Below are 72,089 nucleotides of genomic sequence, written 5' to 3'. Positions count from 1 at the left end.
ATCAGCAATTTCTTTCCCTTTCTCCGACGCTGCGGTCGCGGCCTCTTCGGCGGCGGTGGTAGCTTCTTCTGCAGCCATGTCTAGCAGTATTTTGTCAATGTGTTCGATTGTGCTCTCCAGGTTCAAAACTTCAGCTGAGGCAGCTTCGGCAGCTGCGACCTCCGAAGGTGTAATTTCAATATCTGTCCCTTCCGCAGTCGCTGGTGTTTTCTGAGCTGAAGCTCTTGGCGGTGTCTTGTCAATTACTTCTGTCACAGTGATAATTCTTTGTCTCTTTGCTTTGATTATTTTCTTCGATTTTTCGGGCTCCTTGTCCTTCTGAAAAAACTTTGTCAGTTGGGGCCCCAGTGGACTTAGCTTCGCAGGTAAGGATTCAGTCATTACCTTCAGAATTTCCTCAACGTCAGCGGCAGAGGGTGATGCAGGGGTTTCTTCTTCGTCGGATATTTTACGCTTCGGAGAAGACGCTTTCTTCCTCTTCAGAATTCTCTTCTTTGGTAGTTCTTTTTCATCTTCATTTAAGGCTTCAGTTATCCTTTTCCTTTTTTGGCCTCCGGCACCTTTGTTCAGATTTTCGTAATCAGGGTATTCGAAACCCAGGGCGTCCAGCACTCGGTTTAGTCTTCGCTTCGGACGGCTGCCGAAGGCTGCGGTCATCAACTGATCTTCTTTTTTAGAATAATTGCCAAGTATTTCATTGCACATCACTTCAATTGTATCCAGCCACTCTTGGCAAGGTGTTTTAAAGTATTTCTTAAACTTGAAGTAGTAAGGTAAACGCACGAGTTCACCTTCTTTCTTCTCCCCCTTCAGCTTCGGCATTTCCCACTCTTTTACACTAGGAAAAACCTTGAAAGCCAAAAACTCCTGAACCAGGTCCCTTGTACTGATATGCTCTGCAATTATTCTGAATTCATACATTGCTTTTTGAGTTGGACCCTCTGGTGTCATGTTGCAGTGGGGGCGGGTTTCTCCGAAGATTAGTTCAAGTGGACTTTGCACAAGCTTTTCCTTATCGTCATCAACCTTGACATAGAACCACTCCGATTTCCAGCCTGCTGCCCATTTGCTTCGGTAGCTGATCACAGGAAACTTCGTAGTTTTCCGATAAGCAAAATTATAGCAACCAAAATTGTCATGTAATCCATCCTTTCTAGCCTTCGTCTGATAGTGCAGCTCGTGAACTCGGCAAAAGCTGTCCGCAAACGGCTCTACCGCTTGGCTTCGGAGTGCCCAGATATAAACACTAAGCCTAACGATAGCGTTAGGGGTCAGCTGGTGAAAATAGATACCGAACCTCTTCAGTACCTCTGCAATAATCCCATGTAGGGGGAATCTTAATCCAGCCTTTAGGAAGCTCTTGAAAATAACAATTTCATCCTTCTCCGGCTTTGGGGTAGTCTCTTCTCCCCCGAAGCGTAATAGCTTCTTCTGATTTTCAGTAAAAAAGCCTGACTTTACCATCTTGGACAGATCAGCCTTCGAAACAGTAGATTTCCCGAAGTCCAAGTGGCTGGGCTTGCTTGGCATGGCAATGCGATAATCATCTTCGGGATCAGTTTCCTCAATATCTTCTTCTTCTGCTTCAGCGATTGCTTGTTCTGCTTGTTCTGCATCATCACTAGGGATCTTTTCCGAAGTCACCAGCCCGGATCGTTGCATGGCTTCGGAGATGGGAACAGTCTCCGAAGCTTCAGTTTCGTCCCCCTCACGCTCAACCCTGGCGGTAGAACGCACTCTGGCCATTTAATTATGAGTATGTGGAAATTTAATACTTTCTTCTTCCGAAGTTTTTTCCGACGAAGCAGGCTTCAAACTGGAGCTTCGTTTGATTCCGACAGACAAGCTTCGGCGATGGTTAAAAATTTTGGCAGCAGAACAGTGCAAATAGCAATGAATGCTGTGGTAACTTCACACCTACTCATCTGTTTATATAGTACTGCAGGTAAGAAGGCGAAGCGCCAGGATTTTTACACCAGGCGGACACCCGCTTGCACTCGCTGTGCGGTGGACCGCAGAGACCAAACAGTAACTCTGCAAGGTGGGACCGCTACGCGCTGGGAAATTGAATCGTTTCTCGACAACAAGCTCAGGGAAGGTGTTTTTTGGACCTTCGGCTCCCCGAAGCCTAAGAGACTTTTTTCACGGATCAAGCTCGTTACGAAAAACGATCTAGCACCGCGAAAGGGGCTACTGTTGGGCCTATGCTTCGTCGCCGAAGGTCTTACAGGAAGAAGCGGTCTTCGGCTGAAGCTGTTTGTATAAGATGGCCGAAGGTTTCTCTTCGTGAAGCTTCGGTATTACAAACCGACTTAAAGATAGAATGACCTTTTAGTCCATAAAGGTCTGAGTCAATGTTGTAAGCTTTTATAAGGGGCATACTTGTAATTTCTCACAGGCTGCGTCCTGTGCCTATAAATAGTGAACAGTATTCCTTTACTGTTCACGCATTCTGGTAATTACCATCGCATCTTCTGGAATCCAACCTTTGCCAAGGCAGAGGTATTATTGTATTCAATGATTCAATATGTTAAGTAAATATAATATAATTCGTCTATGACTTATTTACCCCCTTTAATACCTTTTATTTTATGTTGTCTCACAATATGTATTGAAATTTTATTACGAAGGCTTAAGCTTCGTAATCTTACTCTCATCAACCTTCGTCCAAGGCCCATTATCCTCAAGGGAATAATGTTTCATGGACGAAGGACGTTAACATTTAACACTTTATGTTGCCTTGTTCTTAATTCATAGCACTTGAGAACAAGTCCCCAACAATCTGTACTCTTATAAAAAGCACTAGTTTTTCTTATTTTCATCAACGTCTATTTTAAAAAAATCATTATACTTTTTTCAATTCACCCAACGGTTCAACTTTGTTTCCAAATCGTCATGCTCCCTTATATTTAAATAATAAAAAATTAAAATTATACATAAATGAGAATTCGAATAATGATTGTTGGCTTTTACATCGCACCTATTATTGGTCACCCGCTTTTGGTTTCTGAAGAATATCAAAAACAAGACAACATAAATGAATATATTTTAAGCTTCTCTTTTTGTTCGACTTCCTTTCGAAACTCGATCAAAGGAAGAAGATGAGGATGAAAATATTTACAATACCAATTGGTCACAAAGTAAAACAGATGAAATTGTTTGTTGATTTTCTTACTTTACAGAGCTGCTTCATTTTTGCAACATAATGAATAATTACAAATATACTATCGACTTCACAAATGAGGATTCGAAGGTATCTTCGTAGACAGAGCAAATCAATGTGTCCGAGCCCAAAAAGGGTCACCCCTAATACATGACATTGTTCCTCTATATATAGTCGTGAGGTACACCTTCATATGAAATTACAAACATTCCCACAAATCTTATACACATGATTTACAAGTTTCGCATGGGTAACATCGTCTTTCCCCTCTCTCCTTCCATGCTAAATAAGCTTCCTAGTTCTTCTCCTTCTGCTTCGTATATCGATGCCTTAGGAGTTGAAATTGTCTCCTTCGGCTCACATTCACAGTGGTTACACGCAGCTGAAGCTCCACATGTTCGCCCCCTGCTTCGTGAACTACTTTCAATGAAGGATAGCTTCGCTACTCCTTTACTTAATACATGAAACACATCTTTTAGTTTGATAAAATGGGGTTTTGAGGATCTTCGGCATAGAGGTACCCAACAATAGCCCATTGCGGAATTAGTTCGTTTCTTCATAACAAGCTTAGACCGTAAAAATATAATTAGGAGGCCTTGTGCCGAAGATTCGAAAAACACCTTCCTGAAGCTCGTTATGAGTGACACCCTAAGTCTCGTTTTCGTTGGTGGGTCAATTATACAGTGAGTGAGTTGTTGGTTTTGAAAACTTTTTGTTTATAAGGGGCAAGACTCTTGGCGATAGGCACAACATACACCGCCTTTAACGTTCCGTTGTTAGTTTTTCCACATCTGAAGCTTGCTTTGATCCCCCTTTTAGTGATAGTGCTTCAAGCTTTTCGGGTGACTTTATAGCTTTGTAGGGATAGCCGAAAAGAAGATAGCTTTAGATCTCGCGCTAGTGAATGCCTTCGACACTGCTGAGAAGGTAGTGCTAAGTGAGGGCACTCTCTTGACTAAGATTGACGAGAGCAACATGGCTGGTGTAACAGATGGGTCCGGTGATGAGAGTGAGGGCTTGGACATTGAAGAGGACGGCGAAGAGATTAGGCCGATGAAACCAAACCATATTGCCTTTGGGAAGTCAACAATCGGAACCTGTCATATAGAAGTGTTGAAGAATTGGCATTGTATAAGCGATATTGACTTAGTTCTTCTTGGAGGTGAAGAGACCACACTAGAGCCGAAAGACAATGAAATGGTTATATTTTGAAGCTTCTTCAATGTTGGGCTTCGATTCCCACCGCATAAGATGGTGGTCGGGGTGCTAAAAAGATTTGATGTTTTCTTGCACCAGCTTACTCCTAATGCTATCATGAGGATGGGGCTTTTCATTTGGGTTGTACGAAGCCAAGGTGTGGAATCGAGCAAAAAATGCCTTTGCTAGATCCACAAACTACACTACCAGACAAAGGCGGTTGGTAAAGAACATCTCCATAATAACTTTGGTTGTTACAATTTTGCCTACAAAAAAGAGGCTCAGTTTTGAGCTCTCACCAATTGTAGCAAATGGCCAAAACAGTGGACGATGGAATGGTTCTATATGAAGGTTGACTTGGAAGAAAAGGATGTAAAAAGGTTTAGTTGAGAAGCCTATCAAGGTTGCCTTCGGGCTCAAGAGGCCAGTTTGCTATATGGATTTCGAAGCTCAGGCTCCTCTTGTTGCCTTAAACATTATCTATATTCATGTTGGTGAAAGAGAAATGTGCCCTTGGGAAATTTCTAGCTGTTTTGGTGATTAAATGCCCAACACATTACTAAGAACTAACACTACTCTTATGAGCATGAGCACATGTGTTTAGAAAGAAAATTGAAGCAAAGGTATGTTTCTAGCACCTAATCATTTTGTTTTAGGTGCTAACAATGTTCATCTAAGTGCTAGGGAACTTATCAAGTCAAGCCAAAATGTACTGAAGAAGGTTGGCTAAGTATGGCCAAACTCGGGCCAGTCTTGGTCTCACCGGACAGTCACCCGAGACGTGCTCGGGCGAATCGTGAATGTGCTCGAGCAAGATGGAGATGCGCTCGGGTAAATCATGTCTGCACTTCAACGAGAACTGCACTCAGGCGAGTCATGATTGCGCTCGGGCGAACCGTGATTGTCTCCTATCCGAGGTTGGCCTCGAGCGAGTCGTGACTACCTTGGGCGTGTCATGACTGCTTCGGGCGGAACCCGACTACCTTAGGCGAGTCGTGGCATCGGGCGAACTATTGCCTCGGGTGTGTTGTGCCCTTGGACGAGTTGTGGCCTCGAGCGAGTCGTGTCCAGTGTGCCATGCGACTGAAGGCGCTCAACGATCGGCTCGGCTGATGAAGGAAACAGATCACTGATTGACAATCCGATGCACATAGACAGGGAAGACGGATTGCTTCCCTGATGAAGATCCAAAGGCTCCTAGGCTCCTTGGGGCTATAAAAGGACCCCTTGGACACCATGGAGCAGGACCCGAGTAACACACTAAAACAAACACAAGAGCATACAACATACTCCGAGACTTTGATCATGCCTTGGTTTGTTCAAGAGAGATATGAGCGTACTTTTAGTTGAGACTCTGCTGGTTTTCATTCGTGCGCTCTTTTCTTCACTTGTGTTCATGGTCTTGCTGCATTTGTGCTCTTATGTGTGTTTCGAATCCATCCCTTACTATTGTTATTAATTGTGATCATACTGTGTATGGTGTGAGAGACTCTAACTTGTGGAGATTCCTCACAAACGAGAAAATATTATAAGGAAGATAGCAGTGGTACTCAAGTTTGATCTCTAGATCACTTGGGAGGGGTTGAGTGCAACCCTCATCCATTGGGACGCCATAATATGGAGGTAGGCCTCGGTCGAACCATGGGACAAAGCATTGTCTCATTGTTTACTTTCTTTCATTGTGATTTTGTTCTTTCGAGCTCTCCACTTCACTTTCGTTATTACTCTAGTTTCAATACACATCTTGTGAGAGCAATTAAGTGAAGAGATCCTCCTTCTATTCTTAACTGAACTTAGTTTTAGATTTCTCTAACCCCATTTATAAACTAAGTTTTTTTTCATTTAAGTACAATTGCATGATCACCTATTCACCCCCCTCTATATGCTCTCAATTGGTATCAAAGTTGTTCCTTCATCAAGGGACTAACTGCCCAAAGAGATGGATCCAAAAGGCAAGGGGAAGGTGATCGACGAGAAGGAGAAGGAGATCCTCCACAACAACAAGGAAGGAGAGACCGTCGACTCCGGGTCCGATAAGACCAAGAAGGATGGGAAGAAGAAGTGCATCAAGAAGAAAGTGTATTACGACAGTGATGTTTCTTCATCTTCACCAAAGGAGGACGACGATGACTCTTCTTTCAAGAAAAAGACGGTTAACCAAAATTACTATTTTGGTTATTCCAGCATTCCATACAACTTCAATGCTCATTTATTATCTATTCCTCTTGGCAAACCCTCTCACCTTGATGGGAAACATTATTCTTTTTGGAGTCATAAAATGTGTAGTCATCTATTTTATCTTCATCTGAGCATTTAGGAAGTAGTAGGAATTGGAATGCATTTTGATAGTAGTGATAATGCTATTTATATTCATGAGAAAATTCATAAAAATGCCCAGGCCACTACTGTGCTTTTAGCATCTCTATGTAGGGATGAATATAACAAAGTTAGTGGCTTGGATAATGCCAAGGAGATATGGGACAGCCTCAAAATCTCCCATGAGGGAAACAATGCCACAATGATCACCAAGATGGAGTTGGTGGAAGGTGAGTTGGGGGAGGTTTGCCATGAAGAGGAGTGAGGAGCCAATTGACACGTATAACAAGCTCAAGGCCCTGGTGAACAAGATTTGAAGCCTCAGGAATACAAGATGGGCAGATCATGATGTTGTGCGCCTCATGCTAAGGTCATTTACTGTTATTGATCTAATCTTGTAAATCTTATTCGTGAAAACCCCACATATACCAAAATGTCGACCGAAGAAATTCTTGGTAAGTTTGTGAGCAGGCGCATGATGGTAAAGGAAGCAAGGTACGTCAACGACATCACCAACAGACCTCTTCCTCACTATGAGCCACAACCCGTCGCACTTAAAGCAACGACCAACAAGGAGGCGCTTCTCGATAAGGTGGCGCAAGTTTGAGGCATCTGGGCTTAATGAGGATGAGATGGCACTCTGGATCAAGAGCTTCAAGACCACCTTGAAGGGACGCAACGACTACCCTAGCAAGAACAAATCAAGAGAAAAGCGTTCATGCTTCAAGTGTGATAAGTCCGGTCATTTTATTGCTCAATGTCCCAATAATAAGAATGACTAGGACCAAGACAAGAAAGGGAAGAAGGAGAAGAATAAGTTTTATAGAAAGAAGAAGGGTGAGGCACACATTGGCAATGAATGGGACTCATAATGCTCTTCATCAGACTCTGACGACGAAGGACTTGCTGCCTGTGCCTTCAACAAGTCTTCTCACTTCCCCAACGAGCGACACACATACCTTATGGTTAAGGTAAAGAAGGTATGTGTTGTTCACTTTTTCTCAATTGTTGTAAATCAAGAGCAAGGCAACACATTTGTTATATGTTAAGGACCTTCGTCCTTCGAAGCATCATTTCCCTCTCTAGTTTAATGAATCTTAGTTGAAGGTCATGAATAATGAGTCCTCATCATTTGCAAATATGAAAATACACTTGCGAGATGTGATGTCATACCACATATTTATTTCATAATAAATGTACAAGCATTGTCAAAGTTTGTATTACATTGATACCTCGGCTTGTTTGAAGGTGAAGACGCGAGGGCAATTACAATCCAGCATGAACAGCACGGGGGTACTGTTCATCTATTTATATGCAATCGTACATCTTCGTGCGTTATTACATTCATGCCCTCAACAATTACATATAGTGTTTACGAATGTCACAGGGGTAGCATCATCATTTATATTCAATAACTTGAACAACACCTTCTTCCTACGTTGTCTTCCTACTTCACCGTGATGAAGCTTGCTTCGTCGTACTTCTCTTGAGTTATGTCGAAGATTTTCTGGTGATGAAGCTCCTATAATATTTAGTAGTATGCTGAAAGCAAATGGTTAGTCATGTTTTTTAGGACCTTCGGAAGACGAAGGCCCCCAATAGTATCCCCTCACAGTATTAGTTTGTTTCTTTGTAACAAATTCAGACTGTGAAATGAACGAAAGCCTTTTGCCGAAGGTCCAAAAAAACACCTTCCCTTCGCTAGAATAGCGAGACGTTCTGTATTGTGGGACCCATCGTTCAGTGGTGCTTTGTGTATATATATGAGGGTTTGCGTTGAAAATATTTTTCGTGCTATCAAGCTTTGTGCTGGGTTTGTCATTTTAGCTTTCTGATTTTGTAACCGCGGTTGCTTGGGAGCTTCGGCTTTTTGTTGAAATCAACGCTGAGATGGCCGAAGAAAAGAAAAACGTGGACCCCGCACTAGCTGGTTTCTACGAGTCGTGATCCCTTTCCAGCCTAGGTTGTACAGACCCGATCTTCACTACCGAGGTGAATGGCCAGGGATTCACTACGTAGCCTTTACAAATATTTCCCTGGCGTGCAATTGCTCATTAGGTTTCGCCAGTCGTGCAAACACAGTACTCCTCCCTAAGGTGGGTGACTAATAAAACCAAATCGAATGAACCTCGGCACCCACCCTTAGCAGAGCAAGCACTATGTCCCAGTCCCCATTGATGGCCCTACGGCAAAGCCAACTACACCCCCAAGTTCATCTAATTAATCAGCTAAGGGCATCCCATTCCGCCCTCATGGTTGTACTGTTATCTTAGGTGGTCTCACAATGAACAGGTCCTTACGAAGAGGTACTCATGAAACAACCTGAGTCTCCTAAAGTATCACAAGTTCATCATCGTAATCAAGATAACGTCATCGTATCATAAATGTTCTCATCATGTTCGTTGATTAAAGTAAGGCAATAGCATGAAGCTAACCATAATAACCCAAAAGGTAATCAATGACAAGGTAAATACAAAGCTAGTCAATCCTTAGGTTTCAATTAAGTAATGCGAGACAGTGAATTAATAAGTAAGCAGGACATAATGGGTCAGAGGACACTTGCCGTCACCAGGTTGCTGCTCAGGGAAGTCTCCTACAACACACTCGGAAACCTCGGGCTACTCGTTGTCTATGCAAAGCAACCATTCATTCAAAACATTTGGGAAATGACAAATAAACAGTACACCAAACATGTGCAATCAAGTGAACACAAGCTCAATAGAAAAGTAACAAACACCAGAGTGAAATCTAGATTCTAGGGTAAACAAATATACTTAGGGGTTTGTGGTTCTCTAGGTACTGCCTATCTCAGTGGATTATATTACTTAATTTCATTTACCTTAATGAATTAATTACCTAACTAAAGTTATTCCAAAGATGGAATCATACATTACATGAGATTACTTTCATAAAGTTCATCACTTAATTATCATTAGTGTTTTCCTTTTCATTTCCATTTTAATAAACACTCCACTTTAAATCAACCTATAGCCTAGACATAAAATTAATACACACAGACAGTGAAATAAAATAATTTAAACATGTAGAGAATAATTTTATGAACATTTTGCAATTTAAACCACCCAATTTGAAGTTCATATGCAAAAGATATGAAATAATAAGTTTTGGAATTCAGAATACAAAATTAGGCCTATTTATGTGATAAAATTAAAGTCCAGGGGCCTCTCTGCAAGAAACCAGAGGCTCGGCTGCAAAAACCAGGGACATCGGGTTATTTTCTAAAAAGACGAGGGTCTCTTTAATAAAAAGACCACATGAAGGGGTACGAGGCGTTCTTAGCCATCCGATCACAGATCGACGATCGAGATCAATCCTGAACGCGAGCGCGGGCTGACAAGCGGGCCAGGGGTGTCAGCGGCACTAGGGCGGGGCTGGCTGATCGGCTGGGCCATATAGCAGGGGAGCGGTCGAAGGCGCGCACCCGAGTGGCCGGATCCGAATCGGACGGTTAGGATTAGATCTAGTAATTTAAAACAGGGTCGTCCGATCCAGGATAGATGTCTGAGATTAGACGGCCAACCCTGGTCGGCTCTCCCTGGCTACCAGCGGCGGCGCTGCCCGACACCGCGGCGAAACCTCGCCGAAGGCGCGAGCGTGGCCACGCCGGGGGTCCTGGGGCGCTGGGAAGGGCACGGGAAGGTTCGAGATGACACGGCGGACGCGGTCATGGGCACGACACCAGCACAGGGACACCAGAGAGTGGTGGTCTGCGGCGGGGTGGCATAGTGGCGACGCAGACTTGCTCCAGCGAGCAATTGCGCACACAACGGGAAGGAGATGGGAAATCAGGGGCATGGGGATGTTTCTTACCTTGAGAGGGGGCTCTAGGACGCTTGAGCAGTGGCGGGGACGCAAGGAGGCCTTGGTTTGACGGTGATAGGGCTTCGGCTGCACGATGGACGTCTGATGAGTGCGAGCAGTGAAAGATAGAGGGGGAAGGGGCGAACCGAGGGGTGACCCGAGTTACTGGCATCGAGACGGAGCCTGAAAGTCGCCTAGAGGGGGGTGAATAGGGCGAAACTGAAATTCACAAAATTAATCACAACTACAAGCCGGGTTAGCGTTAGAAATAGAAACGGAGTCCGAGAGAGGGCGTAAAACAAATCGCAAGCGAATAAAGAGTGTGACACGCGGATTTGTTTTACCGAGGTTCGGTTCTTGCAAACCTGCTCCCCGTTGAGGTGGTCACAAAGACCGGGTCTCTTTCAACCCTTTCCCTCTCTCAAACGGTCCCTCGGACCGAGTGAGCTTTTCTTCTCAATCACTTGGAACACAAAGTTCCCACAAGGATCACCACACGATTGGTGTCTCTTGCCTCAATTACAAGTGAGTTTGATCTCAAGAAAGAATGAGAAAGAAAGCAATCCAAGCGCAAGAACTCAAAAGAACACAACAAATCACTCTCACTTAACACTAAAGCTTTTGTGGAATTGGGAGATGATTTGATCACTTGGGTGTGTCTTGTATTGAATGCCTAGCTCTTGTAAGTGGCTGGAAGTTGGAAAACTTGGATGACTTGAATGTGGGGTGGTTGGGGGTATTTATAGCCCCAACCACCAAACTAGCCGTTTGGTGGAGGCTGCTGTCGCATGGCGCACCGGACAGTCCGGTGCGCCACTGGACACTGTCCGGTGCGCCAGCCACGTCACCAGGTCGTTGGGTTCCGACCGTTGGAGCTCTGACGTGTGGGCCCGCCTGGCTGTCCGGTGGCGCACCAGACAAGTCCTGTAGACTGTCCGGTGTGCCACCCGCGCGTGCCCTGCTCCTCTGCGCGCGCTGGCGCGCATTTAATGCGTTGCAGTCGACCGTTGGCGCGAAGTAGTTGTTGCTCCGCTGGCTCACCGAACAGTCCGGTGTGCACCGGACATGTCCGGTGAATTATAGCGGAGCGGATTCCCGAAGCTGGCGAGTTCAGAGTCGCTCTCCTCTGGAGCACCGGACAGTCCAGTGAATTATAGTGAGGCGTCTCTGAGAATTCCCGAAGGTGCGAAGTTTGGCTTGAAGTCCGGTGCGCCAGACCAGGGCAGCCTTTGGTTATCCCTTTGCTCTCTTTGTTGAACCCAATTCTTGGTCTTTTTATTGACTAAGTGTGAACCTTTGGCACCTGTATAACTTATACACTAGAGCAAACTAGTTAGTCCAATTATTTTTGTTGGGCAATTCAACCACCAAAATCAATTAGGAAATAGGTGTAAGCCTAATTCCCTTTCAATCTCCCCCTTTTTGGTGATTGATGCCAACACAAACCAAAGCAAGTATAGAAATGCATAATTGAACTAGTTTGCATAATGTAAGTGCAAAGGTTGCTTAAAATTGAGCCAATATAAATACTTATAAGATATGCATGGATTTTTTCTTTAATTTTTGACATTTTGGACCACGCTTGCACCACTTGTTTTGTTTTTGCAAATTCTTTTTTAAATCCTTTTCAAAGTTCTTTTGCAAATAGTCAAAGGTAAATGAATAAGATTTTGCGAAGCATTTTCAAGATTTGAAATTTTCTCCCCCTGTTTCAAATGCTTTTCCTTTGACTAAACAAAACTCCCCCTAAATGAAATCCTCCTCTTAGTGTTCAAGAGGGTTTTAAGATATTAGTTTTGAAAATACTACTTCCTCCCCTTTTGAACACATTAAGGTACCAATTTGAAATTCACCAATTGAAAATCCTTAGTTTTAAAATTAGGTGGTGGTGCGGTCCTTTTGCTTTAGGCTCATGCTCTCTCCCCCTTTGGCATAAATCGCCAAAAACGGAGTCATTAGAGCCCTTTCAAACTACTTTCTCCCCTTTGGCAAATAAAATATGAGTGAAGATTATACCAAAGCCGGAGAGATGCTCGGAGAGACAACGAAGGATGAGTTACGGAGTGGAAGCCTTTGTCTTCGCCGAAGACTCCAATTCCCTTTCAATACACCTATGACTTGGTTTGAAATTCACTTGAAAACACATTAGTCATAGCATATATAAAAGAGACATGATCAAAGGTATATGAATGAGCTATGTGTGCAAATCAACAAAAGAAGTTCCTAGAATCAAGAATATTTAGCTCATGCCTAAGTTTGTTAAAAGTTTGTTCATCAAGTGGCTTGGTGAAGATATCGGCTAATTGATCTTTAGTATTAATGTAAGCAATCTCGATATCTCCCTTTTGTTGGTGATCCCTTAGAAAATGATACTGAATGGCTATGTGTTTAGTGCGGCTATGCTCGACGGGATTATCCGCCATGTGGATTGCACTCTCGTTATCACATAGAAGAGGAACTTTGGTTAATTTGTAACCGTAGTCCCTAAGGGTTTGCCTCATCCAAAGTAGTTGCGCGCAACAATGGCCTGCGGCAATGTACTCGGCTTCGGCGGTAGAAAGAGCTACGGAATTTTGCTTCTTTGAAGCCCAAGACACCAAGGATCTTCCCAAGAACTGGCAAGTCCCCGATGTGCTCTTTCTATTAATCTTACACCCCGCCCAATCGGCATCCGAATAACCAATCAAATCAAACGTGGATCCCCTAGGATACCAAAGCCCAAACTTAGGAGTATAAACTAAATATCTCAAGATTCGTTTAACGGCCGTAAGGTGAGCTTCCTTAGGGTCGGCTTGGAATCTTGCACACATGCATACGGAAAGCATAATATCCGGTTGAGATGCACATAAATAGAGTAAAGAACCTATCATCGACCGGTATACCTTTTGATCCACGGACTTACCTTCCGTGTCGAGGTCGAGATGCCCATTGGTTCACATGGGTGTCTTGATGGGTTTGGCATTCTTCATCCCAAACTTGCTTAGAATGTCTTGAGTATACTTCGTTTGGCTTAGGAAGGTGCCCTCTTGGAGTTGCTTCACTTGAAATCCCAAGAAGTATTTCAACTCCCCCATCATTGACATCTCGAATTTTTGTGTCATGATCCTACTAAACTCTTCACATGTAGATTCGTTAGTAGACCCAAATATAATATCATCAACATAAATTTGGCATACAAACAAATCATTTTCAAGTGTTTTGGTAAAGAGTGTAGGATCGGCCTTTCCGACTTTGAATCCATTAGTGATAAGGAAATCTCTAAGGTATTCATACCATGCTCTTGGGGCTTGCTTGAGCCCATAAAGCGCCTTAGAGAGTTTATAAACATGGTTAGGGTACTCACTATCTTCAAAGCTAGGAGGTTGCTCAACATAGACCTCTTCCTTGATTGGTCCATTGAGGAAGGCACTCTTCACGTCCATTTGATAAAGCTTGAAGCCATGGTAAGTAGCATAGGCCAATAATATACGAATTGACTCAAGCCTAGCTACGGGTGCATAGGTTTCACCAAAATCCAAACCTTCGACTTGGGAGTATCCCTTGGCTACAAGTCGGGCTTTGTTCCTTGTCACCACACCATGCTCATCTTGCTTGTTGCGGAAAACCCACTTGGTTCCTACAACATTTTGATTAGGACGTGGAACCAAATGTCATACCTCGTTCCTAGTGAAATTGTTGAGCTCCTCTTGCATCGCCACCACCCAATCCGAATCTTGAAGGGCTTCCTCTATCCTGTGAGGCTCAATAGAGGAAACAAAAGAGTAATGCTCACAAAAATGTGCAACACGAGATCTAGTGGTTACCCCCTTATGAATATCGCCGAGGATGGTGTCGACGGGGTGATCTCGTTGGATTGCTTGGTGGACTCTTGGGTGTGGCGGCCTTGGCTCTTCATCCTCCTTGTCTTGATCATTTGCATCTCCCCCTTGATCATTGCCGTCATCTTGAGGTGGCTCATTTGCTTGATCTTCTCCTTCATCAACTTGAGCCTCATCCTCATTTTGAGTTGGTGGGAATGCTTGCGTGGAGGAGGATGGTTGATCTTGTGCATTTGGAGGCTCTTTGGATTCCTTAGGACACACATCCCCAATGGACATGTTCCTTAGCGCGATGCACGGAGCCTCTTCATCACCTATCTCATCAAGATCAACTTGCTCTACTTGAGAGCCGTTAGTTTCATCAAACACAACGTCACAAGAAACTTCAACTTGTCCAGAGGACTTGTTAAAGACTCTATATGCCCTTGTGTTTGAATCATATCCTAGTAAAAAGCCTTCTATAGTCTTAGGAGCAAATTTAGATTTTCTACCTCTTTTAACAAGAATAAAGCATTTGCTACCAAAGACTCTAAAATATGAAATATTGGGCTTTTTACCGGTTAGGAGTTCGTATGATGTCTTCTTGAGGATTCGGTGTAGATACAATCGGTTTATGGCGTAGCAGGCGGTGTTGACCGCCTCGGCCCAAAACCGATCTGAAGTCTTGTACTCATCAAGCATGGTTCTTGCCATGTCCAATAGAGTTCTATTCTTCCTCTCCACTACACCATTTTGTTGTGGGGTGTAGGGAGAAGAGAACTCATGCTTGATGCCCTCCTCCTCAAGGAAGCCTTCGATTTGTGAGTTCTTGAACTCCGTCCCGTTGTCGCTTCTAATTTTCTTGATCCTTAAGCCGAACTCGTTTTGAGCCCGTCTCAAGAATCCCTTTAAGGTCTCTTGGGTATGAGATTTTTCCTGCAAAAAGAACACCCAAGTGAAGCGAGAATAATCATCCACAATTACTAGCTAGACAGTACTTACTCCCGCCGATGCTTATGTAAGCAATCGGGCCGAATAGATCCATATGTAGGAGCTCCAGTGGCCTGTCGGTCGTCATGATGTTCTTGTGTGGATGATGGGTTCCAACTTGCTTCCCTGCTTGGCATGCGCTACAAATCCTGTCTTTCTCAAAATGAACATTTGTTAATCCTAAAATGTGCTCTCCCTTTAGAATCTTATGAAGATTCTTCATCCCAACATGTGCTAGTCGGCGATGCCAGAGCCAGCCCATGTTAGTCTTAGCAATTAAGCAAGTGTCGAGTTCAGCTTTATCAAAATTTACTAAGTATAGCTAACCCTCTAACACTCCCTTAAATGCTATTGAATCATCACTTCTTCTAAAGACAGTAACACCTACATCAGTAAATAGACAGTTGTAGCCCATTTTGCATAATTGAGAAACGGAAAGCAAATTGTAATCTAATGAATCTACAAGAAAAACATTGGGAATAGAATGGTCAGGTGATATAGCAATTTTACCCAATCCTTTGACCAAACCTTGATTTCCATCCCCGAATGTGATAGCTCGTTGGGGATCTTGGTTTTTCTCGTAGGAGGAGAACATCTTCTTCTCCCCTGTCATGTGGTTTGTGCACCCGCTGTCGATTACCCAACTTGAGCCCCCGGATGCATAAACCTAGAAAACAAGTTTAGTTCTTCACTTTAGGTACCCAAATGGTTTTGGGTCCTTTGGCATTAGATACAAGAACTTTGGGTACCCAAACACAAGTTTTTGATCCCTTGTGTTTGCCCCCAACATACTTGGCAACTACCTTGCCGGATTTGTTAGTTAAAACATAAGAAGCATCAAAAGTTTTAAATGAAATGCTATGGTCATTTGATGCACTAGGAGTTTTCTTCTTAGGCAACTTAGCACGGGTTGGTTGCCTAGAGCTAGATGTCTCACCCTTATACATAAAAGCATGGTTAGGGCCAGAGTGAGACTTCCTAGAATGAATTTTCCTAATTTTGCTCTCAGGATAACCGACAGGGTACAAAATGTAACCCTCGTTATCCTGAGGCATGGGAGCCTTGCCCTTAACAAAGTTGGACAATTTCTTAGGAGGGGCATTAAGTTTGATATTGTCCCCCTTTTGAAAGCCAATGCCATCCTTAATGCCAGGGCGTCTCCCACTATAAAGCATACTACGAGCAAATTTAAATTTTTCATTTTCAAGTTCATGCTCGGCAATTTTAGCATCTAATTTCGCTATATGATCATTTTGTTGTTTAATTAATACCATATGATCATGAATAGCATCAATATCAACATCTCTACATCTAGTGCAAATAGAAGTATGTTCAACGGTAGATGTAGAGGGTTTGCAAGATTTTAATTCTACAACCTTAGCATGCAATATATCATTTTTACTTCTAAGATCGGAAATGGTAGCATTGCAAGCATCAAAATCTTTAGCCTTAGCAATTAATTTTTCATTTTCATTCCTAAGGCTAGCAAGAGATATGTTCAATTCTTCAATCTTAGCAAGCAAATCATCATTATCATTTCTAAGATTGGGAATTGGAACATCACAAGCATTAGAATCAACCTTAGCTAACAAATTAACATTCTCATTTCTAAGGTTGTCTATAGTCTCATGGCAAGTGCTTAGCTCACTAGATAATTTTTCACATTTTTCAACTTCTAGAGCATAAGCATTTTTAACCTTAACATGCTTTTTGTTTTCCTTGATTAGGAAGTCCTCTTGGGTGTCCAAGAGGTCATCCTTCTCATGGATGGCACTAATTAATTCATTTAACTTTTCTTTTTGTTGCATGTTTAGGTTGGCAAAAAGGGTACGCAAATTATCTTCCTCATCACTAGCATTATCATCACTAGAGGACTCATATTTAGTGGAGGATTTGGATTTAACCTTCTTCTTTTTGCCGTCCTTTGCCATGAGGCACTTGTGGCCGACGTTGGGGAAGAGGAGTCCCTTGGTGACGACGATGTTGGCGGCGTCCTCATCGTCGGAGGAGTCGCTAGAGCTTTCGTCGGAGTCCCACTCGCGACAAACATGGGCATCGCCGCCCTTCTTCTTGTAGTACCTCTTCTTCTCCTTTCTTCTCCCCTTCTTGTCGTCGCCCCTGTCACTGTCACTAGAAATTGGACATTTTGCTATAAAGTGACCGGGCTTACCACACTTGTAGCAAACCTTCTTGGAGCGGGGCTTGTAATCTTTCCCCCTCCTTTGCTTGAGGATTTGGTGGAAGCTCTTGATGACGAGCGCCATTTCCTCGTTGTCGAGCTTTGAGGCGTCGATAGGTTGTCTACTCGGTGTAGACTCCTCCATCTTTTCCTCCGTCGCCTTAAATGCGACCGATTGTGCTTCGGATGTGGAGGGATCATCAAGCTCATTGATTTTCTTTGAGCCCTTGATCATATACTCAAAGCTCACAAAATTCCCGATTACTTCCTCGGGAGTCATTAGTGTATATCTAGGATTACCACGAATTAATTGAACTTGAGTAGGGTTAAGGAAAATGAGTGATCTAAGAATAACCTTAACCATCTCGTGGTCATCCCACTTTTTGCTCCCGAGGTTGTGCACTTGGTTCACGAAGGTTTTGAGCCGGTTGTACATGTCTTGTGGCTCTTCCACTTTGCGAAGCCGGAAGCGACCGAGCTCCCCCTCGATCGTTTCCCGCTTGGTGATCTTGGTTAGCTCATCTCCCTCGTGCGCGGTCTTGAGCACGTCCCAAACTTCCTTGGCGCTCTTTAATCCTTGCACCTTGTTATACTCCTCTCGACTTAGAGAGGCGAAGAGTATAGTTGTGGCTTGGGAGTTGAAGTGCTCGATTTGGGCCACTTCGTCCTCATCATAATCCTCATCCCCTACGGATGGTACCTGTACACCAAACTCAACGACATCCCATATACTTTTGTGGACTGAGGTTAGATGAAATCGCATTAAATCACTCCACCTAGCATAATCTTCACCATCAAATGTTGGTGGTTTGCCTAATGGGACGGAAAGTAAAGGTGTATGTCTAGGAGTGCGAGGATAGCGTAAGGGGATCTTACTAAACTTCTTGCGCTCATGGCGCTAAGAAGTAATGGATGGTGCGTCGGAGCCGGAGGTGGAAGGTGATGACGTATCGGTCTCGTAGTAGACCACCTTCCTCATCTTCTTTTTCTTGTCGCCACTCCGATGCGACTTGTGGGAAGAAGCTTTCTTCTCCTTCCCTTTCCCCTTGTTGCGGGACTCTTCCGATGAAGCTTTCCCGTGGCTTGTAGTGGGCTTGTCGCCGGTCTCCATCTCCTTCTTGGCGTGATCTCCCGACATCACTTCGAGCGGTTAGGCTCTAATGAAGCACCTGCCTTTGATACCAATTGAAAGTCGCCTAGAGGGGGGTGAATAGGGTGAATCTGAAATTTACAAACTTAATCACAACTACAAGCCGGGTTAGCATTAGAAATATAATCGAGTCCGAGAGAGAGGGTGCAAAACAAATAGCAAGCGAATAAAGAGTGAGACACGCGGATTTGTTTTACCGAGGTTCGGTTCTTGCAAACCTACTCCCCGTTGAGGTGGTCACAAAGACCGGGTCTCTTTCAACCCTTTCCCTCTCTCAAACGGTCTCTCGGACCGAGTGAGCTTTTCTTCTCAATCACTTGGAACACAAAGTTCCCACAAGGATCACCACACGATTGGTGTCTCTTGCCTCAATTACAAGTGAGTTTGATCTCAAGAAAGAATGAGAAAGAAAGCAATCCAAGCGCAAGAGCTCAAAAGAACACAACAAATCACTCTCACTTAACACTAAAACTTTTGTGGAATTGGGAGAGGATTTGATCACTTGGGTGTGTCTTGTATTGAATGCCTAGCTCTTGTAAGTGGTTGGAATTTGGAAAACTTGGATGACTTGAATGTGGAGTGGTTGGGGTATTTATATATAGCCCCAACCACCAAACTAGCCGTTTGGTGGAGGCTGCTGTCGCATGGCGCACCGGACAGTCCGGTGCGCCAGCCACGTCACCAGGCCGTTGGGTTCCGACCGTTGGAGCTCTGACGTGTGGGCCCGCCTGGCTGTCCGGTGGCGCACCGGACATGTCATGTAGACTGTCCGGTGTGCCACCCGCGCGTGCCCTACTCCTCTGCGCGCGCTGGCGCGCATTTAATGTGTTGCAGTCGACCGTTGGCGCGAAGTAGCTGTTGCTCCGCTGGCTCACCGGACAGTCCGGTGTGCACCGGACATGTCCGGTGAATTATAGCGGAGCGGATTCCCGAAGCTGGCGAGTTCAGAGTCGCTCTCCTCTGGAGCACCGGACACTGTCCGGTGTGTCACCGGACAGTCCGGTGAATTATAGTGAGGCGTCTCTGAGAATTCCCGAAGGTGCGAAGTTTGGCTTGAAGTCCCCTGGTGCACCGGACACTGTCCGGTGCGCCAGACCAGGGCAGCCTTCGGTTATCCCTTTGCTCTCTTTGTTGAACCCAATTCTTGGTCTTTTTATTGACTAAGTGTGAACCTTTGGCACCTGTATAACTTATACACTAGAGCAAACTAGTTAGTCCAATTATTTGTGTTGGGCAATTCAACCACCAAAATCAATTAGGAAATAGGTGTAAGCCTAATTCCCTTTCAGAGCCCACTAGGGCAACGGACATGCGGGGACCCGACGGTGGTTGCGGAATAGGCCCAAGCCCACGACGGACGGCGGTGGAGCTCGTCGGGTGCACGAGCGGGGCGGGGCGAGTGCTGAGGTGCGCGAGTGAGCGAGTGAGGGAGGAGGGAGAGCGAGTGGGGTACTAGGTAGCTAGAAAAGGCCGAGGTGGGGCAGACGCGACCTCGGCGTGTGTCGTGGGCGCAGAGTCCAAGACGACGTGCGGGTCGTGCGCACGGGCGGTTCGGGAGGGACGGGTCTGATAGGCGGGGCCCACGGACCAGCGAGAGCGCGAGCGAGCGAACGGGCAGCCAGCACTGACGCACGGGGCCCACAGGACCGAGAGAGAGAGAGAGCAGGGCACGTGCGCGAAGGAAATCGGCACCAACTGGTCGGCCCCACCGGGCAGAGGGAGAGGGGGAGCGGGGACGCGTGGGCGCGAGCGCGGCGCCGATAGGCGGGGCCAGGCTGTCAGCGAGGGCGGGCGCGCGCGCGGCTGCACTGGGTCGAGTTGGGCTGCTTGGGCTGAAATGGGTTTTTTTATTTCTCATGAATTTCTAAATGCTTTTCTTTTTATTTTCTCTATGGAATTCAAATCAAATCAAACCACAATTCAAATTCAAATAATTCAAACATGTGCATCAAACAAAAAGAATAATCTAGGCTCACCATGATGCAAACATTCATATCTTCCTAGGTTTTAAGTATCCCAAAGAAAATTAATAAATCTCTCCTATGGTTAACCCAATATCCTATTAAATAGAAAAGAAAGGAAAAACTATAGAAGTGAGAAAAGAGGTAACACCTGAATTTGCTAGGTATTTAGAGAAGAAATTTTATACCCCAAATTCAGGGGGTTACAAAAGGTTACGGCTAAGCGCCAAAAATCTCCTCTGCTAAGACATAGAAGGATTTCGAGGAACGAGTGGACATTGTTGAGGTGAAGTCATCTGCTGAACCTTCGGAACTACCAAAGGTTAGGGAACGTTTCTGTTTCGAGAATACATATTCTTATACTAAAACCATGACCTTCGTCCTAAATGGTCTACTTAATTTTTCTGGAGAGCCGTGAAGTAGAGGAGGTCGTCGAGATACACATACTCGACAAGACCCTCTAGCAAACATGTACATGAAACCGAAGCAAATGCCAACTCTAGGATCTTTGGCTGACATTCCAAAAAGTGAACGGATAGTTCCTCTAATCAATGCTTTATTATTTGACAACATAGAGGATAACGAAGGCAAAGCTAACTTGGGGGCTTCGGAAAAAGAAGTCATGGTAGCATCGGCAACGCTAGAGGCGGTCGACCTGCACGAAGAAGTTGTAACGGTGATAGTTGAGGAGGAGAGTGCAAGCACTTCGATGACTATAGGTAAAGGCTTCAAAGATACAACAATTCTTGCCTCGAGAACAGAAGCCCATCCGGCCGACCACGGATAAAGGTAAAGAAGCTATGACAGCTGGAGGGCCGAAGGTGACAATAGGGGAAAAGGTTCTGAAAGAGAAATGTGCTAGATAGCCATTTCTACCAGTTTTGGTGATTAAGTGTCCAACACATCATATTGAACTAATTGTTTTATTTGAGTATGAGCACATGTTAAATTGAAGGAAAATTGAAGGAACTAAGTCCAAGTGAGCTTAATTGGAGGCTAGAAAGTGCAAGTTGTGGTAAAATGGTAAGAAAATGAGGTTTGAATGTTTCGAATAAGTTGCATATGCCTAATACTATGTTTCTAGCACTTTACTTTGAGCTCTAACTCTCTTCTACGAGAAAAGTGCAATTTGGACCTAGGTTGAGCTAAACAGGATGCCAGAAATGCAACGGAATGACATGGTAAATCTGTGAGGGTTGCAGCATTAGACATGGTGCATAAGTCCATTATAATGTTTCTAGCACTTGCTTTCGGATCCTAACTCTTTATGTAGCAAAATGTGCATTTTAGACTTGGTTTCGGCCATATTAAAAAATTATGGCAAAGAGGTAAGTTTCCCACACTTAGTCAATTGGATTATGTGCTAATTATGTTTGTCTAAGTCATATGGAAGCTCCCAAGAATAACTGAAAAAGATTGGAGGACTTGGGCTCAAAAGAGCCTAAGTTGTGTTGGTCTAGACCTCATTGGACCTGTATGGTGGTGCACGGGACAAAGTCCATAGGGGATATGGACTTCGACGTTGGGTGGTCTGGCGCACCGGACCATGCGAGTGTGCACCGGACCACCCGTACGGATGAAAAGTGAGCTCTCAAGAATTTAATTATAAAATTCACCAGGCCTTCACAATTCACGGTCCAATGGCGCGCCGGACCGCCTCCAACGGATACTCTTTAATGGGCGCCAGCATGCCAACGACTAGCTAACGTGGCCCACGGTCCGGAGGTGCACCGAACTGGTCTGGTACCACGCAGCAAAAGAAAGTGGTCAATCAGATCCCGAACTTGGGGCACATGGACCCGGTCCAGTGGTGCACCCAACCGGTCCAGTTCGCCCGCAGACAGCCAGATCCTCTATTTTTACAAGAAAGGAGGCAACAACTCCTAAGCCACTATGGCCTATATAAGCAGCCCCTAGGCGCCTCCATTAAGTACACAAGCATCCCAAGAGACTCTCAACACTCCGACACTCTGCTAAAACTCAACCGTGCGATTCTAGTGAGATCCGAGCGCCATCTTAGTGTTGTCATTCATACTTTGTGTACTATGCGCTTGTGTTTCTCTCTTTTTTGTTGAGTTGTTGGTTTTGATCTTTTGTGCTTGTACTCCCTCCATCCCTTACTCTGATATGTGACTCTTATCTTTTATAAGGCTGCAAGAGATTCCAACTTGTGGAGATTCTTATGAACGGGATAATCTTGATATAAGGAAGAACTATGGCACTCAGGTTTAGGGGGTGTTTGAATGCACTAGAACTAATAATTAGTTGGCTAAAAACTGTTAGTGGAATTAGATAGCTAACAAATAGCTACCTAACTATTAACTAATTTACCAAAAATTGCTAATAGCTGAACTATTAGGTAGTGTGTTTGGATATCTCAACTAATTTTAGCCACTAACTATTAGCTCTAGTGCATTCAAACATTCCCTTAATCTTTGGATCACTTGAGAAGGGTTTGTAGAATTATGGGAAAACCCCTAAACCTAGAATAGGGTGGGGATTGTATTAATAGGTTGGGTGTTGGGCCTGGCCCATTACAGAGGGGCGAGAGGGTAAATACACAGGGAAGACTCACAAACCCTAATACAATTCTAACAGAGTTGAGTGCAACCCTTGTCCATTGGGACACCACAATGTGAAGAAGGCAATCATTTTATGCTTGACCTAACCATGGGAAATTTTGTGTGCTTATTTGCTTGTGATTTTTCTCTCTCTTCCTAAGTCTCTCAAATTCATTTGTAATATTGATCTTAATCTATTCTATATCTTGAAAGAGCAATCAAGCGAAGAGGACTTGCTTTCTTCTTCTTTATATTGAAACTTGGTTTAGCTCGCAATAATTTCATTTTTAGACAAAGTTTATGTTTTAGTGTTGATTTGCATGATCACGTGTTCACCCCCTTCCCTCTAGGTGCTCTCATGTTCCCACAAAAGAGGGTCCTTCAAAGCCAAGCAACATCAATGATCAATATGTGATCATCACTTAGCGAGCAAGACAATGAATGCCGAGCTAATTGCTGAGACGTAGAACTTTGCTGAGAAGCTAGGGTACCCTTCGAGAGCAACAATCTTCGGAGGAGGTCCTGATGATTATCGCTATTGCTGCCTCGACAACTTGGAGACCAATGTTTGTTGTTATATGGCGGACAACATCAGGTTCCCAAAGCTAGAAGACGGGTTGTCGTTGATGCCCCTCGAAGAGTTCTCAGATTTCTTTGCGTATACGCACTTGAAGGTAGATAATTTTTCCTCCAAGACAATAGGAGCATCTTCGCATGAAATCCATCTGATAAGTCGGTAGTCATGAGGGAACTGGTCGAGCATGCTCTCAATGTGAATCCTAACACCAATCTTGTCAAATAAAAGTTACATGTTTTGCTCAGTATAGAAGAGATGTAATTAAAAAAGAGACACACCTTACGTTTATCTGGGAGAACACCTTTCTCAAATTTACAAGAGGTCTAGAATAATAGTATATTCTCTAAGGTACAAGAATGTCCAGACTATATGGCTAAGAAGAAGCAACAAGTCATCCACCGATTATATTATCTAAGGAATCATGAGGAGCAGTCTTTTATGAAATATACTCCTCTTGAGATTAGTGTTCACCAAAATTTTAAACACCAAATTGTGACCCTCCAATTATTTTGCCATTTGAATATGTTAAACATATGTTAAACAAACTAGGGTCTGTTTGAGACGGGTTTTTTGAAGAGCTTTACTGAGAACCTGGATTCTTAGATAAACTATCTGTCATGAGAATCTAAATATCGTAGGAGCTTGTGTGCAGAGGAATATGAGGGGGTATGCACGGTTTAGGGTTTAGGAAGCAACAGATTCCTCCTGTCATGACGACTCAGTTGATTCTGCATTCACGTTGATTTGGGCGATTTTCATTATGTGAAAAGCAGGTTGGGAAACAAAGCGTTTGGTGGCCAGAAGCCAATTCAGACAGCCATAATTTGGCTAGAAGCCAAAACAAATAGGCCCCTAAATGACATTTAAGCATACACAACAATCCATTCTAGCGTTTAAAAAATCTCAACCCGTATGAGGTAAGACAGTCCTAGGCATTATATTAAGAAGAAAATCTTCTCAGGTAGGTCGAGAAAACCCTGAACCCCTGCCCTACCCTTACATAACGGCACCCTAGCCATGTGAGCACGACTGCAACCAATGGCTGAGCCTTAGACCTGTGCTCTGGCATGGGATAGAGGAGGGGATTTTTAACCCCAACCTAAAATTTGGTTCCACATGGAGTTGATTTAAACATACACAACAATCCATTCTAGCGTTTAAAAAAACTCAACCCGTAGGAAGTAAGACAGCCCTAGGAAATTATATTAAAAAGAAAATCTTCTCAAGCAGGTCGAGAAAATCATGAACCCCTGCCCTACCCAACACCCTAGCCATGTGAGAACGACTGCAACCGATGGCTGAGCCTTAGACCTGTGTTCTGGCATGGGATAGACGAGGGGATTTTTTTAACCCTAACCTAAAATTTGGTTCTATATGGAGTTGAACTCAGGATCTGAGAAGTGCTAGTAAACCACCTAACCAACTCAGCTAAAGAACCTTTCACACTCTAACATTTAAAACGAGTTAAACAACCGTTTAGCCAAACCGCAAACGATGCTTGTGATGCTATACTTTTGCAACTAAAAACTCTCCAATTGAATCAACTGTAAGCTTGCATGTTTTTTATTTATTTACTATTTCAGTAAATGCAAATGAGGATTAGAATTTTGCTTTATATGATAAATGAAAGCCGGTGTCATGCGGAGCAGGGGCTAAGCCAACCATCAAGTTTGTCAGCGTCAACATCATTTTAGATGGGTCTCATCAATATTATAAACAATATTTTACACTATATTTTCAAAAATACATCGGTGTCAGCTGACACCGACACCAAGCGGTAGCTTCGCCCTTGATGTGGAGGAGGCACGCAGGCCGAGCATGGGGGAGGAGAGGGAGCTAAGCAGAAGAGGATGAGGACATCACTTCTATACATACAATGTATGGTCGATAACACCATCGCGTGCACGACACCTAAATATCCATGTACATTCTACCCTAGTCAATTGTGTTTTAAAGCTTACGCTTGGTGTCATGGATGTTTTGATGATTAGGAACCTTGAAGAGGACCAACAAGGACTTGGGAAAGGCCAAGAGGTTGAGGAGGAGCATTAAGGATGTCCACAATAAGAAGGAAATCAAGTCCATCTCGGCTGCGATTCCATCTCGGGTTCCATGACCAGTCTTTACTAAAATGGACGCATAGGACGCATCCGGACTCCGATTGCGGTGGACTTGATATGGTTGGAAAGATAAAAAGATTATCTAACCAATCGAACTAGTTCCACCTTAAAATTCATCCGGAGGCAACGAGAATCGTCGAAACAATTTTGTTTTGGTGCTACGACATCGTCTGTTGGCCCGTTGGCTCGTGTATCGCGTCGGAGCCCATTAGGGGCGAGACCAAGGGGTCACGCACGCCCTAATACTCTATTTATTCAGCAGCCGCCACATTAGGGTGGGTTTTTCTTAGATTATTCTGTCATCGAACAATATCGTCGTCATTGGCTTGTGAAACCCCATCTCGTAATCAACACGGTTTGGTTGTGTTCTTCCTGTTCTTGCTTGTGTTCTTGATTGCACTTGCAGGGATAAGCCTTCGTGGCGAGGTCACTCGTGTGTCCCGGGTTATAACCAACCGAGCAATGGTGTAGTGATTGCGTGGATCTGTTAGCTCGGAGCCTTGGATCATCATCGTCGAAATCTCCGCCCAATTAAGTTATCATACCTCATGGAAGATCGGGCCTCGTCCTCTATAAAGAGGTGGACACTGGCAAGCAACGTCACAGCGGAGTCAAGCAAGGGAGGCGGTGAAGCCAAGAGCGGCCAGGGGAGGCAAGACCGCTGGGGAGCAGGGGAGGCGGGGCCATGGAGCAGGGAGGAAGCAAGGAGCTAGGAGGCGCTAAGAGCAGAGCAACAAGCGAGAGCAGGGAAGCGACATACCGGCGGCGAAGCACAAGTAGGCAACAATGGCGACACAATGGCTTACAGGAGCAGGGCAAAGAGGCGACAAGCATGAGGTGGAGGACGCCTGCCCAAGGGTGGTAATGGGCTCTAATTTTACGCTATAAAATTTAAGAATCGAATCAGATTAGAATCAGACCTTATTTTTATTTATTTTTGAACTAAAATTATTTAAGAGCTCTAACTTATTGTGAAGAAACATTTATATCCTGATCCACTATAAACCCTACGCCTGCTTGAGAACAGTTTCAGGATAAGTTTTTTTTTCAAACGTGGGCTGGGCTAGAGTTCCATAAAGCGTTAAAATGTGGCCTTTTTACGGCCCATAGTGACATCTAAAACGGGTGTTTTAGCGCCTAAAACGAGCACTTCACACTTTATGCACTCAGCATCGTTTTGGCACTTCAAACACGCTTAAGTGTCTTTTTAATAACATTAGTTTGGTGTCCCTCCTTTTTCTTTCTTTTTGTTTTCCTTAATATGACCATCAGCTATGCACTCATTACTATGCTTAGGAGGAATCCTTCTGTCAACAGCTAAGTTATTTCACAAAACAAATTGTAGTATTCCGTATGTTATTCTTGCTTCTTGTAAATTGTTTGATTTAGTATCTTTGAAAAGTCCCACTGCAAGGGTCTATTCCATCATGTATCTTTGTAAATTGCAAAAGTAACGCTTGTGTTGTGATGTGCTGAAATTCTTTACCTAGTAGCTGGCCAGTTGGTAGGCATGGTTATCATAAAAAAGTGAGGAAAAAATGTAGTTACAAGGAAAGAAATGGATGCACACTGAACACCTAAACTATCAAGTGCTTCCATCTTCAGAATCATTTGAAATAAGCTTCCGATCAAGACAAAAGATATAACTGATGTGGCATGACAATAACTACCATTCGGTCATATAACATAGGAAATTTTACAGGTGCACTCTTACATGTTGCTAATGTTGTATCACTGAAATTTTCAAAGCAATCTTGCCACTTCATTGCATATATGTATATACATACTCTCTCTGTTCCAACATATAGTTCACTTTTCCTCTAAGTCAAACTTCTCTAACTATGACCAAGTTTATAGAAAATGAATCAACATCTACAATATCAAATTAGTTTAACTCATGGTCTTTGAGGCGTTGTTAGTGTCCTCTGGCACTAGCGGTACACCTCGACACCTATGCGATTAAAACCTTGTGACCTTCTGTGGTGCCTCGGGGAAGCCTCGAGTCCTCAACTCCTAAGAAATGCATCAAAAACCATGATTTATCTAAAATCTCGTTTTTCTTTAAACTTGGTAAAAATAAGAGAAGTTCAACTTAGGATAAAACTAAAGTGAAGTATAACTTGGAACATAGGGAGTACTAAGGTAAGATACTTACCATGCTACCAGCACGCTGCAGGCAGCAACGGCACAGTTGAGAAACGCAAATGAGACTACTTTTGGGACAGGATGTGCCTCCAAGTCCAGGAATTACATCCCAACATCTTCAATCTGCAAGAGACAGAGGATCATGCATTGTTATCAGAAAACAAAAATCCATAAAGTGTCACTTGAGAATTGTAAAATTATGAAATAATGTGTATAGCATCTGATTTTTAACTAGAGAATGCAAATTGCCTGTTTCCATAATATGTGGTGTCTCATAAATCAACATATAATACCTAAAATATGCAAATTAGCAGGCCTCACCATAAGCACAGGAAAATTTTCAGACAGGCTTACAAAGTTCATGACCTAATGAAAAGCGCATAATGATAGTTGCTAGTCCCTGCTATCCATTGTTTTCAGATCGCCTGATCGTCTGATCGACCCCACTGGGCGATCAGGCGATTAGTCGCGATTAGGCGACAATCAGGGCGTTTAGTCGCTCCTGATCGAGCCTAATCGTCCCCCTGGTCGTCCTGTGTATTTGCAGGACATATATATGTATATATACTATATAGACATATAGTCATATATAACACAATATATATTATATAGATATATAGTCTAAACTGAAGTCTGAACTAACCTGAACTGAAGTATGAACTAAACTAAACTGAACTCAAGACAGGAGCTTCAGAAGTCTTAACTAAACTGAAGTCTGAACCGAACAAAAAAATGAGAAAAATTCAGACATCAGAATTCAGTCTTAACTGGAGACTTTAGAGTTCAATATAAAATGAGAAAAGTTGAGTCTTAACTGGAGACTTCAGAGTTCAGAGTTCAGTCTAAAATGGGAAAGGTTCAGTCTTAACTGGAGACTTCAGAGTTCAGACATATACCTTCAGATAAGGGGCTCATCTCCAGTCCTTGTGTTTTCTTCCAGCTGGTGTAGAGAGAAGGGTGTTGGAGCCTTGGAGGGAGAGAGAAGGGTGAAGAAGGGAGAGGGAAGGGAGCTGGGAAGAGAGAACTGAGAAGGGTGTTTTCTCCCAGCCGGCAGGGAAGATGAAGAGACAAGAAGATCTGGGGGCGGCTACCTCTATTAATAATGGGCCAGTCCAGTCAAACAGACTGTTGGACTACCTGAGCCTTAATCGTGACTGATCGGATCCTAATCGATTAGTCGTTCCATATCGTCGCCTAATCGGACGATATGGACAATCAGTCACCCTAATCGAATCGAACACTATTATCGAGCACAGAGTACCAATCAGCTCGACTAATCGCGATTAGTCGGACGATCTGAAAACAATGCTTCTATCACTTTATGCAAAGATGACAATGAATGAGATTGAGATACATGAGTACCAGCTCAAGGATTTTACAACTGAAAAGATTTTTTGTAAGTTAAAAAAATTAAATATTACCTTCTGATTTCTGGTATTCCCTTCAGAGTCACTGATAGGACAGAATTTCATAACATGATTGATGACAGTGAGAGGCTTATTGCCTGGCAGCTGACACACATCACAATTTAATTATGTGATACAACTGAACATACCATTTTATATAATTAGATATAGTTTCTGAACTAAATATGTGAGCCACTTTCGGAAATGTCAATCAGGTTTGCAATATGCCTCATTTGTAATGTGATCTCATGTAAGCAGTCATAAATTGCATTAGTGTCCAAATGAGACTTATCTTTCACGATAAATTCATGAACAACACCGTTTAGCTCAATGCAACTACATCCAGGAACCTTCTCCACTCCCAAATGCCTCATCATAACCCTCACTTTGTCAGCCTTCTTCCTCATATTTGCCTCCGCATACATGTTAGCCAATAACACATAGATTCCACTATCACTTGGGTCAAGTTCTACCAATTTCATTGCTGCCTTCTCACCAAGAGTTATATTACCATGCATCCTACAAGCAAAGAAAAGAGCACCCCAAACTACTGCATCAGGATCCATAGGCATGGCGTTCACAAGCTGTTCTGCTTCATCCAAATGCCCTGCTCTGCCTAGCAAGTCTATCATACATGAATAATGTTTCATTTTCCTCTCAAGGTGATATTTTGCATGCATTAAGGAGAAAAATTGACGACCTGCTTCAACCAAACCGGCATGGCAACAAGCTGACAGAACCCCTATAAATGTTATCTCATCTGGCTGCAATCCAAGATCTATCATTCTCTGGAAGTATTCTATGGCCTCATCAGCATGTCCATGATTTGCAAGACCACATATCATTGAGGTCCATGTGAGTGCATTTTGAACTGGGATTTCATTGAAAACACAGATTGCCTTCTTGATGTTGCCACACTTTGCATACATGTCCACCAGAGATGTACCAAGTGCAACACTAAGATGAAGTTTATGTCGGTCAATGTAATGGTGGACCCACATCCCCATTTCTAATGCTCCTAGCTGCGAGCAAGCAGATAAGAGATTAACCATGGTGATCTCATTAGGATCCACCTTTGATTTCTGCATCTCATGAAACAGTGCAATAGCCTCCTTGCCCTGCTTATTCTGTACATAACCAGCCATCAGAGCATTCCATGGGAATACATCCCTTTCAGGCATCTCATCGAACAACATCCGTGCATCTTCCATCATCCCCAGCCTCGCATGCCCCACGATCATGGTTGTCCAAGAAACAGCAGTTCTGTTACTGATCCTTTCAAACACCGAGTTTGCTAACTCTAAACTGCCACACTTGACATACATATCCATCACCGCGTTCATCAGCCTCACCGTGCACCTCACCCCTTTATTGTCCACAAACTCATGCAGCCTCTTCCCTAGCTCCAAATCCCCCATCTGTGCACATCCCGACACTGCTCCGATCACCGTGACCTCGTCAGGCCTCACTGCATTGCCGTCTTCCGCCAACCTCCAAAACAACTCTAGCGCCTCCCGCGGGAGGCCACTCCTCACGTACCCACCAATCAGTGTGTTCCACGAGACCACGTCCCTGACTGGACTTTCGTCGAACAACCTTCGGGCGAAAGCCATGGGCCCACGAACAGACCAGAAATGCATCGCGGCGTTCACCACGAAGACGTCAGCGCTGAACCCCAGTTTCTGCACATGCCCAAGAACCGCGGCACCGTACGATCTGTACTGCAGGCGCGCACAGGCCTTGATGAGGAACGGGAACGTGAGGTGATCGGGGCGCGCGGAACCGGAGTGGAGGAGGGCGCGGTAGAGCGGGAGGCAGTGGCGGTCCACGAGGTGTTGATGCGGGCAGAGGGAGAGCGCGCGGAAGGCGGCATTGTAGGGGAATGCAGAGTCCGGCGGGGATGGGAGGGAAGCGAGGATGGCAAGCGCGTGGAGAAGCGGGCGCGGAGAGGCGGGGTCGGAGTGGGCAAAGGCGGCGACGAGGCGGTCGATGAAGGGCGACGTGGAGTGGGAGGAGAGGAGGCCGGAGACGAGGTGGTGCGCGTGAAGCTTCAGAAGGACGCGGAACGACGGCGGGTGGACGGCGCCGGCGTGGAGGAGGACCAGCAGGCGGGAAGGCGGATGCATCGTTTTGGGAAGCCGGGGAGTTTGAATTCTGACTCAATTTCGTGTCACATGAATATCAACTAGTGCAATGCGCGCGCCTTGCGCGCGACTACTGTGACAGTACGTGCATATTAGAGATGGAGGCGATTATATATTGAATACCATTGACCATGCACCAGATTTGAAAGGTAGATTTTAGAAAAGATAAGGTGTTTAGAGCGTTTCCAAGAGCTCATATATATACCCTGAGAGCTTTTGTCCTTTAAAGAAAATCTGTAATCCAACAGCTCCTTTTAGATTTTCTAAAAAAATCTGTTAAACATGGTAATCTGTCATTTATTCCGTAGATTAAATACCCCTAGTAAACAGCCTCTAGTAAACAGAAATTCCAACAGCACCAGCATCTGCAGCTTCTCTGTGGGCCTGATTGGTTGCCGTATCTAGGCAGCATGGCCGAGCGAGCCAGACCCGCGGCAGCCTGGCTGTGCATCGCGTGAGCCTGGCTCCACAGATGCGCAGATTTTGGTCGCATCTCCAGAGCCTGGCCCGAGCTCCTTTTTTGCATCGCGAGACACAGGCGCTGATGCATATGCGGCAAACCAAACAAGCGGCAAAGTACCACGCGCCTGGTTACGTGGATGCAACCTACAACCAAACACACTACGCCGCATACCGTGAGCCTGGTTGGCCTATATGCGGGCAACCAATCAGGCCCTGTAGTATGTACTACTCAAGTCCTCAACCAAGTCCAACTTCGGCTGCTTCATCAGGAGTCAGGACCCTGCGAGTAGCACAAGAAAAGCCGGCGTCAGGATCCAGCGCGCCCACGTGGCAGAGGTGGCTGGCCGGTTACCGTCTGTACAGTGGATGCCAGAGCTTCGCCGATTTTCACCTACTGTTCCTGTAGTTCTTGTTGGAACCAAACTAGGTAATTAAGGTTGATGCTGGCATGGCCTAAATATTGCAAGCACAATAGTTATGTATTTATCCAGGCATATCTGCCACTGCAGATCTCCGTGAAGACAGATCTTACCTTGCTGACCATTCTGCTGCTTCCATCATCTCTACTGAACAGGTAATATGGCCACAGAATGGACTGAAATCATCATTCATTCAATACTAGAACAGTTTTGGCTAATTTTTCCCTTAAGAACTGAAAGGGGCACCTGCACTGCACAGCAGTCACTTCAACTGATAACATTATTCTCTTGTAATGCTAGGGAGAAGAGCTCAGGAAGCAGATTGAAATAAAACGACAAACATTTCCTTATCGGTAAAACCGATTCAAAAGGGTAAATGCAGATATTGTACTTTTAAAATGAAGCAAAGACAGGAGCGCACGCAATACTTGAACTGAGTGTACACAATAAAATTGTACCTAGCACGAATCATGTAGTATACCAATACCGAGAATGGATAATAGACTAAAGCAAGTAACAATTACCTCGCCAGCAAATTGTATAAGGATCAAACATCCTGTTGCACGAGCTTGAACGAAAAGAGCTGAATTAAACCAAACCTAAAGCAGGAAATGCAATACATAAACTCAGTGCACAAAAGAAAATTGTAATCACTATTACATCATGTAGTGGGCCAATGAAGGACCAACTAAATTAAGTGCCAATTACCTCCTTTGAGAAATTTGTAAGGATTAGTAGTAATTTCCAAACTTCGCTGAATCGGGCTTCAAACCGAAAGATTTCTTCAAAATTAAGCAACACAAGCAGAAGAAGGTTGTTAGTCACTGCCAGTACAACTCTAAACAGCCTCCAAGCTCCCAATCAGCAAACCATTCATAAGACAAATCATTTCTACTTCTAGTATATAATAGTACTAATAAATAGCATTTAACCATCTCCTAATAAATTTGCTAATTACCGTACCAAAAGAGCGAAGACCAAGAAAAAACGCATCAAGAAAGTCGTCAAAATCTCCACCACCACAAGAAATCATATAAAGTGCTGCTCTGGTGCCCCCACCTTCTGATCTTCTCGTGTCGATTGCTTGCCCAGCTCGCTTCCTCTTCGTCTTCCTTCTCCCCCTTCTCCTCGCCTCCGGTTAACCGCCATAGCCTGGATTCGCCTTCTCCCGCGGCGGCGCGGCCGACCGCTGCTGCTGCGTCGGCGCGTGAGATGGATGATTGCGGCGGCGGCGGCAAGAGGTCGTTCCAGCTGGCGCGGTCGCTGACGTACCACCACCACCCGGGGCACCGGCCGGCGGCCGCGTCCAGGTGGCGACAGCAGCACCAGCAGCATCAGCTCGCGGACGAGCCGCGTGCGCCTCGGCCGCAGGCGGTGGTGCTGTACACGACGTCGCTGCGCGGGGTGCGGCGCACATTCGCGGACTGCGTCGCGGTGCGCGCCATCCTGCGCGGCTGCCGCCACCCAGCAACAGCGTAGTCACATAAAGGTCGTCCCATAGCCTGCAGTTCGCCGCAACGCTTCCACGCACGTCGGTGTCACTGAGGGGAGACAGATTAGGGGGGGTGGCGTCTAGCCGGAGCTCCTGGAGGGCAGCGTTGAAGAGGGGGTCGGGGGCCTCCTTGACCCATGACGGCGCCCACGGAGACGACAGGAACCTCCTAGAAGGTTTCGCGGGCGCGGTAGAAAGGTTGGATGTTTCGTGGCCCTTAAGGCGCGATCCAACGGCTGAAATAAAAACAATGACGTGACACTCTATACGCGCGGTTTTCCGTTCGGCTTTAATAATAAAGAAATGGTAAGTTGAAACCAGCCTAGTCAGCAAGTGTAACCAGTAGTAAAAACAAATACCTGAATAACCACCATGGTTCCAACCGCAGTTGCCACATGTGCAGCTCTTGGTGAAGGAGGCTCGCCAAGTGGGGTAAGCCTAACAAAGTACACTTGTAGTTAGATATATTTGAAGAATTCTGCATATTGCAGATATAATTACCATGCTACCAACAAACTTAACTAAATCACGGCACCAAATACTAAATGTTGAAAAAGGTCAAAATTGTTTATGGAATACTCTACCTGCTCCACTTGTTCAATGACACATCGTAGCAATGGACATCTGCTGTGGCACCAGCAAGACCTAAAATAGAAGAGATCATTGAGAAACTCACCTTTATGTTTGACTGGGAAATAAAAACGGCATTCCATTCCAACAGCAGACTCATTTACTTTTTCATTATGAAGTACAATTTAAATGTCCAAAAAGGTAAATTCCTTTTCTACATTGCAGAATGTTTCTAATTGGTAACCCAAAGAAAAGCCTTTAAATTCCCGCCTAATGCCAGTCATGAAATAGTTCCATACACCTTCTAACTTGCCTAAAAAGAATCCTCCTGCTATTGTGATAGGAGCCAAGAACACGCATAAAAATGATTAACTCACCAGTATAACACACAATTCAGCTCAAAGAAATTAAATTTTCTGTAAAGAGAACCAATCATCATAAGTTTTTTATACCGAACAACTCAAGCTAGCACCTAGCAGTGCGATGAAACCAAACTATCAGGTTGAGCACTACTGTATTTAATCTCTAAGTAAAACAGCAAATCACCCATCGCCACCTGAAGTCCCTGTTTTCGCAAATAAAATCCAATTCAATCCCTTGTAAAGACTTTAATTCATTCGCAGCAAGTTGAATTATAGTCTAAAATGACATGACAGTTTATACTTCTGTATTGAGTAAAAAAATAAGACCACGACCAGTTTTCTAACTGCCACTATAAAATTAGAATTCAGAATTATTGCACCAAGTCACCAACATTAAGACCATAAATTCATTTGAATGCCAAACTGCACCAAGTTATCACTGCATCCAAAATTCAGCGCAGCCCAGCCCATGAGCCCAGACCCTACTGAATGGCAAGCATACCCAGAGCAACACTAGGGGCGAGATAAGGCCTACCAACATTCCAAAATCAGAAAACACAAACCATTTATATTTTTATATACATAAGACCGGGCTCGCGCTGCATCTATCCATACGCCGCTCTTATTGGGCGCGTATTTACACAAGCGGAAGTGTCCAAGCAGACATTAAGGGTACTACAACAGCTAGGCGCCATAATTGGTTCCAAGCAGACATTAAGTGTACTATAATAGCTAGGTGCCGCAATAATCGGCTAATAGCAGTAGACTTTTTATCAAAGACAAAAAAAGAAGAGGTGAGCCCCCGCTGATGTCCTGGGGGCTGTGGAATCTCTCATGACATGCTTATTGCTGTAGCAACTTCAGGGTGATAGTGAAGCATCTCCTCAGATCAATGGCAAGAGGGTGTGCGTGTGGGTACATACTTACGAGGGGAACACCAGGGGTATTAGGGAAGGGACTTGATGTATCTCCGAGCCTTTGGATTGTCGATGAACTCTAGGTCAGCCTCACTCATGGTGCCGAGGACGTTTCCTCAACAGCGCGCGAAATGCTGGGCCGCGGCTGGAACGGCGCTGGGCGGGGCTCCGGCCCCGTGCTCAGGCGAAGGGAGGGCGCGGGAATGGGGTTTGCTGGGGGGAGATTCTGGGTCGGGGCGCGGACCGCTAGGAGACCGCTAGGGTGGACGGAAGGAGCGAGCGGAAGGAAGCAAAAGCACGGAGGGAAGCGATGATCCGCGCGGGTGACGGCGAAGTAACCCTAGCGAGCGAGCGAGCGAGCGAGCGGGCGGGCGAGATTGAGGGGGAGCGGGGAGAGGAGGGGATGGTAGAGACTCACCTGACGTGACCTGGAGTCGTGCGTCGACGACGGCGGTGGGGAGATCCGGGGACTGGGGGACGGCGGTGGGTCTGGTCGGACGACGCGCAGCGGAGGCGACAGGCTTTTCGGGGAAGAGAGAGCGCGAGACTGGGGAGGTGGAGAGACCTAGAAGAATCTGCAAACGACGGACACATGAGAGAATGTCACCACTTGATAACGATCTAACGGTCAAGGAATTTTTGGCGACGTGGACCATCCTGGGGGCCGGATTCCTTGCTGGTTTAATAATAAGGAAATTATAGGTATTAAATTTAGACGCTTTGATAAATTTGTCTTGTATTTAGTATTTTGTCTTTATTCATATAATTTTTTTATAATTAAATATATTTAATACTTGTAATTATCATTCAAATATTCGATGGGATCCGAATAAACTTTAATTGGGTGGCTCTAAAGCAACTCGAAAGAGAGTTTCCCGTAATTATGTTGTTAATTTTAAAAACTGGCCTGATTTAGAGAAAATATGGCCGTAATAAAATAGTAACCTCCATCAGTGTGCGTTTTAATTAATCCGATTTGTTTTTTCCGGCGCCGAGCGGGAACGTTTTGGTCCGTGTTTGCTGGCGCGCACGGCTATTTCCCACCCTCTATCGTATGCATTTGACCACAAGTTCACAAGTTAGACGTGTCTGCATCTGTAACTAGGACGTGCGTCTATCCGAATTGATAGTTGCCGGTCATATAGGGGTGTTTAGTTTTAATTTAGTTCGTCGTTTTGTTCATTAGAGCGACTCCAATAATTCCTTAAACCATTGTTCCAATTAATTTTTTTTTGGAAAAAAAGGAAAACCATGTGTCCAACAGACTCTCAACTCTTGCCCCTAAAGCCTCGCACGCGAATACAACCTCATCATGTGCACAAATCTCCGCCGACCAGCAGGCTCCCAATCTAGATGGTGGTTTCCGTTCCCGCGCCCTTTTGCCGCCTACGCGTTTCATCCAATCTCTCTCGGTCTGCAGTTCGCGCGCACTGGACAAGCAGGTTCAGGCGACAGCGGTCTTCAACCAAGCAGAGGTCGATGCAAACTGCTCTTGCGATGGATCCTGTCGGTGGGGAATCCATGACGCAAGATGATTATGCGATGCCTTTTTTATTTCAATTCACAAATGGTTGCACATCGTGTTCTTGCGCCGCCGCCTACTGAGAAAGGGTACTCCACGATGATTTACATTTTGGGATGTATTAATTTCATAGATCGTACTGATTTTGCTAGTTTGTGCCGCCCCTTTGGTGTATGTGCTGCTGAGAAAGGAAGTATAGACCAAGTTTTCAATTAGTCTGAATTTCTATGAAACAATTTCTGTAGCTATTGGAAGTAATCATCATGATCTTCTACTGCGGTCATTATGCGTTTAAATAAATCACGACTCATTCTATACTTGTGGAACCAAGAATAATAAAATATCAATATGGCATCTGTGATTGAAAGAAAGGTACCAAATGGAATTAAACAAACCTTCGCCTAAAATCAGATAAGCTGAATGTAGAATTATCTGCTAAGTAATCTTGAAACATTCTTGCGTGACCTCTTTGTCTGTCTCGATATTTAACTATATGTCTAGGCACAGAACCAACACGTTTTCGATGAGTATGTGATGGATGATGGAAAATATTGTACTCGCCAAAACTAATATCATCATCATCATCGGATCAAGACTCACCCAAAATTCTTTGCAAGAGCGATGGTCGATGACTCATGATGGAAGGTACTGTGCAAAGGCTGCAAACAAATACAATAGAGTGACCATATTTTCTCATTAGCAACATGGCACACCATTTTGTCTAATGGTCAGATGGCAAAAAAAATAATTTGCTAATACATACAAGCAAGGGACTCCGACACCTGCTTTCGGGTACCTGTGCAGGAGCTCCAATTTCGTGTGCATCTTCTGTGCGATGGTGAAGGTCCAGCGATGGCGGCACCTGCCTGGTCAGCTCCAACGATGGTGGCACCTGCCTCGTCAACTCCACCAATCAGCCGACGTCGAATCAAACGGAAAAGAGTGTGTACGGCGAGCCTTGATTTGATCAATATTGGCCGACTGCTGGCCTGGTGCATATGACGTACCCGCTACCCCTTTGGAAGACTGACAGCAGAAGAAAGTTTCTGCACAGTGAGTTGGAATGGCCGCGCAGAAGCCTCAACAGATATTTGCGGGAGGTATGGCTAAAGAGATGTTGTGGGTCCACCATAACTAACTTACATTTTTGGGATTTGTTGGAGTTGAATTTTTTTTTGGAATTACATGATTTAGGGAGGTCCCAAATTCCTTGTATAGGAGTAATTTTCTTAGGAGTTGTTGGAGTTGCTCTTAGACTTACTGTGGCTTTAATTCAATTGTGGCTTCTACAGTATTTTGCCCCTATAGGTTGTAGTTGTAGCAGTTCGAACAATTACAGCAGCCGAACAAACTGTAAGGTTTGAATATTAATTGGGTGTGACGTCGAATGTTTGAATATTAATTATAATTATTAAATATAGTCTAATTATAAAACTAATTACATATATGAAGACTAAACGATAAGATGAATTTATTGATTCTAATTAATACATGATTAGCATATGTTTATTGTAGTGTCACATGAGTGAATCATGGACTAATTAGGTTTAGTAAACTTGTCTTACCATTTAATCTTTATCTATGTTATTAGTTTTATAATTAAACTATATTTAATACTTCTATCTAGTATTCAAACATGCGACAGGACTAAAATTTAGTTGTGGATCTATAGATATCACTGGAGAATTCTTCATTAGGTTTGGGCACCATATCTCCATCATCTGTGAAGCTATAGATATTCTCATCTTCATACTCAGACCCATCATAGGTATAAGATTCATCTCGTACACATCTCCATCCGGGTATCGGCCAATAGATCACAATCCTCCAAAAAAAGCATGATCACATGATACTTTATATTACATTAACAGCCAAATGACATCCAACAATAATATATCACAAATAAATGTTACGAACAAAAACATTGTTAGCCATGCAAAACCGCAAAAACAAAGTAACATGTTCTAGAAATAGTAACTTAATTCATCCCAACACGTGATTTTACTGGATGAATATTAACAATGGTAATTGGGTTTAGATTCTACTTCTCCATACCTATACCCATCATTATCGATGAGGGAAAAATTCCCCCTAAATCTGTACACATGATTATTAAAATCTATACATACCCTAATCCTAATAGAGGCCCAGGTTAATGGATATCGTGTCTCCATTTACACCTCGGTGGATCCAAACAGGCGGCAGTAGATGGTTACAGTTATTTAATATTTTCAAACCCTTTACTGATTGTTGCAGAAACTAGTTGTTTAGTCAATCTTCCCACTCGATCCTGCAGACATCAATCTCCCATCATGCATTCTTTATTCAATTTTGTTTTCCTATACTCCCCGCTTATTAATTGCTAATACACATTCACTATTATTGACTATTTATTTGATGTACTAAATAAATATGTATGGAATTAAGGGATCTATGATTCATCAAGAAGAGGATGAGTCAGATGAGGAATTTGACCACTTCATGACTGTCATAATGGGTGAATATTTGCAGAGGAAGGCATAAAAGACATTGAGGTTCTGTTTTTGGGCACAAGGTTTATGATAGAAGTAGAGAAGAACATGATATAAAATTATAGTGTGATACTCTACTAAAAATCCAATATATCCATACAAGTATTTTCGGTGGCGCTTTCAAATGAGTCGGCCTTTATTCTTGTGGATAGTAGCATCGGTTAGATGACATGGTTCCTACTTTGAGCAAAACAAATGCTACCGGTAAACTAGGATTCTTCTTCCCTACAAAAGATAACTACGGTTTTTAGACAGCTAGCTTATGGTGTACCTGCAGATTATATGTTGATGAATATGTGCGGATTGGTGAAAGCAATGTTATTAAGAGCCTAAGGAGATTTTGTGAGGACTATTTATGAGGTGTTTGGCAAGGAATACTTGAGACCTTCTAATGAACATGGTACAACTAGGCTGCTTCATATTGCTGAACAACGTGGTTTTTCTGGTATGGTTGGCAATCTTGATAGTGTATTGGAAGTGGAAAAATTGTCCTGCATCTTACCATGGTATATATTGTGGTCATGTGAAAGAACTAACTATTATAGTTGAGCTGGTTGCGTCTACGAATTTAGGGATATTGCATGCATTCTTTGGTGAGGGATTTGCAATTTCACCATCGTCGGTAGTGGACTTCGCTAATATGCCATCAGGACCACAATCCATAGACACAGATGGACCTACAAACCATAGATATAGATGACATAATAGCAAAGAGACACCACTTGTGGGTTGCCAAATTGCAAATATTCCTTCTTTGTTATACCGGGTCAAACAATGATATTAATGTTTTTAACAAATCTCCATTGTTTGACAAACTTGCTAAAGGTGAAGCTTCGACTGTTAAATACACATTTAATGAAAGGGAAATGGGCCAAGAAGCCATTTCTATATTGTTTTGGTGATTAATGTCCAACACAACACACTAGACTAACAATTTGCTAAGTCTGTGAGCACAGGTTCAATCCAATGCAAATTGAGAAGTGTGAAGTTCAAATCTGCTTAAACAAGGCCAAAAAGTGCAACCTTATAAAATGGGTAAAAATATGAGGTTTTATATTTTGAATAAGTTGCACACATCCATTGTAATGTCTTTAGCACTTTGTTTTAGTCTCTAACTCTGTTCTGAAGAAAGTGCACATTTACACTTGTTTTAAGCAAAAACATGAACCCTCGAGAAAAGATGTGAAAAAGCTGAGTTTCCCTAATTTAGTTCAATAGATTATACTCTAACAATGTTTGTATAAATCATAGGGAAGCTCTCGAGATTAGTCAAAAAAAGTGGATAAGTTTAGCTCAAAAGAGCTAAAGTTGGGCTGATCTAGGACTTGTTGGTCACTTGTTCTAAAATGTTATGAATCAAGAACAAGGCAACATAATTGTTAATTATTAGGGACCTTTGTCTTTCGAACCATTATCTCCCCATAGGTATAATGATCATCGGACGAAGGTCATGAAGGACAGACCTTCATCATTTAGTATGCGAACATGAATGTGAGAGGACAAAGACAGTGATTGCATCTCATTAATTCCTTCATATTCACATTCTATAAAACATGTATGAATATCAACATAATTCATATTACATTGATACATTCTGCTTGCTTGAAGGTAAAGACGCGAGAAAGTGATTACCATTCAACGTGAACAGTATGGTGCTACTGTTCATCCATTTATAGGCACGGAACGCGGCCCGGGTAAAAGTACATTTATGTCCCTAATATTCACATATGATCATAATACAAGTCATTAAGGACTAAGTAATCTTTTTCTCTTTCGGTCAGCATCATCATTATACTTCATCTCCGTTATGAGCCAAAGTTGTCCATCTGGTGATAGCTTCGGCGTTTACTCTTATTCTCTTTAGATCTGTCTTCATCTCGTGTGCCTTCGTCATGAGGAAGAGGCTTGCATCCTGAAGACGAAGCTTCCTGTAATAGCTTATGTTGAAAACAAATGATTAATTATATTTTTGAGGACCTTCGGAAGGAGAAGACCCCAAACAGTAGCCCTTCACAATATTAATTTGTTTTATTGTAACAAATTCAGAATGCGACGTGGACGAAGGCCTTTAGCCGAAGGTCCGAAAAAACACCTTCCCTTCGCTAGAATAGCGAATCATTCTAACCTGTGGGGCCCACTGAGCTGTGAGGCTCTGAGTATATATATAGAAGGCTATGTCGCAAATATTTTTTGTGCCATCTAGCTTCTGTGCTGCAGTTGTTGTTTAGTTTTCCTGTTCTCTGAGTTTAATTGTTTGCGAGCTTCATCTTTCTGACGCGGCCATCACCGAAATGGCCGAAGACAAGAAAAGCACTGACCCCACACTCGCTGGCTTCTACGAAGCCATGGAAAGGACCAATGTGGAGAAGATCACCAACGAAATATTGACTTTAGGCTGCACTATTTAGCATTAATGAGCAATGAAGCATCACAAGACATGACATGAGCAACTTATCAGGGCAAATCCAAGATATACATAATAAAGCTCAAGACGCCAAATTAGAGTACCAATTAATAAACTTAATTGAAAGTGCTTCTTGCTCAATCCTCTTTTCCCACCATGAGACTACATGAGATCACTCAAGGAAATCGTTAGTCTCAAATGACACAAGATATATGTGCTCCCCCTAAAGTTGTGCATCAAGTACTCAAATGACTTGTCCTATGCACATTCTAACATTTAAAAGAGCAAGAGGAAAGCCACACATATCTTGGTCACGACATACAAATATCAATCGAACCAATTGAAAGAGTTAAATCTTTGCCTACTCAAGGCATGCCTTCACAAGATACATCATATAAAAACAGACATGCTATACACAAGATAATCATTAATAAACCAAATAAAAGCATATCATAAAAATTAGATTCCTCAACTCTAGTGCACATGATTACCAATTGTAAGAATCAAACAACTAAATATAATAAGAACTAGTTGAATGTCAAAACACAATCATATGCACAATTAGACAACTAAGCACAAAAGGAATTTATCCTAAATATTGGCATTACTTCATTAATTAAAAACAACATGCACCATAATGAAGAATACCAAATTAGGAACACCAATCAATGGAACTACTCATATAATACCAAATGAAGTGCATAGTTCCATACCATTGCATTTTTACCTAAATATAATAAACTCCACTCTTAAGGCATTTTTTCTTTTGCTTGTGCATGCCACTCCTCCTTTGATCTCTATTTAACATAGCTTACAGAGTGCATTAGAAACGCAAGCAAGAGGTTTTATTTGTTCTAGCAACCAAAGGTTACTAACACAAGAATACCCCGTTATATGGACTAAACTTTAAATGTCATGCTTGCATAGGGTGAATACCAACTGACACACAATTATACCAACCGCAAGGTTGCACCAAAAAAGAAGATAACAAGATTTATACAATTGAACTTCAAGTTTAGCCATATAAAGCAAGATAATACAAAAGATTCTAAGCCATGACACACAGATATACTACATGCAAGATCAAGATAGAATCTACTAAACACAATGCCATGACAAAATAAGCATGATTAATTCTAATTTGAAAGATATACTATGATTGAACTAATTTGGAACATTTAGATTTGCCAGAATATATAAAATGGAACATGTGCAATCTCATATATAGAATAATTACTCCAAAGACAAGAAAAATAAGATATACACATACTCAAGCGAATAAAAAATTTTCCTATGTGACTACTCAAGGCACAAGGAATATACTAATTGAATACAATGCACTTAAGATCATAGAGTTATCGTCGTTTGGAGATTTTCACGTTGTAGGTTTTTTCTTCATTCTTTATTAACGTTCTTTATCCCTACAACTCAACTTAACTTGAGGTAAACATGGAGTTCTAGTCTTAATTATAACTTAAAATTTGGGTCAATGAATAACAATAAAATTGATAGCTTAAGTTTAGAATCTGAATTAAGCATCTTAAGCATTTTCAAAGTCTCCGGTTCATCTCTGGGTACCTGCAAGGTCTAGTGTGTACACTTTGGTACCTATCTTGAGATGGGTCCATCGAGATTAGCTAAAAGTGTCTTGGGTACCCAAATAGCACTTGTGCTAAATCTGGGTGAAGTAATCACTATTCTAGCACACATTTAGCATTTGGGTCTTCTAAGCCAATAATAATGAAGTGAATTACTCAGCTTAGGAATTTTACCAATAGAACAAACCTTTCTTAGATGACCTCATTCACCACTTGTGTAGTAGAATCGATGCTCAATCTAGCATGATGTTTATTGTTCACTCTTCTTCTTGACGATGGTCATATTTGGAGCTATATGTTCTTGATTCTTCATGTGAGGACATGAAATGATCAAGTGATCTTCATCGTTGCATCCAAAAATCTACTCACTCCTTCCTCATTGTCCATGTGTGGACATGCAGTAATAAAATGCTATGTCTCCTTACTTTTGAAGCATGATACCATGCTTTGAGAGCTTGAGTCTGTTGAGCTTCAGTTGTGGTGTCCAACAAGACTGAATGTGATGGGTGTGCTCTTCACATGTTGAACATCACCACTTTGCAGATCAAGTATACCACCCTGCTAGATGAGCGCTATGAGTTGAAATATAGGTCTAACTTGTTAAGTGCGTGTACTGCTTGTCGTGGCTTGTAGACTGAGCTAGCGGAAAGAAACGGTAGGATAGCCCCACTTGAGAAGGCTAGCTTAGTGAGTGCACCTGCACCTGCGCGGTGTGCACTTTGTGAGGGTTTGTAGTCTTCTCTTGAGTCCTGTAGACACGACATACAAGAATTGTAGAAGAAAACACATATGTTCGATCTGTCTTGAGCTAGGTGTCATGCAGTGAGCGCCAATTGGACATTGGACATGATGGTCAGTAAGTTCGAGAGGGTAACTAGTGGACCGGGGTTAGGCTTTGCTGTTAATGATGTGGGTGTCTATTTCTTTGGTAAGGTTGTGAGTGCAGTGGCCGGAAACCTTTAGAGAAACCTTCAGTCACCCCCTAACTTGTCAAGCTCACTCCACCTAAAATTGCCACCCCTGCTATGAAAAATGGATTGATTGAGGAGCCTGTGAGAGCCCATCCTTAGAAACAAGTGTGGTGTCCAAAACCTAATCATCTCAGGAACACACTTGACACCTTCCCAATATCTCTAGTGACCCCCTCCAGAAGCCTCTCAGCCAACCAAAAAAGCCTAAATCTCACAAATAGACTCCACCTAAGAGAGAGGTGAGACTTGTCACACCTAGATTTAAGGGCAAACCCTGACACGTCTCAAATGTGTGCTAGGATCAAGTCTCACACATATGATGACTCATGGTACACAAATCAATGTCACATCTTTATTATATAATAGGAGTTCTGTATACAATAGCTAAATAAATACATCATATGACGACAACGATCCTTCGCAACCATAGTTGATTGGGAGACGGTGGCTTAGACCTCTCCGAACTCATCGCATCATCCTTCATGCTCCTCATCTTGTGGTACCTATTCTTGACCTGGTGTGAAGAGTGAGCTCACATACGTTCATCGCTCATGAAGTGTGTGGAATAATGTGCATGAGCTCACTTACGGTGGGGGCTCATGTGTAGTGTAAGGCTTACCAAGAAAAATAGTTAATGTTGAGCATTGCTTTTAATAAGTTGGTCAAAATTTTATTAGCAATTACTAAGTATAAGTAGATATCAACCCAATTAAATAATTGATCACAATGATGAATAAATCCAACAATGCAATGCAAATGACAGGTTAAGTTTAATTCCATAAGTTACTCATGTGAGGGTCCGACCTGCTCATGACCGTGAGCACGACTGATATTCTAGTTTTACACTCTGCAGAGGTTGCACATCTTTACCACAAGTCGTGACCCCTTATTTTCCTCGGGTTGTGCAAACCCTTAAACACTACTAAGGTGAGTAGGCAAGGGCTCACTACGAGGCATTTCCAAAGTTCCACTAGCATGAGAGAATTCGCTATGGTTTCTGGGTAGAAGGGGGCGATACAGGAATCTCTCGTCTGAAAAGCTATCGCAGGCAGATCGCCCTGAGGGCCTCCCTATACCGGCAGCTTCTCCACCATCTTGCCCATTTCGGGAAAGGATTAACTCACACTAGCTTTTCTAATTAATCAGCCAAGGGCGTCCCATTCCACCCTTGTGGTAGCACTGTTTTCTCGGGTGGTCACTTCATGTACAAATTAACGCAATAATCTTATCATGAACAATAATTGAGCCAACAATAATAATAAAGCATGATCATAGTTCAAATATAATATTAATCCAAAAAACTAGGTAGAGCACAACAAGACTACACAATGATTCATTTGTTTGAACGGAGTAGGGTAAACAAAACTAGGTAACCTGTTAGGTCCCATCAATTTAACCTAAGCATATCACGGTGATTAACAGAAATATTATTAGGTAAAGAATTTGATCAAGGGCACAACTTGCCTTATTCAGATGCTGCCCCAAATGTTGGGCTTCAGGTTCCTCGTCACCTCGCTTCTATGTGCAGCAATACATATAGATAGACATGTAATAGGTAAAAATAACATTACACGAAAAATGAAAACAAACCACACAATAATATTCTACGAGTTGTAATGAAACCGTAGGTTCGAGAATCACTAAAATCAGAGTTAAAACGAATAAGATATGAATTTTCTAAGTTCTTTATACATTTTTTATATTAATTGTTATACTACAATTGATTATCAAATGAATTACCTAATTTTTTAATCTAGAATTAGACTGTGGTTTGGGTTTTTGGAAAGTCTAAGGGTCGGTTTACAAACAACTAGGGACCCCCTTTAGGGCTTGTTCGGTTAGCTCTCAATCCATGTGGATTGAGTGAGATTGGATAAGTTTGAATCCTAAACAAGTCAAACTCCTTCTCAATTTTTTCCAATCCCATCCAATCCATATGTTTTGGGAATAACCGAACAAGCTCTTAACTGATTTCCACATAACCCAAACGCCGAGTTACATTGTGATTCTCCTAGGGACTCTTACAAAAATGTGCCGGGGCTGGTTAATGTAGGATCGATCAGAGCTGTCCATCCAGGATCAACAGACCCTACTGAATCGTGAACGGGTATACGATCTCCACTGTACACGATCGGATTGACGGACAGCAATCCATCTACCTCATTCGTTGACTGCCCGCGGTGGAGAAGGCCTCACACGGTGGCGCTCTTGCCGGAGCGGAGCCGATTTGGCACTCCGAGTCTCCGACGTCCCGAACTCAACCCCAAGGGCACAAGCCTGAGATGTGTACTGACACTTAGATGATTCAGGTTTCAATGTCTATGATCTCATGATCGAGTGGTATCTCTCAAGATATTAATTTATTCTCTTTTCTCTTTACTCATATGTCACATCAATTTTTCATCATACTGGCATATATTAACGTATGACACTAGTGTAATAGGAATAGCCTAAAAATTGCATGGTACAACCTTATCTCCTAAATCATAAATATAGTTAAAAGAACAACACGTATAGAGAGTTATATAGTGACGTGCTCTCTGTGAAGAGACTGTCTATTTTTTCGATTAGCACTTTAAATCTCTTGAAGAGACTCCATACTAAATGTGGTTGTATATACCCTAACATGTAAGGGTCTTTTTGGGACTGAAAAAATTATTCAACAATAGTGATAGAGTTTTTTGAACTGACCTAGGCCTAGGCAGGACAAAATACTCGTGACTCGTCGGCTCGCTCGGTTTATAGCTAGCTCGGCTTGGATTAGCTCGTTTGATTTTTTTCACGAGCTGAGCTGCCTAGCTAGCTCAGTATGTTAGCGAGCCAGGTTGGTATATTAACGTGCCAGCTCGCGAGCTCAACGATCTATCACATTTCCACAAAACGGGTCAGTTCGAGCTTGTAATCGAGCCAAACCAGCTCGTTAGCTTAATGAGCCAGCTCGAGCTCGGTCAAGCCAAACCGAGCTAGCTCGATATCTAGCACCTAGCTAGTCCAGTTGGCCTAGCCAAGTAAGTCAAGTCTGACTTTGGATTAAGCCAGAGAGGCTCTATTTTATCTAGGTTGCTAACTAAATACTAGTTGAGTATACTGAGCTTTTAAATACGGCTATGATCGTTCACACATTTAGATGAAGCAATAAATTCGTGAGGACTTCTGGTAGAGTGTAGAATTAGATCACGATTGATCCTAAAGGGCGGCGAGGGCTTTCGGGTTAAAATAATTTTGAACGGCAGTAATAGGGTTTTCGAACTGATATATAGCGAAGACGAGATATATCTAACGCAGCGTCATACGTACCATCCTTAATTAGGCCATGCAAGTAGGTGCGAGTTTGACTTTGGATTAAGCTAAAGAACTCGCATATCAGGGAATTCTCGTGTACGTACGACGTACGTAGGTTCGTTCTCCCACACCTGAACCCAGTAGACGACGATCGGCGGTCTCTCGCCGACACAATAGCCAGCTTGCATTGCTGCATGCTCCCTTCGGTCCTCTCCTCCGCCGCGTGCAGCATGCATCGATCGCCCCGCAACTCCACCGCGGAGGGCATCGCGGCCGACGACGATCGATGCGCCGTCCAATTCCAGTTGGAGGAGTTGACCACCGTACCGTATACCTTGTGGGCTCTCGAATGCTCAACTGCATGCCTCTCCGGAGCACTCTCGTGCCGGCCGGCTTCGTTATTCCGCGCGACGCCGACGCCGCTGGCCCCCGATCGAAGCAAAACCAGCTAGCACATAATCGCGACACTTAAGTCTAAACTAGCTCGCCGCGCCAATCTCCACGTCCTCGATCACACGCACCCATGCATGCCATGCACGAGCGCGCGCGTACGTACGCGTCGAGATTCGCGCTCGCGCGCGTCGCGTACCCGAAGACCTGAACCAGTAGTTGCTGGGCGCGCTCTCTGCCTCTCTCGAAGAACGTACGATGGATCGAACTACCACCGTCCATGCCGGCCGGAGTGCAGTGCATGGTATGGTGGTATCTGCAGTCCTGTTACGACGCGAATGCATTGCTTCCTGGATCTATCTGCCAACCCTAGATGTCTACAGTCTATACCCACCAGGCCGGCTGGGCGCTGCTACCTGCACGTACACGGCTATATATAGAGAGGGCCGGCCGTGCGCCATTACAGGCCACCGCGCATCGAGCTACTACGATCCATTCGCTAGCTATTAGCTAGCTGATCGCTCACTCAGAGCTTCTAGCTAGCTAGCTAGAGCAGCACCGCTGCCGGTATCAGTCATGAAGCAATCGGCGGTTGCTGCTGCGCAAGCCCTCCTTATTGCCTTGGCGATCGCCGCCCTGGCCATGGTGGTGGTGACGGCCGACCCGGCGCCGCCGCCGGGGTACACGAAGCAGGAGGATGTGGGCAGCGACTTCATCAAGCAGGTGGGCAAGTTCGCGGTGACCGTGTACAAGATGGCTCACATGATACCGATGAGCTACCTGAGGACGTTGCAGTGCTGGTCGTCGCCGGCGGGCGGCGGCGCCAACAACTACTGGATGGTGCTCACGGCGACCAACTGGACCGGCACCGCCGGCAGCTACGTCTCCACCGTGTGGGGCATCCCGGGCTCCGAGTCCAGGACGTGGAAGCTCCTCACCTTCAATGGCACCATGTGATGAGATCGATTCGCACGAGTGTGCATCCGTTGTCGTACGTCGTCTATCGATCGGCAGCAGGCTATATATTGCTTTTTGTGTGTCCTGTGGTATGGTTGAGTAGTCATTCAGCGTGTCGTGATTGCTGCTGGTCTTGCTTTTTTGTGTCGTCGATTTACCGAGTGCATTGTTGCCATGCATTATTCTTAGTATATGAATCGACCCCAAGATATATGTACTCGTATTTTTTGCAAAATATATACCGAATTTCTCAGAAGTTTAACAAACCCTGCCAATGGAAAGTGCGGGAAAAGTTAAGATATATTCTAATTCAAAATACCAATTAACTGCAAACATCATATGAACACGGCTTAATGTCCTGAAATGTGGAAGGTAGATAGTAAAATCTCAATATGTTGTATTGCATTTATATGGTCAAGCAAATGTCCTAGTGTTGCAATATGTAGCATCATGCGCTGGATTGAAAATGTGTGTACTGCGTTATATATATCTAAGAAAAAAAAGGCATTCACAGAGGCCAAATACTCGAACTTAATACATGGTTTAGTTTCTCTGGACTAAAATATGTCACGTGCAATAGCATTGGGTCAGTAACAAAGCTACAATTATTAGAACTTTGTACAAGGAAAAGTTATGGAACACCAGAGAGAAAACAAAAACAAACCTTGTAGAAGGAACGGACAACCTCATTTTCAAGCATGTTCCTCGTGCATGACCTGCCCAACAGAGCCCTCACCCAACTGGTTCCTCACCTGAAACCAAAATAATAATAAGAATTAGTACAAGATGGGCTCCACGTGCAGAGACTATAAAGCTCTAAACAGGCATGCCATCAAAACTTTTGACAATGACATCTACTAAGTAAATTTTAAAGTTGGAACAGAAATTAAAAAGCAAAGTTCCATTTGCTTATGACCAATGTTTAAAATAGTTGGATATAACGGCCACTATATCCGGATAAGGATGCTAGAGAAAGGTGAGGATAAGATAATCAAATTGTAGTGCTAAATGGTCAAATACGCTAATATCAGATTTAAGCCCACTAAAACAGCTAAATCCAATATGATTAGCACGCTAAAGACACTCTTGCTATCAGTTACGTACGGTGGTTCATCTACATTTGATGAAAAACTCAATGCTGTTTTAAGTCAAACCATATGATCAAAACGAGAGTATAGAGAGATTTGGAGAAAAGCCACTGATTGGAAGCCTATGAGCAGACAAAGGCACCTGCGAAGTGCATCAAAGCGCTATAGTACAATGTTCCTGATGCAATGTGGGAAATAATAAAGAGAAGGACAGTGTTCCTGATGCAAATATACAAGAGAAATAATTTGGGATTAATGATGTAAAATTGTTGCCTATATTTTAGGACGAGAATTTAGTAGACGTAACCTAGTATATGGTATCGAAAAATTGCAAAAAAAAATTCAGAACCGACGAGGAAAAAGGGGAGAGCAGAGTGTCCTCCTATACACAATAATTTGCTAATCACTACCGAAATCCGGCTCTTTGCCAAGTGCCAAATAATTTGTCGAGTGCCGTTTTTTGGGAATTCGACAAATAAGTTCTTTGCCAATTGGTAAACAAAAAATACTCGGTAAAAACACTCGGTAAAGGGTTTCTTTGCCGAGTGCTTTTTTGACACTCGGCAAAGAGCTTCTTTGCCGAGTGTTTTTTTCAACACTCGGCAAAGACAATTTAAAAATTGCATTTTGAAGCAGTAAATTAATTCAAATGAAAAGGTTTTCAACTACAAATTTATATAACTCATCAAGATATACAATTTATATTTTGGTCATTTCTTTATATGATAAAATAAAAGTAAAATTTTTCATAAAAACTATATCTCTCTCATAGTTTGTGAAACTACAAGAGATATGTATAAGATTTGTGAATAATGTTAGAACCAACATGTGGGATGAATAAATGACCAAACAACCAAAATAAACATTGTAAATCTTGAGAAGTTATAAAATTTTGTAGTTGGCAACTTTTTGATTTGAAGTCATCTTGACAATGAAAACTACGTCTTAATTTTAAAATTTTAAAATTCGAATTTTCAAAACGACCTAAAAAACCACAAAAATGAAAGTTGTAGGTATTAAAAAAGTTATAAAAGTATGTAGTTGACAACATTTTTGTTTGAAATCGTCTTGTCATGCAAACTTTGTTTGAATTTTAAAATTCAAAATTTTCAAACAACCTCGGATTGAAAAACCACCAAAATAAAAGTTGTAGGTCTTGAAATGTTATGAATCTTTATAATTAATTACTTTTTTATTTGAAATCATCTTGTCCTAAAAAATATGTTTGAAGTTTTAAAATTTGTAATTCAGAATTTGTAAACGACCTCGGATAAAGAAACTACTAATATGAAAGTTGTAGATCATGAAACGTTATGCAACTTTACAGTTGACAATATTTTCATTTAAATTCATTTAGTGCCTCAAATAATCTATTTACTCTCAGTTTTTTATAATACATGGGGAAGAAAAACGTAATATAGACACAAGTGATATAGTGGTGTAGTGGTAGAGGAAGTTGCGCGAGAGAGAGGTTGTGTGTAAGTTCGAATCTCACCAGTCACAAAACATGTGAATTCAGTTCAAAAAATGATGAAAATGGTAGGACGATGGATAGAACAATGGTGATGGTTGGTGGTTTGTTCCCTAATATCTCGGAGGCGCAAGTGAAAGTGGAGGTTTATTTTTGGTAAGTTTAGGGAAAAATTTCGGGGGCAGTTCGTTTAGGATGGTTTAGGGTGGTTTCGGTCAGCAAGTTGCTCCGAGTTGGTTGGGGCTTCCTATAGTTATTAAAAGCCCAGGGCTCTTAATACATAAACTATATATATAGTTTGTATATTTGGAGCCCTGGGCTTCCAATAACTAGAGGAAGCCCTGTCTCAATGGTGTCATCCGGTTCAACCGCACCAGGTTCAGATGGCTATAAAACACCCTCAAGTCGCCAGGGATTAGGTTTTGCGGGGTAGCGATTCCCTCGGGCGAGCGAGCAGCGGCGGCGGTTTCCTTGGGCGTGCGAGCGACGACGATCCCGGGGGCAGCGGTGATGGCGCCCTGAGGAGGGCGACCGACGGTGGCGCTCCCCAGGATCGAGCGACGACAATGCTCCTGAAGGATCGAGCGACAGCGACCTCCCCAAGGATCGAGCGACGGCTACACTCTCCCAGGATCATGCGACGGCGGCGCTCCCCAAGGACCGACCGATGACCGACGGTGGTGTTCTCCCAGGATCGAGGATTTGGGAGGCGCACACGCAGTGGTGGATCTGAGAGGCGTGCGTGACGTCGGCTCCTCGGAGGCACGCCCCCCGGAGTGGCGCCCTCTGGCGTCCTACCTCCAGCGACGATGCCAGCCATCGCTAGGCACGAGCGGTGGTGGATCAAAGACCCTATTTTTATACAATTTTGTATACATATTATGTCAACGTCAATAGATTTTTATGATATATTGTCAGTTCATTGCTCTCCTTCCATCTTTTGTATGATTATGGTATTTCTATTCACATTTTATGTAAACATTTTTTTATTTTTACGTAGTGTACCGCAATGCATAAATAACTTCCACATGTAGCATAATTAGTATTCATAAACTAGTTCTAACAAGTCTAACTACATGGATGTCGGAGAGATCCTATATTTATGGACGAAATAAAGCATTGAAAATCAGATATTTGTTTCCATGCTTGCCAACAATCCATTTCCTTTCAACTAACATTCTTGGCATCCCAATTTTGTGTGCATGCAACAGATTACATATTTTGTACATAGCCGAAGTGCATAAATATCTTCACCATGTACTATAATTAGTCTCAATATATATCATAAACTGGTTCTAACGAGTCTACATGTATGGTTGTGGAAGAGATCCTATATTTATGGAGAAATTAAGCATTTATATCAGATTTTTTGATTTCATGCATGTCAATCTATTTCCTTTTAACGCACATTATTGTCATCCTAAATTTGTGCGCATGCAGCAAAAAACATATTTTTATGCGATGTGCCACATTGCATAAATATCTATGTCGCGTAGCATAATTAGTATCAGTATATGTTGTAAAATGGTTCCAACGATCCTAGCTACATGGCTGTTGTATAGATCCACTTTTATGAACGAAATAAAACATTTAAATCAGATTTTTTTTGTTTTCATGCATACCAATTCATTTCCTTTCAACGCACATTCTTCTCATTCTAAATTTGTGCGCATGCAGTAAGAAACAGATTTTTTATGTGGTGTACCACAATGCATAAATATCTACATCGTGTAGCATAATTAGTATCAGTATCTATAATAAACTGGTTCAAACGAGCATAGCTGTATTGGTGTTGAAGAGATCCTATATTTGTGGGAGAAATAAAGTATTTAAATCATATTTTTTGTTTCCATGAACGTCAATCTATTTCCTCACAACACACATTCTTGTCATCCTAAATTTATGCACAAACAATAGGAAACTGATTTTCTACGTAGCGTACCGTATTGCATAAATACCTATACCGTGTAGCATAATTAATATTAGTATATATCATAAAATGTTTCTAATGAGCCAAGTTGCATGATTGTTATAAAGATCCTATATTTATATACAGAATAAAACATTCAAATAAGTTTTTTTGTTTTCATGCATGCGGCAGTTAATAGATACGCTTCCTAATTTCTTGCGCATGCAAATGAAAACAAACTGGGTGCATGCAAAGAATGGGACACATGCGGGATGTGGGGAGTGGCTGGGGCTTCCTGTACTCTATTGGAAGCTCAGGGCTCCTAATATCCTCACCCTATATATATATCTCTACTACTCTATATGTTATCAGTGTAGGCGTGCACAGGACTTTGTTCTGCCTCCCCGCGATCGGCTGCTGCCGCGCGCAAATTCGCCGTGCCAGCTCCGCAAATCTGCCGCGCCGCTCCCGCAAATCCGCCGTGCAGGTCCAGCTCGACCCGCATTCCCAGCCGCCGTCCTCGCGGCCGCATCGCCCCCGGACCCCGCGCCAGCAACGCCCGCGGATGGAAGGTTGCGCCACCAAATCGCGCGGATGGAAGGTCCACCACCTCCTCCTCCTCTCCCCAAATCGTGCATCCGCCGCTCCCGCAAATCCCGCTGGCGTTCATGGATGGATGGAAGGTGATCTCTATCTCGGCAGTGGATTGTGGATGCGCCCGCGCTCTCTATCTCGGCAGTGGATGCGCCCGCGGATGGAAGGTCCTAGATCTCTTCTCGCCATTCTATCGGAGCATCCACTGCCATTCATGGACGGCAGCCGATTCCATCCTCTCGGTTCATGGACAGCAAACTTGTATCTATTTAAAAACCCCTAATAGATTGTCCAGCTGCAGGATGCGCGAGATCGAGGACGCCGCCGCGAGCGCACAGGTGAGTCAGTAGAAGAGTGAGGTGGAAAAAAACTCACCGTCGCTTTCATAGTTTCATTCCCCTTCAGTCATCGCGAAGTAAAATATCCAGTGAGGTCAACGACGAGCGCGCGCGTGTAGGAAGCGCTGACGACGGCGACAATGGTGGAGCTCGCGGGCGGCGGCGGCAGGGACGCGGGGGCCATGGACCGGGAGATGCAGGCGAAGGCGGAGGGGATGAGGCGGGTGCTGGAGATGGCGGACGCGCGGGCCATGGACTGGGAGATGTAGGCGAAGGCGGAGGGGATGAGGCGGGTGCTGGAGATGGCGGACGCGCTGCGCCTCGAGACGATGCGCGAGGTGGTGGCGCTGCTCCGCCCCGCGCAGGCCGTGCACTTCCTCCTCGCCGCCGCCGAGCTCCACCTCGCCGTGCACGACTTCGGGCGCCACAAGGACGACCGCGCCGGCAACTTCGCCGCCACCGCGCCGCCGGAGTGACGGACGCTGGCGCGCGTGAAACGATAACGGGCTTGCCTGCCTGCCTGGCTGCTCTGCTTTTGCTTGTGTCGTGTAGCTGGGGGGCTCCCTGTTCCAAGCTGTCACGGTAAGCTTCTGACCATTTGTTCCTCTTGTTGTGTCTGTTCACTGTGCAGTCGTGTTGTTCGTATCGTTTGGGAGTAGTAGAGCTGTTATGCTTCAGCAGTGAAATGAAAATAATAATTTGGATTTGGTTTCCGTCGACAATGAAATAGATGTTGGACTGATTTTTAGGATCATGTTTACACTAATCAACCGATTGAGATTTTTTACTTTTTAATCTTTTTAAATTTAATATTTTAATAATAACTGTGGATAAAAATATATATTTTACATCTAATCTTTTTCTCGAGACGTCAATTTATCTCACGCGACAATTTCACGCTATGACGTCAATCTCTACTACTTATTAAGAGAGAACCGTAGACGTCCACATACAGGTGTGCACGTTCTACCTCTCACCCGACATCCTCGCCCACAACGCGCCGCTAATTGTTGAGTTGGCCTTTTCTTTCCAGCTTCCATACAAAAACATATGACACCTCTTCAAGCAGTAATATTTTGCTGAATATTTTATGTGCCATTGCAAAGCACGGGTACATACCTAGTGAAAATAATAATTTGGATTTGGTTTCCGTCGACAATGAAATAGATGTTGGACTGATTTTTAGGATCATGTTTACACTAATCAACCGATTGAGATTTTTTACTTTTTAATCTTTTAAAATTTAATATTTTAATAATAACTGTGGATAAAAATATATATTTTACATCTAATCTTTTTCTCGAGACGTCAATTTATCTCACGCGACAATTTCACGCTATGACGTCAATCTCTACTACTTATTAAGAGAGAACCGTAGACGTCCACATACAGGTATGCACGTTCTACCTCTCACCCGACATCCTCGCCCACAACGCGCCGCTAATTGTTGAGTTGGCCTTTTCTTTCCAGCTTCCATACAAAAACATATGACACCTCTTCAAGCAGTAATATTTTGCTGAATATTTTATGTGCCGTTGCAAAGCACGGGCACATACCTAGTATATATATATATAAAGCCCTGAGTTTTTAATAACTAGAGAAAGCCCTGGCCATACGTGCCATTCGGTTGAGCTGGACCAGGTCCGAGCGTCTATAAAATAAGCCCAGAGCGCTAGGGTTCAGTTTTTTACGCCCCACCTCGATGCACGAGCAAAGGAGCCCACCCAGGCGTGTGCGACAACGACGGTTGCTCGAGAGCGTGTGCTGGCAGCGGACCCCCGGGGCTGTGGTTATTGCGGCGGCAGTTCCCCGACCCGGACGTGAGGTGGCGACACTTCCTCGATCCGGAGTCGCGGTGGTGGTACCTAGATTTGGAGCATGGTGGCAGCGACTCCCAATCCGAAGGGCGAGCAGCGTTGGGGCCCCGGGGCGACGTGGCAGGTGAGAGGCGGTGGCACTCACAAGGCGGGCGGGCAAGCGGTGAAATAGGCGAGCAATGGCTTCACACCCCAAGACCCGAGCGGCGTCGACACACCATAACCCGCGCGAGCTATTATTTGGACCAAATTAAAAATCAATATTAGTTTTTTATTAATTATGTTGTTCGTAATTACAAAAAAATCAAATCAAATCAAATCACTTATGTTCGTAACTGCAAGGTTTTTATGTCTGCAATAAAAATGTCCCTAATTCCTGCGGGGGTTGTTAGTTGGACCGAATAACCGATATTAGGTTTTTTTATCAATTATGCTACACAACGTAAATATTTATTAGACTTTGTATAAGAATTTATGCTCTGTGTGACTCATATCATCCAATTTGTTGCGCACGTGCAGTGAAACAAAAATATCATCCAAAATTTACGTGCATGTAATGGAAACTCCCACGATTTGTCATAATTTTTGGATCTGCATAAAAATAGAAACCACATGCATGCGACTCCCATAATTTTCGAAACTACCATAAAAATAAGATCGTAAATACAACGCACCAGAGTTATCAATATCTCACATTGGCTTGGTATTTACGCATAACTACGGGTTTTACGCTCAAAACTAAAGATTTTACGCTCGAACATGGTGATGTGTTTCAGTGAACCACATTTTATGTAGTGCACAACATTGCATAAATAACTACATCGTACATCATAATTAGTATCAGTATATATATATCATAAACGGGTTCTAACGAACCTAAATGCATGGTTGGTGTAGTGATCATATATTTATGGTGAAAATAAAGTATTTAAATTAGTTTTTTTTGTTTCCATGCATGCCAATCCATTTCCTTTCATCACACATTCTTGTGATCCTAAATTTTTGCGCATGCAATTGGAAACAGATTTTTACGCAGTGTACTGAATTACATAAATATCTACACCGTATAGCATAATTCGTATCAATATATATCATAAACTTGTTCTAACGAGCCTATCCACATGACTGTTGGAGTGATTCTATATTTATGGAGCCATCCAATTTTTCGGCGTAATTAGTGGAAACAAAAATGTCATCCAAAATTTACGCAAGTACAATGAAAAGTTCCACGATCTGCCATAATTATCGGATCTACCATAAAAATAGGATATGCATGCATGCGGCTGCGCGTGTGCACGATCTAGTGGTTGGGCGATGTTTTTATGCCATCTCTATAAATTGTTGATACTTCTATTAAATATTTATGCTATTTGAGCAAAAAAACCGTTATTTATGGCGTGCGTCCCATGCGGGGTATTAGGATGTTGGACCAGGGCTTTGACTGATGCACATGGGGGAGGTTTGACCTAGTGTACACAGGCGTGTGGTGTGGTCCAACCAGGTCGCAGGGGGTGGTCGGCCAGGGCTTCCTCTACCATTTGGAAGCCAAAGGCTTCCAATATACCTTCTATATATACATACATATATATATATACTCTATTCATTACCTAGGGTGATGGACCCAACGATCCATCAACTAGACCATCATGGCGCCCGAGCTTGCGCGCCCCTCTTGCGTGGCTCGCCCCATGCGACTGTGACCCCGCGTGGCTCGCGTTCCGCACGGCTCTGCACCCGTGTGACTCGTTTTCTAGCAATATTAAGTCATTCCAATCAACAATAAGTCATTCTAATAAATACTAAGTCATTTTCTAGAAAACAGTAAGTTATTATTGTTTTCAGTCATTTTTTCTATTTTTCCTCAAACATTTCTTATGTTATTGGTTCAGTCATTCCAAAAAATATTAAGTCAATTTAGCGCCCAGGCAACATTTAAGTCACTCTAGGTAACTTTAAGTCATTCCAAAGTCTAGGTAACATAAATATTAAGTCATTTTTCGTAAACATTAAGTTATTATTGTTTTCAAACAATTTTTCTAGTTTTTCTCAGACATTTCTTATGTTATTGGTTCAGTCATTCCAGAAAATATTAAGTCATTCTAGCGTCCAAACAACATTTAAATCATTCCAGATAACTTTAAGTCATTCTGAAGTCTAGGTAACATTTAAGTCATTTATGCTACATTAAGTTATTCGGAAACATTAAGTTATTTTAGGCGAGGGGGCTCGACTCGACTCTTGCACGGGGGACGGCTCGGTCAGCTAGATGGGGCGGGCATGGGGTCGGCTCGGTCGGCTTGATGGGCGGGCGCGAGCGAGCCGCGCAGAGCACACACGTCGGGCGGGGCGAGCGAGCGCGTCAGAGTTGTCCAGGTGATGGACCGTTGGGTCCATCACCTAGGGTGATGAATAGATCTACCTTATATATATACTGGTTTTATTATTAACTATATAGAGTTTCGGCTCGCCGCATGTTATAGGAATTCCCAAGTGCAGAACACCCTCGACGCCACTAGAAGTTATGTGGCTTTCTTAGGTGCCATCAAAATTGTTTCTCTCCCCCCTCTTACACTAGTGGAGACCAAGCGACTAGTACCTATTGGGGGCCCTCTTTAGCCGAAGGTCCTCAAAACATTGATTAACTGGTTGTCCAGAAGTTTGTTTTAGGTATGAGAGAGCAATGTGCCGAAGGATACCTTCGTTTACAAATGCGTAGTGATCACAGTTGCAAAAGCTGAAGCTACAATCTTGGGATCAACAAGGTACTCATATGATGAAGGAGCTGGCACGAGAATGATGAAATCCCCAAGGCTTGTTCAACAATACTACAACAGAAAAGGACAACAATACCCTTTACCATCTTAGTAGCTCATATGTATAGGCTTGAGGGTATGGTTGTAATTTTTACGAAGTTGTACCTCACCACTATAAATAGAGGAACAATGTCGTGCACAAGGCACACTTTTTCGACTTAGGTCTGGTTCGCTCTGCTTACGAAGCTACATTCCCTTCTTACCTTCGCATTGTCATTTGTAAAAAGCCAAAGATACCATTGTAATTGTATGTTATACACTAGAAAATGGAGAAAAGTAATATTCAACAACGATGAGTCGTCTGTTTTACCTTCATGTCTCTCATATGCAATGCTTATTATCTTCTATTTGACCTCTCTACCTTCTCCCTTTAATTAACTTCTTTGAGAAGAGTTAATTAAAGGGTAGGGAAGAAGTCTTATCCATTTGTGTTGCCATATATCTGATATCCTTCAAGTATCAAGAACAAGTGACCAATAGTATCGGTTAGGAACCACATAGAGTACCAGATTCCCAACGGATACTGAGCAACTGAGATGTACTAAAGATGTCAATCTTTAATCCTGGTTGCATGACTCGGTACTAAAGAGAGTCCTTTAATATTGGTTTTTGGCTCAAACCAGTACAAATAGTTTCCTTTTTAGTATATGTTCTAGGTTTAAATGGTACTAAAGATGAACTTTTAATATCGATTCTCAACATGAAACAGCTGAAAATGATTATTAGTACTAGTTATTTGCTTGAACCGATACTAAAAGTCCAAGGATTTTTTATTCTACATATTTATAAATGATATATAAATGTGTACATTAATATATATATACATGTGTAGACTAACAAATTAATATACATGTCTACATCAACTAATGTGTACATTAATATATAAAATAAATAGTAATAGTGATATATGTATATTAAATTAAATATTAATAGTAATATATACAAATGTACAAGCAAGTGCTATGAAGTCTCCTAACTACAAAATATATCTTCTTGTCTATATTCTCAATATGCATTGTTTTCGTCTTCTGATGTGGCCTGGAGGAGATTTCGTCCATCATAATAGAACTCTCCATCTTTGGATACATTCTTGTTATTTATAAACCCTATAAGTTGTTGAATTGCTTGGAGTTTTTCCAAAGGGAGTAGTCCTTCCTTTATCTTTATCAACTATGATTTACCTAAAGCATTAATAAAAAGTACCACTATATTAAATTCAAAGCTGAGACACTTTATTATCGTGAAATTAACATTAATTATATAGGCATTATTGATGTATCTCGATATCTTTTGCCACTAACTGGTTATCTACGATGGTGTGAATAAATTCATAAACATAGTATCCACAAAGGTTATTCCCCTTTGTTTGTGTCAAACACTAAAATTAAGAAAAAGTTATGGATTATTATTGAAAAATAAATTGTGAGATGTGCATGCTTCATACATACAGAAAAGCAAAAATATATTTGAAATCTAGCCACACCACGTCAAGGTCATTGTAGAATTAATGATTTTGTATAAGCAGACCAATATAGGTCCTTCTAGTGGTGGACTCTTTCATGTATTAGTCATGGAATCTACGTGTTTGGGTTGGCAATTATTTCACTTCTTCTAGCCGAACTAAAGCTTGCCATGCTGATATGTCTATGCAAGCTCTTGTGATGACATTTCTTTGAAGCATTTTATGTGCTTTACTCAGCATGTGCTCATATTCAAAGATACATTGTTTTTTCTTTTCTTCCTCATCTTAATAAAGGTGGCTTTTGTGGATGAAACTATTAGTGCTTCCTTCTCGGTTAAAATTTTTTCTACAGTGACATAGATATATGTTGTCAATCTCATCTAAACAATTGGTGTATGCCATGGATTTCTTATTGGATTCTCCTAATAGGTTTGAAAGTGTAGGCCAATTGTTGATGGTTACGAACAACAAAGCATGTAGGTCAAAAGCCTTATTTTTGTGCTTGTCCCACATATGTACACCTTGGACCACAACTGCAAAAGTTCATCCACCAATGATTTTAGGGACACATTGATGTTGTTGCTAGGTTGCTTTGGACCTTGAATAAGCACTGACATCATAATAAACTTTCACTTACATAATTAGGGACGTAGGTTGTACATACATGTAGTCATAGGCCAAGTGATATGACCACTACTCTTCTCATTGAAAGGGTTCATGCCATCATTGCTTAAACCAAACCTTACTTTCCTCACATAATCAAGAAACTCTAGAAACATTCTTTCAACATTTTGTCATTATGAACCATTAGTGGTGTGCTTCAACGTATCATCTACTAATATGCCATGTACTTGATTTCTTGTAGATGATTCCTTATTGGTGCTCCGCGCATCATGATTGTTGGTATCAGATAGTGAAAAGGTGGTGCTCCAACGAGTGAGACAAGACGCACAATGCTTGTTGGGACCGACGTTAGATTGTGCAAGGTGCCTCCCACCACCAAGGCAGCTGCAGCCTCACCAAATACGCTGAAACATGGGTACATGATTTCTTTTATTTAGTCTAACTTTCGATTATAGATGATTTCTAACCATCACGATGGTTTACTCGCAGCCGATGTCACATGGTGGCCAGACTTGCTCCATCTTCTTGGTGTATGCTATGGCCCACAAGGATAAGGTGATGCCTGATGTCACCTACAACCCGAAGGACGGGACCGAGGCATACAACAACCCCATCGTCCATAGCTGCCTTAATGAGTACACTACCATGGCAAAGGAGGTCCATGGGCCATAATACGATCCGAGGATCGAGGACATCGATGGAGATGTCCTCATGAGGGTCAGAGGAGGAAAGAGGCATAGGCAGTACTGGTTTGCCGACGGGGCAATCGACTCGTCCTCCACTTCCACTCTGTCTCAGGTGCAAGCAAGGAGCACGAGTGTGAGCCCAACCATACGACCTCAGCAAGACAACTCACAACATTGCATACAAGAACTATAGGTTATTCCTTACCTATATGTCGTTCATTGATTATTATATATCTTTTTTGCATTATCGTAACATTAGGACGAAATATTACAGACTCAACTAGAAGAAGAGAGGAGGCAATGTGTGGAGTTGGAGGCAAGGATGATGGCCAAGCAGACGGCTCACTTGGCTAATCAGTAGAGGATGATAGAGATGTTTCATTACATTTAGAGCCTTGGTGACGTATTGGGTTTTGCTCCATCACCTCTGTTGTTCCCTACAGCTGAACCTCCTCAGTTTTCTACTCTTGTGAGTATGAAAATTGTAGTCGTCTATGATATATATTCATCGAGTCTCACACATGCAATTCTTCTCTATGTAGAATCAATCGACGGTATCAAACAATCCTCATGGTTCGCCCAACCCTTTGCTGAACTAGTCCTACTGTCCACCTCGTTGATGTTCTTCTGAACTTAGTTGTGATACAAACATGGCATACATTGGATGTTGGTGGACTTATTTATGTGGGTACTTGTGAGTTTTGTGAACTATTTTGTGATACATGTGTCTTTTTGTGATCTTTGTGAAGAAATTTGAGAGATTTGTGGTCTTTGTGAAATATGTGGTGTCTGTGATGTATGTGATGATTCTGTGATATCTATGATGTATATGTGATGATCCTATGATATATATTTTGTTTGCTTGAATGGAATAATAAAAACAAATAAAAAGAGTCTCTGGTCACTTTGTCGAGTGTCACACTTGAAAAAGAGTGCCTTTGCCGGGTGCAATGACTATAGCACTCAAAGAAAGCACACCTGAGAACCAGTAAAACTTTTTTGCCGAGTGTTATAGTCGTGGCATAGAGCCTGCGTTAGGGGCTCACAGGAGGTCCGTTTGTCGAGTGCCATGCCAGCAGGCACTCAACAAAGGTTCTTTCTTTACCGAGTGCTAGCCCGCACACTCGGCATAAAAATTGGGATGGGTCCATTGGAGCTCCCTTTGCCGAGTAACTGTTGGCTTGACACCCGGCCAAGGCTCCGTCACCGTCACTTGGTACCTTCATGGCGACTTTTTTTTGCCGAGTGCCCGATATAAAGTACTCGACAAAAAGGTTGTTGCCAATAAACAGTTTGTCGAGTCCTACACTCGGTAAAGCATTTGCCGAGTGTTATCTAGGCTTTACCGAATGTTTCCAGCACTTGTTAAAAAACTCTATTATGGTAGTGAATCTTCGTACTCTTGTTAGAACTTGTGCTCTTACCGTGTTGAGAATCAGAATTCTTTGCACATGGAACATCGACACTAAAACAGAGAATAGAGAGGGAAGTGAGAGCTCTTTGTGTATTGCTTTCTTCCTCATGGTGAAAGTGACCTATTTATAGAAAAAGAATGTTACGATAAACTCAGGTTTTGCAGTGTGAACTCACGCTCTTTTCGTCCCTCCCTCGTTAATTTAGCCACTCCCAAAGTCTCATTTTCATACATGTATTTTGACTTCAATTTTACAGCAAAAATACTCCTTTGCAGTTGAGCAATATGTACTTGCCCCTGCAAACACCTAGCAAATGGTAAAAGTCGAAGTCAAGCGTCTTTTGATGCCCATGAATTGCTTGACAAGAATCTACCAACAAAGAAGACAGACTTCAAGATCGGAGCAGGGCCGATCCTAGGGGTGCCGGGGGTGCGGCCGCACTGCCCCCCCCCAAACACCACCTGCCCATCAGGCGTCAGCCCGTAAAATATTTTAGGGTTAGTTTGGGAGCTATAAACCCAGAGAGGATTGGAGGGACTAAATTCCCTTTCTTATTCAATTTTGAAACTGGAACGTCTTGCCGCCAACCCTCCTCTTCTCAGCGTCGTCGGCGACCGTTCCTCAACGCTTGGCATCCTGCGACGCTGCGTGAACCAGCGCGTGGACGCCTGCGCACCCGCTGCCTCCAGTGCGCTGCGCGTGCCGGTCGCCGCGTGTGGATCTGGACGCCTAGAGTGTGCAGCGATCCTGCTCTTGGATGCCTTGAGCCCTAGTCCCTGGAAGGTGTAGCGATCCTGCTTCTTATAATATAAAAAAATAAAAGATGTTCCTTGTACTTTTATTTCTTTTTTCACTAGTTTAATTTGCTTTTACTTTTGACCAGTGAGACAGTGATGAACAATTGACTGATGAATGCTATTTTCTATTGCATAATACCGGCGTAATCCAATTTAAGGCCGTACTATTTAGATATGCATGATCATTCTTATGTTATTGTGATATATTTTCAGCATGGTATAAGTAAGTGTTATAGCTCTAATTTATATTTGTCATCTTATAAACTTTAAAGCATAGAATCGAAGCTTTTTTCATTGAATGTTCAATTATATATGTTTACAATTATATAATATACACACACATGATGGATGCGACCTCTATATTGGATTTTGCCTTAGGCTCCTAAATAATCAGGAACTAGAGATGAAAACAGACGAAAATGGTCGGAAAAACCCCTCTCTCATTTTCGTTACCATATTTTTTAATCGAAAACGGGGCAGGAGTGGGAGCGGGAAAGCCGGAAACGAAACAGTTGCAGGATATACGGTTACATGCAAACAAATTAAAACGAACAGATATACAACGAAAACGGTTAGCAACCGTAAATTATGGCCCGAATATGCAATATTATAGCATCACTCAACAAACTACAATATTAAAAGTTTAATTATAAATCACACTTCACAAGTTTAAAAGTTGTCACAAACACATAAGTTTTTTTAAGAAATCAGCAACTTACACAAAGGCAACACTTTTTTCGTCAACATTCACCAATCATCAATCTCAAACTTGTGGATACATAAGACAAGAGGGGGTACTTTGCACGGTTGTACTTGTACGTAACATGCTAACATGATAATAACAAAGATTATACAAGCAAGTCCTAATCCACCTGGCCATCATAGTTCACATGCTTCAATTTTGCATCACGGTTTACAGGCAAAAAAACTAGAATTATCAACCACAAGTTGCACAAGAAAGTCTAATAAAATCCAGACCACAGCAAAATTATCCACCAAAGCTAATTCATATCATTATAGTCCCCCATAAAGAAGAATAGAGAATCACAAATTGAGCGAATGTACGGCTAAGGCGGTTGTTGTCTTCTTGTTCTCAAGTGTTGTGGATCAAGAACAAGGCAACACAATTGTTAATTATTAAGGACCTTCGTCTTCCGAAGCATTATTTCCCCATGGATATAATGATCATTGGACGAAGGTCATGAAGGGCATAACTTCATTATTCAGTATGTAAACGAGAATGCAAAGAGACGAAGACAGTAACTATATCTCGTTAATTCATTCATATTTGCATCATATAGAACATGTATGAATATCAACAGAATTCATATTACATGGATACCTTCGGCTTGCTCGAAGGTGAAGACGCGAGAGAGTGATTACAATTCAACGTGAACAGTACGATAGTACCATTCATCTATTTATAGGCACGGGACGCAGCCCGGGTAAAAGTACATTCATTTCCCCAATATTCACGTATGATCGTAATACAAGTCATTAAGGACTAAGTAGTCTTTTTCGCCTTCGGTCAACATCATCATTATACTTCGTCTCCGTTATGAGCCGAAGCTATCCATCTGGCGATAGCTTCGGCGTTTACTCTTATCATCTTTAGATCTCTCTTCATCTTGCTTCATCACGAGGAAGAGACTTGCATCCTGAAGACGAAACTTCTTGTAATAGCTTATGCTGAAAACAAATGTTTAATTATGTTTTAAGGACATTCGGAAGGTGAAGCCCCCAACAGCGGTAATATTTTGTATATTGTTTTTTGTGTTGCCTAAAGCACTAGTACAATTTGGCTCTATACAAGCGGTAGGCTTTTTACATCACAGGCGGTTCGGTTAGAAAACCGCCTGTGATGTCCTAGGCGGTTCGGTACGCCTGTGATGTAATAGTATCACAAGCGGTTTTTGTTTAGGACCGCCTGTGGTGCTCTATCCTTTTCACAAACGGACCCTAAGGAAAAACCGCCTGCGATTGTGAAAATATGAAAATACAATTTAAATATGAAAATAATTTTAATTTTTAACAGAAATATGCAAATACAATTTAAATGAATTAATATTTAATTTTTAACAATAATATGCAAATACAATTTAAATGAATTATAATAGCACACATAGATAACTAGAGAGATTTTAAATTAATTGGCAACCACAATTCATAGTCGATCATACATGATAACAAATACAATTTGATTCATACAATTTTTCATGAACTACCATTTTTCCGCATGTATGGCTTTAAGTTCTTATCAATTTTCTTTTCCACATGCTTGATTCTCTCTGGACCGTTAAAGACGAACATCTCTTCATACTTATTGTATTCCTCATCTTGGTCTCCCACATTCTCAACTCCAACAATTTTTTGCTTTCCAGAAATAACTACATGCATCTTCTCATCTGCTGGATCGAGTACATAGAACACTTGTGCAACACATTCGGCGAGAACCCACGGGTCATCTTTATATCCTACTTTCTTTAAGTCTACCAGTGTGAGTCCGTAGTTATCCACTATCACCCCCACGGGATGTTGTACCCATTGGCACTTAAATAAGGGTATTTTCATGCTTGGGCCATAATCAAGTTCCCATATTTCCTCTATGAATCCAAAATATGTGGTCTTATATCCATGTAGGTCAAAAGCATCGATACGAACACCGGTATTTTGTGCAACACTTTTCATGTCTTTTGATTTAGTATAGAATGTGTACCCATTGATGTCATATGCTTGCCATGATGTCACAAAACACGATGGCCCAGAAGCCAAATTCTTCATTGTTTTCTCTTCCAAAGAGTCTCCGAATGGGATGTTTTTGTCCATTAACCATTCGCTGAAACGATGTTTGTGCTCCCTCATGATCCAGTCCTCTGTGCGGTTCTGATTTTCTTTACGAAGCTCATCCAGGTGTTCCTCTATGTAAGGCTCGGCTATCGTGAGATGTTGTAGTACACTACCATGAGCACAATGTACTAGCTTGTAATCCTCAACGCGAAAAGTTTTCTTGCCCATTCTCCCTCTCCCACATAGTTTACCCTCATGTTTAGGTACAGGCACACCTATCATTGTTCCGTCACTGATGTAATCTATACAGCTCTCAATCACTTCTTCTGTAGTGTATCCCTCCATGATTGAACCCTCTGGGTGAGCGCGATTTCGCACATAACCTTTTAATACTCCCAGGTATCGCTCCAACTGAAACATATGATGTAAATATAGTGGCCCTAATATTTTTATCTGATCCACGAGATGTATGATTAGGTGTACTTGCATATCAAAAAATGATGGAGGAAAACACATTTCAAGCTTGCACATAGTCTCGATGATGTATGCCTTTAGATAGTCCAAGTCTTCTAAAGCTATTACTTTTTGTGAAACCGCATTGAAAAAGTAACACAAGCGTGTGATGACAACGTTGACATGCTCTGTTTCGAGGGCTCTTACCGCAATTGGGAGGAACACCGTCATCATCACATGGCAGTCATGAGAGTTGTAGCCAAATAGAGACAAGTCCTTCATCCTGACTAGTCTGCTGATATTGGATGAGAAACCTGTGGGTATTTTGACCCCACGCAAACATTTGCAAATCTTTGTTCTCTCCTCAACTGACAAGTTGTAGCTAGCTGGGGGGAGGTAAGGCTTCCCTTTGCCACTATCCACTGGATGAAGTTCCGGTCTGATTTGAAGATCTACTAGATCATTGCGTGATTTGAGTCTGTCTTTTGTCTTACTCGGCATGTCCAGCAAGGTTCCAATGATGCTGTCAAAAACATTTTTTGTTACATGCATCAAATCAATGCTGTGGCAAATTTCCATATCCTTCCAGTATGGGAGGTACTTGAAAAAAATTGATTGCTTCTTGAAAGTTGTGTAAGTTGAAGGGTCAGTTCTCTTTCTCTTTTCTCCTTTGTTTTTTCCCTTTCCAAATACAACATGAATGTTCTTTACAATTTCAAAAACAAGTTTCCCACTATAAGGCTTTGGTGCACCTTCACTTTCCAGTTGATTGTTAAATTCCTCTTTCATCTTTCAGTACTTATGCTGCTTCATCAAGAACCGTCTGTGTCCCATGAACACCAACTTATTGGATGATTTAAGGTACATGGAAGCAGTTCCATCGACGCACACTACACAACCATTCTTTCCTTTAGTCTTTTGCCCTGATAGTGTGGCGCCACCGGGAGAATCATGGATGGTAACAAATATAATTGCTCTTAAGTTGAAATACTCATGGCAATACTCATCCCATATTCTAACTCCTTCATTCCAGAGCTTTGTCATATCTTCCATAAGAGGTTCTAGGAACACATCAATATCAACACCAGCTGATTTCGGACCTTGAATAAGAATAGTCAACATAATGTACTTTCTTTTGTGACACAGCCATGATGGAAGGTTGTACATCGTTAAAGTCACGGGCCAGGTGCTATGTACACTTCTTTTTTCACCAAATGGATTCATTCCGTTTGTACCCAAAGCAAATCTTACATTTCTGGTTTCTTTGGCAAACTCAGGATACATAAGATCGAAATTTTTCCATTGTGATGCATCAACAGGGTGTCGAATCTGTTTGTTATTCTGCTTGCGATTTTCAGCATGCCAACGCATAAGCTCAGCCTCCCTAGGATTTGAGAACAAACGTTTTAAGCGATCAATTACTGGAAGATACCACATCACCAAAGCTGGGATCTTTGACTTCTTTTTCCCATCCATGTCATCAAAAGTGTCATCGTCACTTTCAGGTCCAATAGTGGATTTCTTGTTTTTATTTTTCTTCGGGAATTTTTTACACAGTCTTGATTGTAGCTCTTCTTGTATCGACTGACATTGCAAACTGGGCATCTTGATGCGTTCTAAAAATCGCCACGATACAGAATACAATGGTTCGGACATGCATGAATTTTTTGCACACCCAGAGCTATGGGAGATATAAGCTTCTTCGCTTTATAAGTGCTTGTTGGTAGTTTGTTGGGTTTTGGTAGTAATTGGGACAGAAAATTCAAAAGATCTGTGAAGCTAGTATCAGACCATCCGGCGCTAGCCTTCAACTTCAGAAGTTCTAGAACTGTAGCAGTGTAGTAAACTCTTTGTCACAACCCTTTGATTCATCATATAAAGGTTCTTTTGAGGCACTTTCCAGTCCCTCCATTTTAGATAGCCCTTTCTGCGATCCCATAAAACTCAACATTTCTGGTTCCATATGGCGCAACATCTCTTCGCAATCAAATTCTTCAAAATCTTGATTAGCATCCACATTATCCACTTTACCATCAACTTTAAGATCTAAAATTCCGACAACTCTCTCGTCATTACCAGGCACTTCACACGGATCCAACTCACCATGTTCTGACCATATCGTGTAATTGTTTTTAAACCCTCTTTTTAGCAGATGTGATTGGATTACTCCTGTATCTCTCCAAGCTATCTTATTATCAGAATCGATGCACGGACATAATATCTCCTTGCTCTTTCGCAAATTCGCGTGCTTTTTGGCCGCTTCAATAAAGCTTCTCAAATTTCGAATATACGACGGATGTGGTCTTGGCACATTGTACATCCAACCTCGGTCCATTACCTATCCCTATATTGATTAACATCAATAAAATCATTAATTAATTGAATTCATCCATAAAACATGAAACGAATTGATGTGCATGAAAATGAAACAAACATTGCAACAATAGATACCTTGAGGTGAGACAACTGTGTTTTTAAAGAATCTTTAAACTAGATCAACTATTATAAGTCCAAATCTTGAATTCCAAAGCTTTTCTTCAAATCTGGTCTATATTACAAAATTGAGGCAAAAAATCGCATCAAAATGAGAAAGAAAACAAATGGAGATCATATATATGCATAAACTATTGAAATCAATCAATAAACTCAAAAACAAAACCTTCTCCCTGTAGATCTAAAAAAAAAACCCGTCGCCGCTACAGTGTTGTGAATATTCTACGAGTTAGGGTTCTGGAACCCGTGGGGGGCTAGCCCTTTTATAGTGTACACACATCACAGGCAGATATTTAGCAAAACCGCTTGTGATAGATAACATCACAGGTGGTTTTTTACGTCGACCGCCTGTGAAATTAATTTATCACAGGCGATCGGAATAAACAACCGCCTGTGATGTTGTCTATCACAGGCGGTTTTGCTAAATATCCGCCTGGGATTCTTTACAATATAAAAGGCTCGTTGGTCGGCAGGAACCGTAACTCTTCCCGTCCGAGCTGACACAGTTGCGCCGCCAGGCTGCCGCCGTGTCCCCATCCCCGAGCACGAACCCGAGCGCCGCCGTCCCCGTCCCCGAGCTCGAGCGCCGCCGTCCCCGTCCCCGAGCCCGAGCGCCGCCGTCCCCGAGCGCCCGAGCAACGCCGTCCCCTTCACCGAGCCCGAGTGCCGCCGTCCCCTTCACCGAGCTCGAGCCCCGCCGTCCCCGAGCCCGAGCGCCGCCGTCCCCGAGCGCCCGAGCAACGTCGTCCCCTTCACCGAGCCCGAGCGCCGCCGTCCCCTTCACCGAGCCTGAGCGCCGCTGTCCCCTTCACCGAGCCCGAGCGCCCGCCGTCCCCGAGCCCGAGCGCCGAGTCCCCGAGCCCAAGCGCCGCCGTCACGGTACCCGAGCCCGAAGCGCCGCCGTCCACGAGCTCTTTCTTCTTCCTCTCGATAAGGTCGAAGTTCAGGTTCCATTTCTTCTTCCCCGAGCTCTTAATTCACATACACCGCCATACAAATGTTGGTGATTAGTCGTCGTATGCATCTCTTGATCTGTTGTAATTCAGTCTGTTGGCTACAAGCAAGCAATGTTCTACAAATTGTGTATATGCATTCTTATTTCAGTTCAAGAGCCAAGCAGAAAAATGCTCTTAATAACATTTCATTGTGTATATGAAGGTTTCCTAAGTACTTGGAGTATTTCATAAGTGCTTCACTTGCTGCGTTGAGGTGCATACATTATTCACAAAGTAATAGTCTGCCCAATCGATGGCTATCCCTGATTATCAGTGCTTAGATTAATTACTGTTGGCGTTTTCACTTACATATATTGTCAATATGCTTATTGCTTATTGTTTGGTTGTCAATTACTTCTCATGTATCAGTTTTTTTATTTCTTTTATCCCTGTTGATTAAATGTTTGTATACCATTAAGGTGTTAGTATCCTTCAAATGAAGTCTATTTTTAGTGTTTTTTGACTACTTATCTTTGTTTGATAATCATTAGGCCAAATGTGCTTATGGCCACATACATCATGGAAGTACATAGCCATGACAATGTTATTATCTCCCTATGTTATAAGACTTGTTCTTATCTCCCTTCTAAGTTTTTTGAATACCTATCTTTGCTTCCCAACCCTATGTTATAAGACTTGTTCTTATCTCCCATCTTTGACTTGTTCATAGCCATGACAATGTTATTTGGACCCCTCTTTTTGCCCTATAAGCCACATCCTTGTTTTCCCTCTAATCCCTGCCTTTGTTGCGATCTCAATTTTGATTGTGAGACTTGGTCATTTTCAGTTTCAGAGATGGAAAAAGAGCCACTTGACATGGTTGAGAGCTCAGTTCGAGTCATCGAGACACATGTTGACATCATTCGCAGTCTAGTGACTGATGGGGTTGTGGATACTAGTGAACCGGAATCAGTGTACACACTTAAGACCACTTTGTTTCAA

At 42.8% G+C, this 72,089-nt stretch overlaps 2 protein-coding genes and 2 long non-coding RNA genes across 4 annotated transcripts; 2 read left to right on the top strand and 2 right to left on the bottom strand.

Moving 5' to 3' along the window:
• Positions 1 to 27,490: 27,490 nt before the first annotated feature.
• Positions 27,491 to 31,548, bottom strand: LOC103626239 (pentatricopeptide repeat-containing protein At2g22410, mitochondrial). The gene is made up of 3 exons (XM_008646639.3): positions 29,400 to 31,548; positions 27,989 to 28,101; positions 27,491 to 27,846 (listed from the first exon to the last, which is right to left on the bottom strand). The coding sequence occupies exon 1, from the start codon at positions 31,508 to 31,510 to the stop codon at positions 29,564 to 29,566; it is 1,947 nt and encodes a 648-aa protein (XP_008644861.1). The 5' UTR covers positions 31,511 to 31,548; the 3' UTR covers positions 27,491 to 27,846; positions 27,989 to 28,101; positions 29,400 to 29,563.
• Positions 31,549 to 32,341: 793 nt separating this feature from the next.
• LOC103626238 (uncharacterized) lies at positions 32,342 to 32,754 on the top strand. Its single transcript, XR_552788.3, has 3 exons — positions 32,342 to 32,417; positions 32,500 to 32,564; positions 32,710 to 32,754. It is a non-coding gene; the product is annotated as an uncharacterized lncRNA (long non-coding RNA).
• Positions 32,755 to 49,921: 17,167 nt separating this feature from the next.
• Positions 49,922 to 55,109, bottom strand: LOC103626236 (uncharacterized). The gene is made up of 2 exons (XR_552787.4): positions 54,843 to 55,109; positions 49,922 to 50,157 (listed from the first exon to the last, which is right to left on the bottom strand). It is a non-coding gene; the product is annotated as an uncharacterized lncRNA (long non-coding RNA).
• LOC111589264 (protein DOG1-like 2) lies at positions 54,712 to 55,600 on the top strand. The gene is made up of 3 exons (XM_023300062.2): positions 54,712 to 54,805; positions 54,925 to 55,038; positions 55,108 to 55,600. The coding sequence occupies exons 1-3, from the start codon at positions 54,770 to 54,772 to the stop codon at positions 55,279 to 55,281; spliced, it is 324 nt and encodes a 107-aa protein (XP_023155830.2). The 5' UTR covers positions 54,712 to 54,769; the 3' UTR covers positions 55,282 to 55,600.
• Positions 55,601 to 72,089: the final 16,489 nt, after the last annotated feature.

Source organism: Zea mays, chromosome 5 (assembly GCF_902167145.1).
Source record: "Zea mays cultivar B73 chromosome 5, Zm-B73-REFERENCE-NAM-5.0, whole genome shotgun sequence".
In the NCBI taxonomy this organism is placed as follows: Eukaryota; Viridiplantae; Streptophyta; class Magnoliopsida; order Poales; family Poaceae; genus Zea; species Zea mays.
This window is presented reverse-complemented; position numbering and strand designations above follow the sequence as displayed.

What these genes read in the sequence shown, in the direction of transcription:
- LOC111589264 (XM_023300062.2), top strand. Translation starts at nt 54,770, where the DNA reads ATGCGCGAGATCGAGGACGCCGCCGCGAGCGCACAG. An exon ending in ACGCCGCCGCGAGCGCACAG is followed by an intron (nt 54,806 to 54,924) that starts GTGAGTCAGTAG and finishes GCGCGCGTGTAG; the next exon opens with GAAGCGCTGACGACGGCGAC. An exon ending in GGATGAGGCGGGTGCTGGAG is followed by an intron (nt 55,039 to 55,107) that starts ATGGCGGACGCG and finishes CGGGTGCTGGAG; the next exon opens with ATGGCGGACGCGCTGCGCCT.
- LOC103626239 (XM_008646639.3), bottom strand. Translation starts at nt 31,510, where the DNA reads ATGCATCCGCCTTCCCGCCTGCTGGTCCTCCTCCACGCCGGCGCCGTC.